This window comes from Varanus komodoensis, unplaced genomic scaffold, assembly GCF_004798865.1.
Source record: "Varanus komodoensis strain SLA01 unplaced genomic scaffold, ASM479886v1 scaffold12, whole genome shotgun sequence".
NCBI classification, from domain to species: domain Eukaryota; kingdom Metazoa; phylum Chordata; class Lepidosauria; order Squamata; family Varanidae; genus Varanus; species Varanus komodoensis.
In genome coordinates this window covers 25,657,588-25,727,478 of record NW_025335349.1, presented here as the reverse complement: position 1 = coordinate 25,727,478, position 69,891 = coordinate 25,657,588, and the positions used below count along the sequence as shown (strand labels likewise).

Below are 69,891 nucleotides of genomic sequence, written 5' to 3'. Positions count from 1 at the left end.
CCCGCAACTGGAGTATTGTGCTCAGTTTTGGGCCCCTCATTACAGAAAGGATATAGCCAGGTTAGAGTCAGTGCAGCGTAGGGCCACAAGGTTGGTGGCCGGTTTGTAGGGGATGGGATATGAGGCGAGACTGAGGGAACTGGGTCTCTTCAGCCTGGAGGAGACTCAGAGGGGATCTGTTGGCGACATACAGGTATGTGAGGGGATGTCACACGGAGGTGGGTAGAGACCTGTTCTCCCCTGCAGAGGAAGGCAGGATGTGCTCCAATGGAGCAAAGCTCAGGGAGCCAAGGTTCCATTTGGATGCCAGGAAGCACTTCCTGACAGTCAGGACCCCAAGGGTGTGGAATGGGCTTCCACGAGAGGTTGTTGAGGTCTCATTGGTGCGGGTGTTCAAGGATAGGCTGGACGTGCACATGGTGGGCATGTTGTGAGCGGAGCCAGCTGGTGCTGGAGGTCAGACTAGATGGCCCGGGAGACCCCTTCTGACTTGATCTGTTTCTATGTTTCTATGTTTCTAAATGCTGTTTCCAGCATTTGTAAGATGCCCAGAGGACCTTCAGATTATGGGGCGGTATAGAAGAGGAATGAAATAAATAAATCAATAAATAATCAAACCATGATTTATTGAAGTATGGATTTATGTTACATGCAAATCTATTTATTGTTATGAACAATGCTCAAAGTGAATCCATGATTTGTTGTTGGGTTGTGAAATATGGGTTGCTTAAACCATGGTTTATCATTACATTTGAACCCAGAATTAAGGAATATTTATGGGTTGTTTCACCAGACCACAGAGGTAGCAGGCAAAAGCAGGTTAAAAAAACCCCCTAGATTCTTTACATGGCAGTATTTCAGTGCTGCAAGACAACCGGAATACAGGGAAGGGGTGAACAAAGGAAGGAATCAAACAAACCTGGGACTGAGAAAACAAACTATGGCTTGTTTAATCATTTCTAAACAAATCCTGGGTGGTCCACAAAGCATGGTTTAAATAAAGCATGAGTTAATGTTACATGTAAACTAGTTTTGTCTTTCTGACATTTCCTTCTCTCTCCTCCCTTCGTTTCTGCTTAGTGAGCTACCTCAGGAAAAACAGGTTGCTCTTGCCAGAAGTCTGAATTAATTGGTTCCAAAGAGGTTTTGAAATTAGACCAAAGCCCACAGCTTATTGTTCCTGGCCTAGACACTGCTGTTCACAGGAACCCTGCAATCAGTTCATCAATGAGTCAGTCAGGAAAGAGGCAAATTTGCATTGGTCATGCTGGGTACAAAACAGATTTCAAGTTGTACCAAAGTGTATTGGAACAAAGAAACATCACAGAACATCTAAGAAAGATCCAAATAATTTCTGGCCTTATATTTTTCAAACGCATTGTGGATCATTGCCTAAACTGGTAAAACCTGAACTGGCTTTAACCTGAGAACTGTTTTGCATCCAGCACAATCCAACCTAATTATGCTTTTATAATACCTTCTGTAAGACAATTACGGACCGCAGATTTGCCAGGTTTCTTTCACCCGGTGCCCTTTTTTTCTTTTGCTTATCTAGCATGAAGAAGAATTCTCAGGAAGGTGAAAACTGTCTCACTAGTTTGTCCCATTTTAGGTGAATCTGATAAATGTACAACCTTAGTATTCACTCCTATTCAAACTAACTTTTAGAAATCCAATTAATTTAACACAGATACTAACCACTTGAGGGCAGCAGAGCACCATCTTCCAGAAGCTGCACAAATCTAAACTTCATTCTGATTAGGCAAACGGCATGGTCCTATGTGTTCGTATTCTCCTTTTTCCTGTTTCTCCCCGCATAAAAGGGCCATTATTGAGTTCGAAAAAGTGTAGAGAATGACTACGAAAACGGTGAAAGAGTTGGAACCACTCTCCTTCGAGGAGCGGTTACAGCAACTGGAACTGTTTAGCTTAGGAAAAACGTAAGGTGAGATAAGAGCTGTTTAAAAGTATGCATGGCATGGAGAAAGGGAAACTTTCTCCCCTCCCTCATAATACTAGAACCTGGGATCAACCTGTGAAGCAGACTGGAAGAAGATTCAGAAAAGATAAAAGGAAGTAGTTCTTACACAGCATTTTGTTAAACTATGGAATTCACTGCCACAGAAAGTAGTGATGGCCACCAGTTTGGATGACTATAAAAGGAGACTGGACAAATTTATGGAGAAGGCGGTTATCAATGGCTACTAGCTTTTCTGCCTCTGTTCTGCCTTCATTATCAGAGACAGCAGACCTGCATACATCAACCCCTGAGGAGTTTGGGCAGGTAGAATTCCCATGCCCATCCTGCTTGAAGGATCCTGTGGGCATCTGATTTGCCACTGTGTGAACAGAGTGCCGGACTAGATAGACCACTGATCTGATCCAGCAAGGATGTTCTTCTATAACCCCAGGCCCCCAGAATTTCAATCCATGCCTGTCCTCAATCCAGCAGTTCAATGATTCTATGCCATGCCTTGGGGCAGACAGTCCAAATAGCAATTCTCTTTCCGCAAATGAATATGGCAACCCAGTATACCAAGAGCTTCCCTTGTGCACTCCTTGCGGAAAGGAATGACATTTGCACAGGTGCAGCATGGACTTGTTTTTCAGTGCTGTGAAAATATTCTCACATGGGAGACTTAGTGGGAAAGACTGGTTTCACAATGGAGATCAGTCTGGCAACTGGAATCCACACAAATTTCCTTCCAGTTCAAAAGTGGATTGAGGTTAACAGGAAGGGTCTTCCCCAGTACCATGTGGCTGTCTCAATTCTATAAAGTAGCAGCCGCAGCCATTCCAGTGGGCTGTGTGGAGGGAGATGAGAGGCAGAGTAGAGCTAGTCCACCTGCCCAGCTAAAATAATTGTTTTGCTTTTCCTTCTTCCCTCCTGTTCCTTTCCCTTGTGTGCCACACCTTTTTTAGATTGTAAACCTACCTACAGGGGCTGTCTTGTTCAGTTGGATGTAAGAATCTTTGGGGGCCTTTTTGGCTCTGCAGCAGCATAGAAATACTTCAGCATAAATGATAAATATTTGAATAAGCCATTTCTTAAATTATTTTGATATCTCCAACACATGGTTCCTGACATCCTAAAGTCAACTTTATTGAGCTGTAGGACTAGAGCAGGAGCACAGAATCTCTTTCAGCTGAAAAACCAAATTCCATTTTGAGCTGCTCTTAGGGGGCACATCCCAGCAATGGGCAAGAGTAAACACAAAAAGGGCAGCTACAAAACTACCAGCATATTATGGTTGAAAGCTCTTCATGGTCCTAAGTCAACTTTAGGAAAGGCATTTCATTCCTCTGGAACTCTGCACAAAAGCCAGGAAACACTCAGTGATCTGTGGCCAGGGGAAAAACCTGGATTGACCTGAGGTTCTGCTTCCTGGATTAGTTTCCATATTTGAAAAAGTCTCTGCTTCTTCTCTGTCAAGAACTAGATTCTCAGAACATGAGGATAAGTCCACAAAGGCACAAATCCACAGCATGATGCAGAAACAGCCATGGGGCTACAATAAGTAAACTGTGCAGTCTAATTGGCACCACTTCTAGGGTCACTTACCCTGCATACATTGACACACTATCAGGTTGCAGGGTCTGCACCACAGACAAGCTGACTATGGTGTAACAATTGCCTCCGATATGGAGGGGCTTGGAAAGAGATCAGCTTTAGGTTTCCCTGCCACACCACTCCTAATTAAGGACAGGGCTGCATGCTGGGAGCAGGGGGAACAGGGTTCAACATGCTGAAAATCTGTGTGTGTGTCATATTTAAGACTGCAAGAAAAACTAGTAAGTGTGTGTGTGTGTGTGTGTGTGTGTTGGAGGTTGAGGGAAAAGAGGTGTCATTACGTCTCTCTATAGCTATTTTGGTCCTTTTCACAGCCAGAACTGAAACATATGACACACAATTGGCGCATACGAAATGGATGTTTCATATTAATGTTCATGCATTAATTTGCATGACATGCATCCCTGCATGTGAAGAATTAGGCAGAAGAACATAAGACTTCTGCAGGATCTGATTGAGGGCCCATCTAGTTGAGCTTTCTGTTCCCACATTGGCCAAGCCTCTGCCCATGGGAAACCCACAAGCAGGACACAAATGAAAAAGCACCCTCCCATGCATGTTCCCCAGCCTCACTGCCTCTGTTACTGGAGGGAGCATATGGCCTTCAGAACATAAAGCCATCAGTACTCATTGATGGCCCTGAGCCCACTGATTTCAGGAGGCTTGGGAACACTAAACTCTGGACAGAACTGAACAGAAATCCTTTGGTGCAAATAGTTGTGTTACTGTAGAATGATGATGTTTTGGTATGCTTTACAACAAATCTAAGCTATAGTGGAATCATATAATTTGTCACTCTTCCTCTTGTCTCTAAATTGAAATAGCAATTGACACACATATAACACCTTAAGAAAACCTCCTCCCCAGTATCTGTAGAGGCTGTCCTAAGAAGATTTAACACCAAGATAATGAGGTGAAGGCTGGTGAAAATAACTTTATTGATCAATCATTGCAGTTGTTATCAGAGGCCTTGTTTGTTTCCTGACAGTAGACAGGTCCTTTTTGGTTGTGGCACCCAGACTGCAGAATTTCCTCCCTAGAGAGTCCCAAATGTTCCTCTGTATTACTGCTTTTAGATATCCAATAAAGACATTCTGTTTTGCCAGGCACTTGGTTTGGTATGATTTCTGCCTCTTAGAGTTGTTTTTTTTTAATACATCACTATTTATGATCATAATTCTTTGCGCAGGGGTACACCTTGGGGCCTAAAGTCAAATTACAAGCACATATATTTATGTACACACACACATAGCAAAAACCATTTAAAATGAAATGTCTTAAAGTACTATTGAATCCCCCTTCCAAAAGTACTGCCAAACAAATATTATAAAAAATTACCTAACACATGTTCAGAAGAAGAAATGCAATGTATATATTATTCTCAAAGATTACTTTGGGCCTTAGCTATGTGGTAATAAAAGATCTTCTTAAAAATGAAAAATGCAGAGCAAAAAAGAAGGAAGGATAAAATACCCACTTTAGTGGGGGTGTAATTCCCATTGAGACTATTTCAACAAATATAAATCAAACTGTTAGCTTAACAGCAGCCGTAACAACATCTATTATGTTGGCAAAATACATTCTTACAAAATACATCTTACAGACTGAGTGATGGTTCTCATCAATTGCCCTTGGGAATATGCAAAAAGTATTTTTGTGGTTACTCACCAGCAAGGTAAGGTGCTTCTAGTGTGTGTTGTATTCATTGCCAGGAACTGAGGGCTGTGGAAAGGTGGAAGGAGGCTCATGGAAATGCATACGGGCATGTTGGATTATGTGCACCAAGCATGACTGGGCACCTGCTGAGGGCCCACACTGGCAAGACCCGTGGACTGACTTCTCCTTTTTGCCATGGCGCCGTTTGCTCACCTGCTTCTCGCCCCGGCCCAGATAATGGTGGGGCAGGGGTGCAAGGAGGAGCAGCAACAGACACAGATATAGACACAGAGGCTGCAGTCTGCTTGACTCTGGCTCTCGGCCTTCCCACCTGTGAGTAGCAGCAGTGATGCAGGAGAGGATGAGAAGTGAGAGAGTCTGGGGAAAAGGGTTACCCCAGTGTGGACTTGCTGAGGGGGGAGCTCCTTGGGAGTGCCTTGCCCAAGGGCCCTCAGGCCTGAAGCTGGCCTTGAGCACAGCCGTGGCTTACACCTCTGAACCGGCTCTGTGGGTGCACAGCCGCACCCCTGTGGGCCTCAAGGGAGCCTTTCAAGGCCTGCATCTCCATGGCCTGCACACGCTCCCACAGCGAGGGCCAACTGAGGGCCCAGCAAAGGCTGTGAAGGCCAGGGCTGTGGACTCGGCACATAAAACCTTTGACTTTGACTCCTTGGTTTATGATCCCTTCAACTATGACTACGATTACAACTCCTGTATTTATAGATCAATATAGGAAACAAATATACTAATTATTTTCTATATTGATTGAAAGCACTCAACCTATAAGGCATTTCATCACTACCAATATGAATCTTTGGCTACTTTTTAGAACCCTAGCCTGTGAGGATATATCCTGAAAATATAACTTGGAAAAATAGGTTGCTCAAATTATTATCTATGAAATAGGAAATGTAAACATATGATTCATATTACAATTTAAATTTAGTAGGAGTCGAAGTAGCACATTTTTACCACCTCCAACTCCAGTAACCTAGGAATTGCTTCCAGCTCTGACTCCATAGTCCTGCTGAAGCCTTTTCTTTGAGCTGCTATGTTGCCCCACTTTCCATTTAGCAGTGATGTGTGTTAACAGTGGGGGAAGCTGACCCACACACATGCCCCAAATATCAGGCCAGTTGGATTTCAAAGAAACCTGACAACAATGCCACTGTGGAGGCTGTGTCCTTAAATAGCGCAAGGGAAGACAAGCACAAGGGAAGAAGGGGTTCTTAATCCTTCTCTTTGTGCTGTTCTGTTGAGAAAATGCTGGACCCCCAACTGCTTTTTCACTCCCACAGTAGAAAAGATATGGTACTTGCATCCTTTCCCCAATGAGATAAAATCATGTGAGGGTTTGTGCAATTCTCTGTGGAAAAGCAGCTGGGAAGAAAAGAGTTAAGCAGGCCCTCTCTTCCAAGACCCAATTGTAACCTCAGTCATTCCAATGCATTAAAAAAAGGCTCATGGAACTGCATGTAACATATAGTTCCACCTAGGTATAGCAAGTGTGTGGGTTGGAGGTGCTGTTCTTCCCATACCAGTCATTCTAGCCATTCTAGTAGTACTTCACAGGCAGTGCACGGAACATCTGAAAGTGATATGCTCAGCAAAGATACTATTCTGTTTCACTGCCGTTAGCTTATCCTACAATGATTTATCTTCAAAGGTGGCATCTGGTTAAAGGGATGATTAAAAATATGATTATAACATCAGTAGTAAAAAATGAATTCTACCAGGGTTAACAGTGCAACTGAACAAAAGTATTTAGGACCACTCTGAATTGGAAGGATTGTCCAAAAAAGAGGGTTGTGGTCTTTGAAAGGCATTTCCAGACTTCATTGCCTCTTCTGAAATTAAGATTAGATATTTGCACACCTTTTTTTCTATGCATGTATGTGTGTAGGGGTCTCATCAACCTTCTTTGCTTGGCTACATAATCTCTAGGTGGCAACTACTCTGGTGCATTTCCAGGTCAAACAAAACTCCAATCCACACAAGGGGATCCCTGGAAGGTGAGTGAGGAATGGCAGGATGCAGTATTTATTTCAATTTGTATGTTATTTGTACCTTGTCTTTTTATCCGAAGTAGCACTCAAGGTGGCTTACAATAACAGAAATTTTGATAAAAACAGTAATAAGCAAATGTATTAAAACAGTGGTTCTCAACATAGCTCATATGTTCCCCAGGGGGCCATGCTATATTTCTGGGGGACACCGTGAAGATGGTAAAGTACTTTTTTTCTAGCTAGCAGCAACTATGAGGAGGGTCACAGAGGTAAATGAGGTACAGATGGGAAACAAGATTGAGAACTCTTGCATTACAACACTAGTAAAATGCCACATGAACAAAGTGAAAACAGCATTCAGCTCAACAGACCCACTTACACATCAAAGGCCTGTGTGAATAAAGTGGTCTTTGCTTGCCAGAAAGAGAAGATCGGATAATAGAGTTAGAAGGGGCCAAGGAGGCCATGGGGTCCAACCCTCTGTTCAGTGCAGGACACCAGTTTACACCATCCCATTCAGATGGCTGTCCAGTTTCTTTTTGAACATCTCTAGTGTGGAAGAGTTCACACCCTCTGTAGGCAGTTGGTTCCACTGTTGTATTGCTCTGACAGTGAGGAAACTTTTCCTGATATCTAGCCAGAACCTGGCTTCCTGTAACTTGAGCACATTATTCTGTGCCCTGCGATGATTAAGAGATCCTCCCAAAATTGAATTTAGTTTCCCTCAGCAGAGAGTTCCACAGCCAGGGAGCAGCCAGGGAGAAGGCCCTCCTTCATGAATGTTACTATCACCAAATGCACCACTGCTTTTAAAAAACAGGCCAGTTCATATGGGAGAAGGTGGTTTTTCAGGAAGCTTGTTCCCACGGTGTATAAGGCTTTATAGCTTATTTGAATTCTGTCTGGAAAGAGCAATAACCCATGAAGCAGATGTGTACTCCCTGCAATGACCCCCACTTTGGCTGCAGCACTCTGGGCCAGCTGAAGGTTCTGAGCATTTTTTGAAGGCAGCCCACATACAGCACATTTCAGTAGTCCAGACAATAAAACTCAATCAGAAAACATATATTATTGCCCTTCTTGTTACTGACAGACCTTGATGAGCAACAAAAGGAAAGTGCCCTCTAATAAAGCTGACATAGGAAGCATGGCAGGGTCCCCATAACGTCTCTGCTCACCAAGTCCTTCTTATGTGTGTACATGATAAATCCTACCGAAGTTGCTAGAGTTTGCACCCAAGTAAATGTGTTTAGCATGGAGGTCATCTTTCAGTATGCTTCTTAGCATTTATTTCCCTAGTAATCCGTCCTAGGAGGTTCAATGAATTTACTCCTAACTTACATCGCAATCTTTTGCGCACACACTTGGGAGGCAGACTGGTTCAGCTCCGTCAAGGCTTACTTTTAAGTAAACCTATTTGAATCGGGATGCAGCCCTGCATTTCGACTGATGCCTTTCACACAGTCCTATATAAGACGTCGAACGGTAAGCCCCACTGGGTTCGCTGCAGCCACACACAACCGGGCGCCTTTAAGATGTGCTTGCGTGTAACTGCCATCTTCCCCAGCCAGCATGTCTCGTGGGGATGGTGGGAGCTGTAGTTCAACCCATCTGGCTGAAACTGAGGATGGCTGATACGGAGGTAGACGTGATCTGGCCAAAACAAGACGCCAGAGCTAGGGTCTTGTCAGGGCCCCCTCTTCCAGTCAAGCACTGAAATTGTCTGGGGCACATCACATTTCATACTGGCCGTGGTAGGGTGGCCTTCGCGTTCTCTTCCTCCTCCTCCTCTTTCCCCGGGCCTACCCGGGAAAACGCTGCGGCTCGCCGCGACCCACATTAAGCCCCCGCCTGTTCCGCCGCCGAGCTGGGAAGGGCTGCGACGGCGGCACAATGAGGGGGAGGAGCCGGCGCGCGCGCTTGGGCGTGTATTTTAAGTTCGGGGTGTCTATTTTTAGTCCCATTGATGGCTGGGATTCCAACGACGTCAATGGAGCCCAGAGTTGACGTCACGGAGGCTCCTTCCTGGCTGGGGCGGAGGGGCGGGGCTTGCAGAAAATAAAGCAGCGGGCCCGATGGCGCGAGCTGTCCCGGCGAGTGTGTGGGGGGCGGGCAGGCATCGTAGCAGCAGCAGTAGTAGCGGCGGCGGAAACGAGGGTCACCCGTTGTCCGTGGGCGAGTACGTGTCTGGTGGGCAGGCAGGTAGGCCGGGGCTCAGAATGGCTCGGGAAGCCATGCCCCAGATGCTGCTACCGGGCTGCCCGCCCTGGAGAGGACGCGGAGAGGCGAGGAAACGGGAGAGGCGATGGACGACTGTGATCGATCAGCAGGTGAGCTGCTGTGGGTTGTGCGGGCATTGAGGGCACGCTGGACTGTCTCTTTCCTACCCCTATCCTGCAGTTTACAATGCAGCCCCATGCATGCTCCCTCTTTCGAAATCTCCTGACTGAAATGAACTTACTCCCACGTAACTTGTAGGGGTGTAGCCTTAGTCTTTCTTGGTTCTTGAAACTTCCGTTTCAAAGGAGGAAATCCGGAGTCAATCGGCTACTTTTTCCCTCCAGTTCCTCCAGAGTCTGTTTTAGTTTGTACATCTCTCTCAACTTGCAGAGGAAATACAGCTTAAATTAATGGTATACTGGGATGCACGCAGCTACTTCGTATATGTTATGCTGCGATCGTGTGCATTCAGTTGAGAGTAAAATTCAATGGGAATCAGTTGTCTGATTGTGAGTAAATACAGGTTGATAGAATTGTGTGTTGTAGGTACTGTATTTATAGAAGGCTTTTATCACACCATAGCTCTATCCCATTCACTGGATCCAGACGCCGTTGTCACCAATATCTAAAGCCAAGTTTTTCATACTGCTTCCTCTTCCTTACACCAGGAAAATCCCTTAAGGAGGGATAGAAAGAATAGCTGCCTAGAATGCTTTCTGATGGCTAGCACCAGAAGCACCCTATCTGAAAGCACCTATTCTCTCTGAATTCTCACAGGGATCTGATGCCCAAGATTCTTATTTATCCTTGCACTGTCAGGTATTTCGGCTTGCCCCTGAAGGATTCATAATTGAATATGGGTTTGAATGCTTTGTGGAAGTTTGTGTGCTTGATGCTATTAAATGGACTCTGTTACACAGACATTGCCCCACTTCTGTATCACTTTCCTTTCTCCCAGGAGTTTGCAAAGCCTAGGCTGCTTGCAGGTTGTTCTAGAGTCTAGAACAATCTAGACAGAAGAGAAGTCCTTTTCTTTCCACTCCTGAAGATGAACATTAAGCACAGATTGAGCTTTGCAAATACACTTACTCTTCACAACTTGCATCCAGTTTCCTACTTTGTTTCCACTTTGACATGATATTTTAGACATTTAAAAACATTGTGGGTCATTATGAAGAATATAATTTTTTTGCTGATGACCAAACAACAAAGGTCAGTAGCTGGACTTCCTTCTCTTGGAGTGTGTGTACACTTAATGCAATTGAATATTGTATAAACGGCTAGTGTTTTGAGTGAAACTAAGCAGCTAGATCAGGAGTGGGCAGTTTGTGGCCCTCCAGATGTTGTCGGAGTGCAGCACCTATCTGCCGTAACTGGTATAGTCAATGGCAAGGAATGATGGGAGTTGCAATCCAACAATAGCCGGAGGGCTGCATCGCATGTTCCCCTAAATGTTTGTTGTTAGTGTTCACTTATTTATTTATTTAGAACATTTCTATGCCGCCATAAAATTCTATTCTATTCGCAAAAAGCCTCGGGGTGGCTTACAAAATAAATACATATCATAGTATTGTCTCAGAGAACCTCTCATGGAGATTGTTTTATGACACATGAAAATACTTCATAGAAGAATGCTAGGTGTAAACACAGACAGGTTTGCTTAAAACCCCATTCTGTCAGCTTGATCCACTGCACATCTACTCTGAAATAAAGTCTGAGTTTATTGGAATTTACTTTCAAACAGCTACATACAGGGACCAGCCTATCAGTGCAATCCTCAGTGCATTTATTTGCAAATAAATCAGACTGAGTTCACTAAGACTTATTTCACTGTCTGTATGTTTAGGATTTTAGTTCTTGAATGTCATTGTCCATGCTATGGGGAAAGCTAAATCTTTCCTTGGCTGGCAAGCAAGGAGCATGTTAGATATTCACTGCAATCTGATGCTGGAGTCACAGTATTGATTGCCAAGTAGTCGCATTCATTGATGACCTAATGAAGTCTTGGCAATGCTTCAAAGAACCAGGATCCTTTTTTACTGATGTGACTGTCCCCAGCAGGACAAGCTATTGCTTGCTCTGTGTATCACATAGGTATGTTTAGGATGTTAAAAGGGTTGTGTGTGCTATGCACATTTGCAATTACATTAGGTAAGCATGGAACGCGTGTTTCTCTCCAAGAAACTTGCCTTTCTTCTGTTATATAAAAAGTGTAGTCTTTATGGCTAGGGAGTTTAGCTTGAATCAGTGCATCCAGTAAAATAATTAAAGTAGAAGTGAAAGCTTAGCAAAACTTAAGAACAGCCTTTTTCCTAGAAATATTTCCTAGAACTAGAAATATTTTGAATAAAATAATATTCAGTATTCAACATAGTGCTCACTTTTTATTCATTGGTCAACTTCATGTTATTTAATTTCTAAGCTGCCTTGAGTGTTTTTCATATATTTAAGTAAATAACTCAAATTCTTCCACTCAAATCTTGCCAGAAGAGTAGGTAGCAGTGTGAAATATATGGGCTCTGAAACATTTAGAGTTTTGCCAAAGTTATATGATGTCATTTCTATTAAAGTTCTGATTGCAGCTGCTTTTTCATGCCATGTCAAGACCAGAGAACTAACTGGGGCCCAAGAAAGAATACCTTTTTGTTTGGCAGATAAGGATTCAGTCCAGAGCAAGGGTGATTGCGAAGTGTTTCTTCTCCTCTAGAAACCCCCCATTTAAAGCTCTGTTTCAAGCATCAGACACACTCTGCTTCTTGCTTTGATCAATACAGATCACTACATTTATGATTTACAAAGGATAACCAGGTTAGCCTCCTGGAGTAAATATATTTTTAATTTTTAAGGTGTCCCAAGGAGTTTTGTTGTTTTTGCTACATTCCCAAGAATCTGCTTGCTGATTGACTTAACCCCCATGATAATTGATCCAAGTTGCATGGTTACAGGCCAATACAGAAGGGAGCATAAAGCATCCTTGTTTAACATTCAGACTAAAACTGTCTTGAACTTTCATGTTGAGTGAGTAGCACTTCTGTGTTCTGTGTGTGTGTGAGGGAGAGGGAGAGAGAATCAGTTGACTTGACAAAACTTTGCTCTCAGTTTTGGCAAAATAGACTCTCATAGTTGTGCAAAAACTGCTAGAAGAAAGTAGACAGTGTATGCTTTGCTACATCGGGTTTCTGGCATAGGCCAGACTGGGGTTCCCACGTTATTCTCCAGCTGTGGTTAGAAAGTGTCATTCAGGAGGTTCAGAGGTGATGAAGAGAAAGGCCACGGAGGGAATCCCATCTACGGAGGCTGGTGTGTACTTTCAAGATTTGCTGACGTGAGCCAGTGCACATCCAGCTGCTGACGTTGAGCAAAGGGTGGGACACCCCGTTACGTTCTCGCTGACGCCCGTGGGCTTGGCCGCCTCTTCAACACAAACATGCGTGTGTTGAGTGTGTGGCCTGCCAAACCTCGCTCGCAGTCCTTGGCCCAGACCAGATGATTGGAAGCAGCTGTGGGCTGCGGCCCTCCACCAGCGCTGGGCCACGGCCAGATGGCTCCTGCACAAGGTGCTTGCTGCACCTGCAGGTTTGTTTTGAGAAGGGAAGAGGGAGAGCAGGGAACACAAGCAGCATTCTGAGCTGATCAAAGGAAACTCTTCTTTCATGCTGGCAAAGAACTAACCTACGGAACTTTCTCTTTCTCGGAGTCACGGGGAAGAACGTAGCAAGAATTCTTTTGAGAGGGGGAGTAAAACCTCTGGAAAGAATTGTGGCTGCAACATTATGGCAAAAAAGACACTTCTACTTAAATAAAGGGCTAACTTTCGGTAGAGTCTTAAGACTATCTTTCCCCTCACTGCTAAATTATTTTATAGTGTTTTAGTTGGTTTTCTATTTGCTAGTTTGAGTATTGCAGATTAAAATGCTTACAGCAATACAAGCAATTGAAAGAATAGATTGAAACGGACTTGGGGCCCTCCAGATGTGTGGGACTACAACACCCATAATCCTAAACCATTGGCCATGCTGGTAGGAGTTGTAGTTCAGCAAATATGAAAGGGAACACACCAGACTGGGGAAGCCTGGATTAAAGCAGTAGGTTAGAAAAAGGGAGATGAGAGGGAGAACTATTTACATTTAAATAATCTTAATGGACTGGATAAAACTAGAAAAAGGGCTCACTTTTGCCCTTTGCCCAAAGATGCCCAAGGCATAGATGGATTGCTTCAAATCTATGCTGATGCAATTATACTAATCTGTTAGTAGTGTTAAAGTAAAAGATGCATATGCAAGATACCCTCTGTGTCAGAAGTGATTTGCCTCTGTATATCATTTGATAGGGAGTGTAAGGGAGAGAGTGCTATTGCTTGCTGTTTGCCCTTCGCAGGGCAAAAAGCCACAGATTAAATGTCCTATTTGTGGGCTTGCCGTAAGCATCTGGTTTACACTGTGGTGACAGAATGCTGGATGGAACAGGACTTCAGTCTGATCCAAGGCAGCTCTTCTGTTCATATAAACACTGGTCTGAACATCTTCCCACAAGCCAATATTAGATTAATGATAAGTATCAGTGTTTTAAGTACCCTGATTCTGAGAAAGATAGTGGCTTCCTTATGTTAAAGGACAACATGATTTCCTAAAACAAAAATGCCTTGCTTGAAGAACTGTGCTCTTCTAACCTTTTTTGCTTTTCTTGGAAGGTCTCTCCAAACTCTATGCTTAGAATGACATGTTCGTACATCTTGTCTTTCACCTGTCTGGTTGTACCAGGAGAGATGCTTTAAAATTGTTTTGGTTCCTTGCCAATCAAAATGGTTGTGGCAGTATTGTGGGATGCATGTGCCATGCAGGTGTACGTGGCCTGAGGGAAAAGAACTTGTCAAACAATAGGAAGTCATTTGAGGTCATGATCTATACTTGTGGCACATCTCTTCCACCCCACAAAAAGTTATTTAAGAGGCATCTCGCCTTCATTGTAAATACTAGCCTTACATAATAAACTGGTTCACACATAGCACTAACCTGTAGTACGAGTTGTTGCATTCTGGATTGTTTTCATGTTAACACAAACAAAACCGTAGCAATCCAGAAAGAGAACCCATGTCTTGTTGTTGAGTTATGAACTCTGGGGTATTTAAACCACATGTAATTACATGCAGACCTAGAACTGAGGAATATCTGGAGGTTATTTTTTCCATCTTGCTTTATCATAATCAACAAAAGTCCTCTGTGTGCCAGTACTGCAGTGTCATAAAGGCATTTGGGATACACAGAGGGAGCAGGCAAAGAAAATCAAAACAAAACCCAGGGATTGCTAAAGCAAACCACAGTTTATTCCATTGTCTGCTAGACAAACCCTAGGTAGAACAACAAGCCATGGCTTAAATAAGTTGTGGGTTATGTATGAATTAAAGCCATATTTTGCATGGAGAAGATAATTTTGCCAAGCATAGCTTTTCCCAGCAGAGTGCTTTCACAATGGTGGAAGCTATATGGGTGGATTCCCCACTCCCAACACTCATGCACAAAAGAAGACATTGAGAACTGCCTTTAGTTCTAGCCCTGCCATGATGTTTATTTATGGATGCAAACTGATCATCCTGACTGGTCAAAGGTGCTGAAACTTAGGTTTGCTATGAGTCTGTGGAAATGATGAACTGGAGGATTAAGGGAGCAATACCGTAAAATCTGCAGTCTGGCTCATTAGCTCAGTTCACCGGACATCACTTATTCTCACATTGCATCAGACTCTTCTTCCAACAGCCTTGGATTTCACCCTACAGAAATACAACATCCCTGTGAGTTGGGTTGTTTGTTTGTTTGTTTGTTTGTTGTATTTGTATGCCTCCTCATAGTCCAGGGGCTCTCTGGGCAGCTCACAAGAAACAGGAACAAGAAAATAGCCGTATAACCATATTAAGATTAAAACTCTAACATCAGAAGCAACTTAAAATCCAATTACAGTAAAATACAGAACAAGGAAACAAATGAACCAGCAATAAAGCCAAGCAGTGAAATAGTGTGATAAACCATGATGATAAAACTTGTTTTATTGTGTACTTGTTTTTACCTGGTGGGGAAAGCAGAATAATGAGGATGCTAGTTGCACCTCTTTAGGGAGATAATTCCAAAGATGAGGTGCAGTAACAGAAAGGGCCCCTTTTCTCACCAATCCCCCCCCCCACTTCATTTGAGGGGACTCACAAAGGAGGGCCACCATTGTCTGGTAGGGATATATGGGAACAGGCATTCCTTCAGACATCCCAGCCCCAAGCCATTTAGGGCTTTGTATGTTAACACAAGCACTTTGAATTGGGCCTGGGCAATAACAGGCAGCCAGTGCAGCTGGCAGAGGACCAGTGTGGTGTGCTCTCTGGGACCAGTCCTTCTTAGTGGCTGTGTTACTCTGTTTTGGATTAGTTGGAGTGCCCAGACTGTCTTCAAAGTCAGCCCATATAGTGCACATGGTAGTAATCCAACCAAGAGGTTACCAGCATGTGGATAACTATGGGAAACCTTTGCTTGTTCAAGTAGGAAGAGAGCAGAATAATCAGCCTAAACTAATGGAAGGTGCTCCTGGCCATCAAGGTCACCTGCAAGGCAAGTGGTGGTCCAGGAGCACCCCCAAGCTATGAACCTTATCCTTTTGGGGGAGCGCAACCCTATTCTGAAATTTTCAATCCAGAATAGGTTGAAAATTTCCCAGTTGAAAGGGTAGATTGCCTACCAACAGCACTTCCATCATATCTGGATTAAGCTTCAGCTTATTGGCCCTCATCCAGTCCATTACCAAGCTAAGGTATCGGTTCAGAACAACCACTGCCTCACCTGGATCCAGATGTGGCTTTTTAAGAAGTGGTGCAACCCAGATGCTGGATGGGGACCAACCTCAGGTCCTCTCGTCTTAGTTGTTTATTTTTATTCATTGCATTTCTGTGCCACCCAAAGCACTGTGCGCACTTTACAAGATAGCCTAAAATCATAAATTACAGCAACACAGTAAGACATAAGACTTAAACATGACAGTGTATAAAATGGAGTACTTGTTCGGCCTGAGTTCCTTGCAAGAGGGGAAAAAGACAGGATGTAAATATAGTGATAAATGAAATAACAAACTACTAGGGCTTTGTGATCTTCAGAGTGAGGCACCACTCTGGGAACGGCTTGCTTTCTTGGCAGCTTCCGTGCTATTGAGGATAGTCGTCGACCACAAAACCAGCCAGGAACTCCTGTCCGGAACACTCCGAGTAGGCTAGGGGGACTTTGTACTTCTTGCTAATCTGGTTTGCACCTGGGCTGCTGGGAGGACACACAGTTGCCTGCTGTTCAGCTGTTACTTCCGCTTCTGGACCTCCCAACTTGGCAGGATCACTGATAGCACTGAAGCAGGATGTCTGTAAAGCTAGATGGGCAGAGCAGTCCTGTCAGAAGTGGAGGGTCAGGAGCCTAGTTCCACCTCAAAGGCAAGGTAGCTTTTCTATGTTAGAATTTAGGAACTGCACCATGGTCTGTCCCTGCCTTCTCAGCTGGATGAGTCTAATGGCAGAACAGGAAAAAAGCATTTAAAAGCCCAGTTATATAAACCAGCTGTATCCAGGGTACTTAAAATGGCTGGCGGGGCATCTAGTAGCCCCATTAGTTATGGCACATGAGAACTAAAACAGAGGTTTTAATGAAGTCATTTTCGGTGACTAAAGGTATAAAATTGTGCACTGTGGTACATTACAATGTGATGCCCCGTGTGCACTTTACTACATGCATTCCCTGGCCATGGTTTGCTGCTGTGCTAAGGTGGCTGGCCTGGAGTCTTTCTCAGGCAGGTGAGCAGATGGTTTGCATAGGATCAGGTATGTCAAGGCAGCATCCTGTTAGTGAGGTACAAACACAATTTGAGGGGATGATCTCACAATGGGTTCTATTCCTGTGTTCAGCAGAAACTATTGCCTAGCCCAGAGAAGTGGAACCTGCCATTTACAGGCAGAATCTGGCCAGTGGAAGTTTTGCTTCCCAGCCTATGCCCCCAGCATGGCGAAAGGCAAAATGGGTGAGAGCAGGATGTGCTGGGAGCTTTAGTCTGACATAACTTACAGGGCAAAAAGGCTGCTCAAGATTATTGCACTTGTAGATTGTTTCATTTTTATCCTCATAAAAACATAAGAGCCAACCTGAGTCTGACCAAGAGGCCAACAAGGCCAGTATTCTGTTCACAGTGGCCAATCACAAGAAACTGATGATCAGGGCATGAGAGAAGCTGCATCCTCCCAGCCATGATCACCAGAACAGCCTCTGATAATGGAGGCAGCATATAGCCATCAGGACTAGTAACCCTGGATAGCCTTCACCTCCATGTATGTGTCTGATCTCCTGCTAGAGCCGTTCCAAGTGGTGTCCTTCAGGATGCCTCTTGGAAGGGAATTCCATGATTTAGCTGCACACTATTCGGAGAAGTACTTTCTTTTGTCTGTCCTGAGTCTTATTCCACTTAGCTTCACGGGATGATCCTGGGTTCTAGTAGTATGGGAGAAGGGAAAAAAAAGTTTCCTTACCCACTTTCTCCACACCCAGCATAATTTTGTATATGTCTATTGTGCTTCCTCTTACTCACTTTTTCTTTGAGTGAGGCAGTCCTAGATGTTGCAGTCTTTCATTAGAGGAGCACCACTGTCTTCTGGATCCAGTCTTCTTTCTGGTTCCAGTGCTGTCATGTCTTCCAATGCTCTGTGCTGAACACTGGAAGACATTGCCTCCATTTCACAATAACACATTGGCCAGGTGCAAAACCCAGTGCACCAAGTGTTAATGTGTACCTGACGACTTTAACGAGTACTCTTTGAGTAAAAAAGGTGGAAAGCAGGTTTTCCCCTGCCCACCCACTGAGTGGCAAACCACATTTCCATGCTCTTGGGGAAAGGTCTTGCCTCACACTCTGGCATCAATACATCTGCAAGCCTCAAACCACTTGTTCTCAGATCAGTGGAACTTTCCATTGAGGCAATTTGAGGACTGGGCTGCTAGAATTCTTTCAGATGAGTCGTTTCATAGCACTTAGGTTGTTTTTTTTTGCCTTTTATGGTATGCCCGCCTTTCTGTCTGTCTGTCTGTCTTTTATCACCATTGGCTATCATGTTGGTAGGGGAAGATGCACCATCACTTCTCCCCAGTAATTTTCAAAATTTTGGGGCCATGTTGAGATTCTGCTATTCCTCCAAAGGAGCACATGGTCTCTGGATTATGAAATCTGGGTTATGAACAATCCATGCTTAGGAATTCACAGACTGCCATAAATCCTATATGAACATCTCTGCCGAAAAGCAGTGAATATCTCTAGGGAATTGTGCAACGAGTTTGGAGATGCATCTCTCAGTGGCTGTGTGGTTCCCTAGAGATGCAGTATTCACAGCTCTTCATTCCACACCAACTGCACCTTAGATTCAGTGGTACCCCTCTCCAGCAGCACAGTCAAATCCTGACTTTCCAGCAACAGCTCCGTCTCCATCATCATCAGTTAATGTTAGGTCTAATGCTACCTTAAGAATGTTCTGAACTGATTTAAGAACCGTTTCTTTTATTTGTTTTTTACAGTACTGTATACCTACACACATACAGATTCTTTCTCACTTTCTTCAGTACCTGTAGTTACTTCATTATTACTGTATTATTATTACAACACTGTATTGTGGTTAAGGTGCATTTGTGAATATGGAAGTGTTTAAGTGTTTTATATGTATAGAAAGGTAAGATAATAAGCAAATACTAAGACAAACATTTGGCTTACCCATGTGATCCGACTTAATACAAATTTGACTTAAGGATGTTCTCAGGAAGGAACTTGTTCTTAACCTGGGGACTAACTGTATGGCAGGCTACTGTATTCGGATCCTTGCAACAAACATCTACGTGATGACCGGCCTGAAATTTCTGAGTAAGGCTTTGCAGGTACAAGGTTCATTCTGGTTCAAGTTTTAACCTTTTGCGAGAGCTTTCTACATAAGCTCTAATCATAAGCCCAGTATTGCTGGAGTGGAGGGCTGCCGAGACTTTGCATCCTTTCTTGGTTCAGGAAGCTTGATGAACATTAGATTTCTTAGGAATACTAGGGCAGGGTGTTGATCCTGAGTCCTCGGGGTAAATCCGGCCCTCCTGGGGTCCTAACTCAGACCTCCAGGTCTCCCGGATAGGCATGCCCCTCCCCCTGGCCCATCCCATTGCTCCCAGCCACTGGCAGCTTATTGTTTTCCTGTATTTTGCAATGCTTCCCCCCTCTGTTCTGCGTGGTTGAATTTGGCCACACCCCTTTTGTTTTGGGGCTCCACTCACCAGTGGATCACAGTCCCTGAGAACTGCTCCAGACTGAATCTGACCCTCAGCCTGAAAGCTTGCCCACTCTGTGCTAGAATTCTGTGACTTAAGTCCAAAGTTTCTCAAGCCAACCTGAAAAAAAGGCTGTGGCAAAGCCAAGTTATTTCTAACAAAAGGCTGGCCACAACCTACACTTGGCTATTCCTGGGTACCTGGTGTTGTTAGGCTTGTACAACCATTATCCCTCTGTGATCTATTTTCCAACCTTTAAAAGTGTGTGTGTGTGTGTGTGTGTGTGTGTACAGGGCATCTTCAGTTCCACATTCCTTAAATTTTAGGGCTTGCCCTAAAAAGTCTGGCTTTTTGAGTGCTGGAAAGCTCCATGATGATGCAATTCCCCTGCACGGCAGCTGGTCGGGGATTCCCGCCAGGGCTTCAACTCCAGCATGCAGTAAAAACGCATCTTGTTACGCAGTTGGTTTTTACAAACTTGAGGCCTTTCAGAAAAGCCAGAGGATACAGAGTCTAAAAATATTCTTAACAATAGGAAAATACATCTGCCCAATGTTCAGTGGTTTTTTATGCTTGGCACATGAAATTCCACTTGGAGGCTGGGATATGGACAAGTAAGAGAATTGGGGGACGGGGAGAAGAGGAGCCTAGATGGAAGGAAAAGTGCCGCCAGGAAGTGAACTTTTTCAAAAGACTAGACTTGGCTAAGATACCTGGGACTGTTTGGGACTGGCCGACTTTTTAATGGAAAATTGAAATACAAATTAAATAAATGACCTTCAAGGGGTACATATTGCGAAATCATGTTTCCTGTAGGCCAGACTTAAAAACCAAGCCTTGCAGTGCAGTTCGGTGCATGTCTACTGCAAAGGAAATCCCACCAAGTTCTGTATTGTGTGGGCATATGACATGGATGATCCTTCTGAAAATGGAAAGAGTTGGCATCTGGGAAAGAAGAGGCATATTTTCTTGGATGCATGATTTGGCATGAAATGTGGCTTTTTAGGAGACCAGTGCCTAGGACTGCTGTTGGCCCTGTTACCAGTTAAGATATTAGAATAGCCCTGCTGAACTGAACCAAGGTCTGGCATCCTGCTTCTCACCAGGGATTACCAGATGCCTCTGAAATCCACATATTCACCTGCAAGACCTTTGCCCGCTGTTTGTCCCCAGCAACCACTATTCAGAGATGAGATCAATATAGTTATCCCCACATTACGGAATAATGCTTGCTCCAGTGTGATATGTTTTTCTTCCTTTCCTTCAGATAAGCTGTTTCCTCTGCATTCTGACAAGCAGAGGCAGGAGAACGCTGGAACAGAGCAAGTAGTCTTATCAGGAGTCAGACAGCTGGTTCACCTAGCCCAGTATTGTTGGCACTGACAGGCAGTGGCGGCTCTCCCAGGTTTCAGGCAGAAGCATTTCCAGGCCTAGCTGGAGATGCAGGGGTGGGACCCTCTGCAGGCAAAGCACGTGCTCTGCACCTGAGCCGCAGCCCTCCTAGGCCAGCAAATGTGTTTTGGCTGTGGGGACCCTTACCCAGATGGCCTTTGTGGACTCCTCCAGAGAACTACTGTTCCTATTTTTAAATGGACACAGATATGCTGGACTGCTTAAGCACAGCATAGCTATCTGCTGACTGACCCATGGGGATTCTCCTCTTAAGAAAACAAACTTGCTAGGCTGATCTGATTACCCTGCCCTCAGTCTATCCCAAAATATGGGGGTGGCTCCCTCTGGCTTGCCACCAAACAACCATGCTCTGAAAAATCTTCTTGCGTTCTTGCTTCCTTTGTAGTGCTCGCTCATTTGCAACCAAATACAACCAAGTTGTATGAATTAGCTGATGCTTGGGAAATGTCTCATGTGTCACCTTACCTAACCTACAGTTTCAGAAGTTTGGCAGCAGATCCTGAAGGGAATGTCTTGAAGATGTGGCAGATATTAAAGTTTTGAAGAGAAGCAATTGGTGGAGCTGCTGGATGGGAGGGGTTGTTAGACCAGCTTTTATAGGCCTGAATTCATGTCTTTGATACTTGGACTTGGATTCCCTCCCGAGACACAGGATTAGGATTTTTATTTTGGACATTTGCGTCCAAGGTAGTGCATGAATACAAGCAAGCAAAACAAAATACTTTTTTTGTTTCCTTTTCTTAAAAAAAAGTGGGCCCTACCAAGATGGTAGTCAGCATTTTGTGACACTAGGCAGAAGTACTACAGAATGCTAAAAGTATCTTTTCTGATGTAGACCCTCCAGATGTGTTGGTCTGCAGGAAGCATATGAAGAAATGCCTGCGAACAACAACAGTGGTTCTGTAAAACATACTTGGTGTGGCCTTGGTGAGGTAACAATGCATCCAAGCAGGCCTGGAGTCTTGTTTTGCTTTTGTCAAAGGCTTGTCTAGTAGTGGTTGAGTGAGATTCGGAAGGGAAGAGAAAGGCAAATGATTGCTTTGAATATTGTTAAATGGTGCTTGGATCAGGTAATTACAAATCTGATGGATGGGGATTCCAGAGAGGTAGAAAAGAGTAGTTGGAAAATGGCAGTACAAATGAGAGTTGGCAGTTATAGGGAATCTGTAGTAGAGAGAGGGAAAAGGTCTATTGTTCAGTGTGTGGTCGGTATAAAAAGCTAGGAGAAAGAAAATGGCTGAGGGTGTAATCGTATGCATGCTCGCACAAAAAATAGTCTGTTTGGGGCATGCTGGGAGTTCTGGAGGGTTTGTTTGGTCTAAACATGCCTAGAATTGTGCCCTACAGCTTGGATACTTCACTGTTTTTCTGTGAGATGACCTTAGATAACTGGTGCAGGTGGCCAGGAGATTGACCAAAAATATTGTCTGAAGAGTTTACACACAGGGAGTAAAAATCCAGATAAATCCAAACAGCCAGTAACAAGCAGTGGAAGGTTGGGTATTAGAAGTTGTTTGTACCCCAAAGCATAACCTGGTTGTAAGGCTATTTGTCAGGGAGGGAAGTTCAGGGAATTTGGTAACAAGTCCTTAGAGGCTTGTAACAGCAACAGCGGCTCTGAGTTACAGTTTAAGAATTCCATTAGCCCAGAAATACAAGCACATGGTATAAATAAGGAGCTCCGTTTGCTCAGTAAAGATGCAGTTTCCCTATAGGTAGTGGCTGTAGTGGGGAGAGGAAATCCATCGTGCAGGAATCAGAATTAGTCTTTCTCCTGTAGGTATTTAATGTTTAATTATGGGACATCCTCTTTCAAATGGAACTCAAACCTATATGGGACTAGAGCTACCAGCACAAGTCTAAAGCGGAGTACAGTGGTCCACAACAAGGACATGAATAGCCCTGTGATGTAATCCACTCCTCCAACTCAACATTGCAGGGTGGAGCTGTAATGATCTTTTAAAATCAGTTCCTGAGGCCCCTCCAGCCTTCCTGAAGTTTTGGTCAACAACTCCTATGATCTCATATTACTGCTTATGCTGGCTAGGGCTTATGGGATTTGTAGGCCAGAACATCTGCAGGGCTACAAGTTGCCCACCTGTGCTTTAGTAGCTAAATTTGTATCCCATATTAATCCTACTTAGAGTAGTCCCATTGAAATTAATGGGACAACTTCAGCTAAGATTGGGTATAACCCTAAATTTATAACAAGCGGGGTTCAGGATTTCTTTGTGGTAGTGTTTATGGAGTCAACTTTGCCATCTTTAGATAGCATTAATTTCTGTCTGCTCATACCTTTGATAAGAGGCATATTTTCTGCTTGTGTTTTTCACCTGATGTTTAGTGGCATTCATTTGTGTAAAATTTTACATTGTATTTCATTAGTATGGTTGGATTTCAGTATATTGCTAATGTTATAAGCTGCCTTGAAGGCCAGGTAGATGGAAAACAGGATAAATAAAAAAGTACAGAGTAAAACCAGGCTTTGGGCGAGGGTGTAAACTATTTAAAGAGTTAGCTCAAAGGAAGAGAGAGAGAGGATTCCCTGAGGTTTGGAGGTGATTATTGGGTGCATTGTGGTAAAGATGCACCTCTAAGAACACTTACCAGAAGCCAGTGAAATACTTAAAATGTATTTGTGGTTGGGCTATGCTGAGAAAGCCACACAGCCAGCAACAGGTGGAAAGAAGCACGTGCTGAGGCTGACCTAGATTAAAAAAAAAAAAAACTTTTTTCAGCCTTTGTCTTTAGTTTCCTTTGCTTGCTTGAGGAAACACCCAATGGGAGTTCCACCAAATTCTTTCTGAAAACAGCCAGCCACAGATGGTGGTAGAACAAATGTTTAGCACAGTTTGGCTGGCCTCCTCCATCATCTTTCACAGACCAATCTCCCCATGAATGCTACAGATGTTAACCACTCTGGAGTCTTAAAGTTTATACTTGCAGCAGATTGGTATCAGTGCCAGGAGAGTGAGCGAGAGTGTTTAGGGCTGCAATGTATTAATCAGTTAAGCAAGCAATCCTATGTATGTATTGACACAAAGTTGTTCAGCTCCCGGTATTAGCTGAGGAATGTTGGGACTTGCCAGATGCTTTAATTGGAAGCCCTTGCTGAGCAGGGAATCAGATTAAGTGGCATCAGTGGCTCTTTCAACACTACAATTCTTTGATTCTATTACTTTTTCCTGCCTAATTGACATAGGATTGTATCCTAATTGATTAAAATATATTGATCAAGCTAAGGTATTCCTGATTGGGCAGGGAGGAATGGTACATAGCCAGCACCATCTCAGGAAAGGCATTCCTCTGTGTGTGTGTGTGTGTGTGGTGGTGGGGAATGCCAAATCTAAAATAAATACAAATTAATCCATTGGCTAAATCAATTAAAACTCATAAGTTTGATTTTAAACTTTATTATGTTATGGCCATGGTCTCTTTCCACCATGTTTGCATATACATTCCCCAAGTCCATGCCATGCCTCTGCCTTCCAGATGTGCTGGATTACAACTCTTATCATTCCTGGGCACCACGGACAGTGGACCACACCACAAGCTGGAGGTTAAGGATGTTGTGGTCCAATACATCTGGATGGCACTAGGTACCTTATGACTTGAGTTTGAGTTTTATGAAAACAATTGGATTAAACTTGTGTTAAACTTTTGTTTGGTATCTAATACTTTCTCTTCCTGTCCCTCAAACTTGAGACAAAAAGTTTCTGGTCAGTCTCTCATCCAGAGTTCAGGCCCTGGCATGTGGATGGGAGCATGCTAGATGAAACATCGTCGCCATGTACTTTTTTTTTAAAATTAAACTGTGCCTGGAGAGCAGATAATTGCACTGCAAAAAGGGGGGAACCCAGGAGATGTCTCAGTGTTGCTAAATGAGGTTAGGAAAGTGCAGTGGCTGACCAGTTAAGCTGGAGTCTCTATTGAATTGCATCATATTTAGCGGCCTTGCATCCACTTGCACGGCTTAGCAGTTGCAGCTTGACACATGGAAAGTGAGGAGATGCTTTCATCACCAGCCCTTTATCCCCAGACCAGGGAAAATTTATCTGCCCTGCGGTGTATCAGGCTACTACTACCAGAAGACATAGGAGCAAGAAATTTTAAACGGAGAAAAAGCTGCAACTTATTTTCTTCCTATGTATGTTTTCCCCTCTCATGGAAGAACCTCTTAGGGTTTCATCAGGTGCGGGCAGGCTTGGGCGACGACGGGGTCACGGCCGCGAGGCTGTTGTGATCAGCAGAGCGGCTTTCCCCTCCCTTCACGCGCTCTCCGCTTCGACGGGCAGCCGATCGCGCTTGTCAGAAATCACCGCGTGGCTGCAGGTGAGGGCAGCCCCAGCTCCTAGGAAGGGGAGGAGCTGCAGCTGTGGGTGACTCTAAAGGGAGAGGGAAAGCGTCTAGCAGCAAAGGGCGGCTTGGGATTGCTCTGAGAATGCGCGGGGGGCTGCCGCTCTTCGGAGAAGCCGGGTGGGCAGGAGAGGAGAGGGGTCGCCCGAAGTGCGTGGCTCTGCACGGCTGCGCCCGCCCCGAGCGTTCAAGAAACTTCGCGACGCGATCGCCCCTTCACTTCCGTGCCGCCTGGGGTCCTCCCGCTCCCCCGTGTCGGTTCTTCCTACGACACTTCTTTCTTACTTCCCCCCCGGCCCCGCGACTTAGGAAAAGGCTCTATTTTTAGCCGGGGGCAGCTCGTGCTATTTTTAGATCAAACAATTCCAAGGCGTGCGTCAATGGAACCCCGCGTGCGTCACCCGCGCAGACATTCCGACCCCTCCCCTCGCTCCGCCGGCGCCGGAACATTCCGCCCCTTTTTGCCTTGTATGGTGAAGGCTGCAGCCTGGCCCGTGCGTCAGAGGGTCCCCCCCGCCTTCCCTGCCCACCCCTTCGCCCGTGCGTCACAGAGAGCTTAAGAGAATCTCCTGGCCACGGGCTGGCGAGCCCCAGTGGCTTACGCGGGGTCTAGACTGGATGCGGCTCCCTCGCGTGCGCTCTCCTCCCCGCTTATCTTTGGGCTTGATCGGCGCGACGGTGGCGAAGGAGGGAACTGCCGCCTCTCGATGCACTTTGGCTTTATCAAAACAACTTTCCCGAACCTTTTAAAACCACACGGCGCGCGCGCACACGCAAGTGGAAGGAAGTGCAGCAAAACTGTCTTGAGTTCACTTGGGTACGTGGACTGTTTTTTCCCAACTTTTTAATAAGGTGCAAAAGTGCATAGCACGCTGGAGAGTCGGTTTGACAGATGGGAGGGCTTGCATGACAAGCACGGTCGTTTTATCATTAAATGGCGGGCATGCAGTTTTGGAAGGCGGAATGAAGTTTACATGAATTATACCTTCGTGGTCTGGGGAATGCATTTCTCTCCAGGGTGATCTGACGAGTTGAAAAGTTTGATGCAAGAGGAATTGAGTGGCAGGGGAGCACATGACTGTATCTTTTTGGTCTTTGGCGAATGTGAGTGAGGGGGACTTGTATTGTAGAAAGCTATTCTGTGTGATGAAAAGGAATGGCAGGCTAGGCATAAACACGGATTAGAACTAGACTAATAACTACAACAGATTCTAAATATAGGACGAGTGCGCAGTTAAACCCGCAGCTTCTTGCAGAATAACTTTATCTTGATACATTTTAAAAGTAGTTTTGCTTACCCATACTTAAACCACAGTAAACCTTTTTCAACATGACTTGCTTCTGAATAGTTTGCAGCCATAGAAAAGTTAGTAAGGTGGGAAGCACTACAAGGATTTGACTGCTCATTCTGAAAGAAGCTTAAGTTTAAACCATGTGATAAATGTGCAGCTTGGGAAAGTTGACCGACAAACATAAGCTTAAAACAATTGCTTCTTAGGATTGGTTTTTCAAGGCGGGGAGGGGGGAGAGTGTGTGTGCTTGTGTTGGGGGGGAGGAAATGTTGCTTCCTTTTATCCTTTGCAGACTTAAAGTGCAAGGGGATCAGGTTGGGTGGAGACTTGGTTTAGTTTGAAGGAAGTATAATGGTGCACTTGTTCCAATCTGCAGCTTTCACAGTCCACATTTGCATTTTAAAGGATGAAGTTGCAGTAACCTGAGCTTGTGGGAGTTTTGGCAGATGTGTACAAATGACGTTGCAAGTGGCAGGTTTTATTTTCACCATTTTAAAATCTTCTGTAGCACTGACTGTGGCAGCAGTGTTGTCTAGAATGCACTCTATTTGGGGGGCAAAAAGTTCATAGTTTCTGACTGGAGAGGAAGGCTGTTTCCATGATGCAAAAGCAATCTGTTATCTGATGGGCAAAACACAATGTGCACTAGTGTGCTAGGTTCAAACTGCATCCACTAAAGACCATCCAGTTGCAAGACTACTAATGTTTCCTTGTTAAGCTCATGGTTTGGAAAGAGAAGATATATCCTCTTATTTTATCAGGCTGTCATCTAAATTGCTAGACATATGCAGTTATCAAACAGAAATTTGCTTCTTCCAGCTGAATGCATACCCTTCCTAGTAAAGACTTCTTCCTAAAATGACAGTTTTCACAATTCTCCACCAACTGAAAAAGATTTCAAGGTTTTTTTTTTCATATCCCAAAGATGTTCAGGTGAACAGTTGACTATGCTCAAGTCTTGTCTGCAAAGTAAAGTTCTTTGCTTAAAATACCCCTCAAGGACAGCTGATCCTAAAAGGAGTTTATTGAATAGAGCAATTCCTGTTTGATCTGTAGAAAGGCATGTGTATAAAGGGAAAGTGTGAAGCATTCTTTTTCTAGCTGTGTGGTTTTTTCTCCCTGTTTCAAGAGAAGCTCATCTTCAAAAAAGTAAAGAGAAAGAAAGTAAGATTTGATTTGCAAAACAGCTTGGTACCAGCACAGGTGCTGAAGGGCATAAATTAGGAAGGGCTCCATCATGGCCCCTTTCATGTGGCTTCTTGGGGGCTTGCAGTTCCTGGCATGTTCTGAGCAACAGGTGCAGCATCAAGTTCAAGCACCTGGCAGCCCCCCTTTTTTTCACAGTTACCAGCACTCTGTGCATTTCCAAGTTTGTGTGCTAGACTTCAAAGGCTGACAAAAGTTCTCTGGCTGGAGTAATCCCCTCCTTTTTTTGGTTCCAAATGTATCGGGGTACCTTCTCTTTCAATCTGGACTGCATCAAAAAGGTTGAGTAAGATGGATCAGTTTCAAAACCTAGCTATAAGTCAATTTGTCTGTGGAAACAAAACAGAGATTTTAATCATGTTACCTGAGCAGCTGCAAGAATGAATGGTTTCTTACAGAACAAGCCTGTGCCTAGAAGGAAGTGTCACTGAATTTAATGGGCCTGGCTCTCAGGTCAGGCTGCACAGTGGACCTCCCCTACCTGTTGGAGTTGTGGTCCAACCCGTGCGGTTGCCTCCAAGTTGGGGAAGGGCTGCTGTATTGGATTGCAGCGCTGCTTGAAGGAAAGAACCTGATGGTTTCATTAAACATCCTTCAAATCTCTGTTAAGAGAAATCAACCATTTCAAGATTAAAAATAATTAAATTCTTTTATCCTTTTCTTCGTCTCCCAGCTGGAATTTGGAACATTTCAAGAGACTGATGAGGTAAAAAATTGATTGTAGCTACTGCGTAAGTTTGGGATTGCCTCAAAGAAAGTGAAGTCAGTTATTTTTTTAGACCTGTTGACAAGCTGAGAGTGCTGTATATTCTTGGAGTTTTCACCTGTCCTAGGCAAAGCTTTTCCCACCTCGGTGCTCAAGTTGAATTTCCGTATGTTGCAGAGCTGTCGGAAGCATATACAGAATAGTTGCATTTCTGTGTCAAGGCATACCACCCTTATTTAAATGAGCTTGAGTACAATAGAAGTGAGGATTTTGGGCACTATATTCTTTTGACTGGTAAGAAATTGCCTTTTAACAGGGTTTTTCTCCCTAAGGGAATATAAGCCCCACCAAAGTGTTTGAAACTGACATGAAAAACCTGCTACTTGTTACAAGCCCCTTTAAGCTGCCTGCCACACCTGCTTTGAAACAGCATGGTTGGCTGAGCAGAGCAGCCCCCAGGTTGGGTAGGAATGGTTGGATTTGGCTTACAAATTTAAGAATCTTTCAGAGGCTTTACTTGCACTAATGCAATCAAGTGCAGATAAATTAATTCGTTGTCACTGATTTGTCACTCCAGCAGGGGGTGCTATTGAGCAGTCTGTAGTGCCTAAACACAGCAAATCTGCTAGTAAGTGGTCATGAGATTGGAGTATTTCATACTTCTCCAAGCTGGTGCCCTCTGAGATGCCTGACTGCAGCTAATTGGGGAAGGCCGGAATAATGTATTGATACAATATGTTCTAAAGGAGAATTAAGCAATTTATGCAGGACTCCAGGTTGCATATTCCTGCTCTCAAACATTTTATTTTCTGATCACTGTCAGTCAAGACACTATGGGGCTCTGGTCCAGGACAACTAGTCTGCTGGTAGTTAAGGGCAGAAATCTTTATAATTCTAACCTAGAATAACTTGAGTGAAATCAATGGGATTATTCCAAGTATTCTTCAATATTGTGTTTATTTTAATATATTTTCATCCTGCCTTTTTCCCTCCTCCAAGGAGTCTTACGTGCTCTTCTTCCTTTTGATTTTATCCTCACATCAACCCAGTGAGGTGGGTGACTAGCCTGGAGTCATCCAATGAGCTTCATGGCTGGGTGGGAACTAGAATCCAAGTCTCGGTCCAGAAAAGTAACCTTTATGCCACACCAGCTCAGTTTTGCTTAATGCTTGGCTTGGTGTTGGCTTTAGCCTTTAGAAGAAGAAAGAAAACCTGCATCTGAATGGCCAAGTGGTTCAATGAAGTCCGACAGGTAGGAGGCCAGCTTGCACAGCGATGCCGCTTTGCAAATAGTCCTGAGAGTCAGCTCAGCCGCTCAGGATCTGTTGCTGCGATTGGCAGTGCTCTCTCTGTGTTGAAACAAAAAGATTCGCAAAGGGGTGGCAAGTGGGTGGGGTGGCAAGGGGAACGCGTCGTTATAGCAACGCCGTACTGCTGCCATTCTTGGATGGTTGGGGGGCTGAGTGAGGAGGATGCACAGTTGGAAGGGGTGCTTTCGTTGCCTGCAGAAGAAACATGCGCATGGCAGCTTCTGTTGGAGAGTGTTGCACTTCCCTAAGCTGGGGTTGGCAGAAGGCAGATTGCAATCCATTGACGGGCTTCTAGATGACTTGCAGTAAATCAACAAGAATTTCTATCCTGTAATTGTTTAATAAAAGCAGCACAACTCCCCCTCCATCCCTATTGAAATGAAGAAAGCCAGGGGTAACCAGGAGTGGTATTTGTAGGGGCCATGGGTTCTGTTCACCTCCGATCCTCAAAACAAATTCCCAGCCTCAGAACTGAGGCTGTGCTTGGTGGGTCCCAGTGTCTCAGTCCAAACAAACAGGCAAACTAGATCCTGAAAGCCTGCAGTCTGTCCACGCCTGCCATGAGGCCCTTCGTGCAAAGCACTGATGCCAGCACAGTTACTCACTCCCTGAGACTTTGTGAAAAGCAGGTAGGAGTATTCATCCCACTTGCATGAATAGAAGTGTTTATTGAACATGCAGACAGGTAGGTGGAATCCTAGCTGAAAAAGAATTGTTGAAACTGCAAGGGCCTCTTCTGGCAAATGCAGATCTAAACCAATTGGAGCAAGTGTGGAACAGCCATCTGGTCTCGGATATTATGTATGTTAAGGCTATCAGCTGCTCAGCCTCTCCCTTTGTAAGCCACCTCAGCTCATTTATTATTTTTACTAGCTGTGTTCCCCGCTCCCCCCAAACAGGCAGTCCAAGGATATAAGTGCTAAATCACAAAGAGAACCAACACGGACCGGCAGGCATTTCTTATCCCGGAAGAGAACACTTGACCTCTGCTGTCAGGCATGACATGGAAATATTCTCAGAAGTACAGGTATTAACCTTTCTGACTGTATCCTACTGTGCAACTCAGTAAAAAAGATGCATGGCTGACTTTACTACCTCAGATGCAAGCTAACTGTTGCAAGAAGAAGCAATACTTCATGCAAACAAGCTGCCAAGTGTTTCAGCCCTTCAAAACTAGTACTAAGAGCTGTGGGCTTCCCAGGGGAGGCTCAAGTCTGGGGCAGGGGAAGCAGTGGGGCGCCTTGCCTGCCCCCTCGCAACCACCCGTTTTTCTAGGTGTCTTCAGAGCATCACGAAGGCTGCATGTCTGGCTCACATTTTACAGTTCTGTTATAACTCATTTCCATGGGAGGGCCTGGGCTTGCTCTCAGCCTGCAGGCTCTTCAAACATGAGTCAGGTCCTCCTGGGCCTCCCTTTGTCTAACTTTTGCTGTTTCAGTCCTCAAGTTAGTGGGAAAGAGCATTATCAGTTAAGTCACTTGCTTTTGTTGTTCCTCATTCACACTTGGCTAACATCTTTCTTTTTCCCTCCTCCTTTGAGTGGAGGGCAGACCAGAGGTGATGCTTGTTGCAGCATTAGCTTTAGTGTGCAGGTCTAAAATGTTAAAGGACAGCAGGGGGACTCAGAGCAGGACCAGAAAGGGTTAAAGGCTCACCGCCATCAGGGCCACAATCTAGACCAAGGCCCATGCATGGGCTATTCATTCTTTTTCTAAAAGAAAAATGTGCTCTACTGCTCGATGAAGCGCCTGTCCAGCTTGGTCCTGGAAAGACCCATTGCATTTGAGAAGGCCCAGCAGAGGATCCTTCCTGGTGGCCAGGACTGTGTATTGTCAAATCAACTCCTTTGCTCTGCCAACCCAGCCAAGTCCCCACAGTTAGAACTCCAGTGAGTGTAATGGAACTACCTCAATTTGCTCTCCCTGGGGACACGGTCCTCGCGCATTTGTAGACGTCAGGCTTCCCTCTCCAGGGAGAGGGAGCAAATAAATACTGTGTCATGAAGAGCCTTGGGTAGCATCTGTTGCTGCACCAGAGCACTGTAAATCATAACAGGATTTAATAATTAAGTACCGAAGTTCTATTTTAACAGTGGAGGGTAACGAGGAAGAGAGGAAGCCACCTTGTGCTGAGGCAGACCCTCGCTTTGTCTAGCCTGGTACTGGCAGCACTGACTGGCAGCCGTGGCTCTTCAGAGGCAGCCCTGGCTGTCCAGCCCGACCTGGAGACTCCGGGGTTAGACCTGGGACTTTCTGTATGCAAAGCAGGGGCCCAACGCTGAGTCACGGCGTAGATAGCAATGGGAGTGTGCAGTATCACGTGGCTAACAAAAGATACAAAAAATGTGAAGGCATTTTGGCCCACCGGTTGGGTAGGTGGAACCTTTCCCCGAGGACAGTTCTGCAGGGGAGCTGAACCTCAGACTCTGCTGCTGCCCCTTTCCCACAAGCCTCAGTCATTTGGGGGCTTCCGGACTCTTCTCGCTTTCCACCCTAAAAGGCTAATATTCCTCTCTCAAGGCTTAGCTCCTGGCAGTAAGAGCTTTGAGTGGAACATGCTGGCACGTTTTGTGCTTTGGCCTGTGCCTGCACTCGCCTCTGGAACCCTGCACTGAATCCAGCTCTTAGCTAAACGGGGCACAGTGTCTCTCCAATAAGTTGCTGAGAGCCCTGGCGCTTCTGGAAGGAATCGGGGGAGGACATTTGGAAGCCTGTTCAAGCTCACGACTGTGACCCTAGACAGGGGCAGCTGACACCGTAACCCCTTCCTTTGATACTTACAGGGTAATAGAAAGCACATGCAAAGGAGCAAGATGACAGAAAAATAACTTATTTGCTACAGTGGAAGCATCAGTGCTAATTGTTGCTGTTCCAGCTGCTGCCTGTGTCCCTGCGGCTCTCTGCTCAGGCACAGTGCAAGCACACTCTTGCCTGCACCACCTGGCACTCCTGCCAGATTGGGGAGTGAGTCTGGTCCCGTTCCGTGGGGGATAATCTTTTGAATTTGCTTCTGGATCAGCGTGCCACCTCTTTGGCAAACATGGCTCTTACCTGTCCTCCTTACAGTCAAAGTCAGTCCAGTCTCTTTCTCTGTGGAGGGGATTTTTCCCATGAAAAGCATCTCTGTTGAACTGGAAGGAGGAGCCCCATTCTCCCAAAAGGAAGATCTTCCCCAAAGAATGACACGACCCTGTAAAGTCTCTTTGGCTCAGACTTCCATAAACCTTCCCCACCCATTAGAGCAGCAGCTCCTTGACTAATAGAGCCTAACCTTTAAAGGTCTGGTATCAGCCTGACATTATCATCTTGCTACAAGGGTTACAGCCAAAAACTCCTGTTACGTCTCACCTTTTAGAGGGCACCATTTGCAGTCGAAGCCCATAGTGCACTCTTGAGAGCTGAATTTAAAAAGGGTTGCCTGGGTTAAATCTCAAGAAACAGGAACAGCACCTTCAAGAAGAGGCTCTGCGAAGGTAAATGCAGAGTCAGCAGGCAGGGTTTGACTTAAATAATGCTGCTATTCTTGTAATTTGCTTCTGGCATGGGATGATTAAGGCGTGTCTACTTTTTCCTTATCTAAGATAGGCTAAATAGGGCTGTGCATGCACAGGGTGGTAGGGAGAGAACAGCAGCTTTTGCTCTAGGTCTTTATGCTAATAATGCCCATATTAAGAGTGGAAAGGGAAGCAAAAAGCCTTCCCCAGCTTGATACCCTCTGAATGTTTTGGACTACAACTCACAGCAGACCCAGCCAGCATGAGCAATGGCCGGGAATGCTGGCATTTGTAGTCCAAAGCATCTGGTGAAGGCTGGCATGTGTGAAGTAATGGTGCTAATCCAGCACTATCGTTCTTGGTGTGCCTGTTCTGAAATTCAGGACCCCAAGGCCAGTTGTCCCTGTAATGGGGGGTGGGGGGGGCTGAGACCTAAGAGCATGTTGTCTGTCCAGCCATTCAGATCCACAGTTTGAGCTGTGCGATTCTTCATATCTTCAGACATTAGGAATGGGGATCCTGCTGCGAGCTGCGCATCTGAAGTTAAACATCAGTAGCTCTTCAGAAGAACTGGGTATTGTTGGGTGTAGAAAAAGCAACCCTCGATGACTTGGGTCTCTTAGGCCAAGTCTGTTTAAACCTTTGGGGTTTTTGGGTAACTGGATTCTTGTGCTGGCTCATAGACTGTACAAGAAAGTTTTTTAAAATAACTCATCCTGAGTATCTTTCTTTGTGGTTTTGCCTTAAACTTCCTTCCAGGAAATTTGCATAGTTCTTTCATAACGCTTTTGGCTTCAGCCTTCTGTCCTCATTCATCCCCAACTGGAGTGTAGCCCAAGCAAAATGCGTTTCTTCCCTCCTCGTGTTTTTATCCCATTTCATCTCCCTGCTCTTTCTCTTCCATCTCCTGAGTAGATCCACATACATGCTGTCTCATGAAGAAGTTTCAGTGCCCGTAGTGTATCCAGTGTCCTGTATAAACTGGTTATTAGTGGGGTGTAGTTTTCTTTGATGCTTGGATGTGTGGGTTTGTTTTTACTCTTGCATTGGAAGTACTTTCCGTGTTGGCACAAGTGCTGCTTAAAAGTTGGGATAAGATAGACGCATCAAGTGTGGAGGTTGCCCTATTGCACTACCAGTGGCAGTCTTCCTATTCCCATGGAAACTATCCTTGTTCTAAGACTCTGCCACTCCAGGTATCAAGCAAAGGTGAGACATCGTACAATGTGGAAGTGGGGAGGCAAAACATTGGATGTTTCTCTTCTCAAGAGCGAAAACCCATTCAACACCTATGATGCAGTCAGTGAAGAAGCTTGTGTTTTTGGGGAACCTTCACTTATTGTTGGAGGGTAGATAAGTTTTCAAAAAAATGGCTTTCTAGTTAGTTTTTCTTCCTGCAAGGCAGTCAGTGCCTGAATGAATATATGTCACTCCATACATCTGCATGCCTTGCTTTTGACGTCTGAACAGCATCTGTCAAGAGGCTGCTGTCAAAGAAAGATCTTGTGCAGTTCTCAAGTTCTGGGTCAGGGACAAGTTAGCATCTGCCTCAGATTGGCAGAAGTATTGAAAGAAATGTGGAGGTGGTGCTGCATTCACACAAGCACTGAGTCATTGGGAAGGGTCTGCACAAGCGTGTGCTTGCGGCAGGTCGCCTCCTGTTTCACACCCTCACACTTTTGAACAAAGTGTTGATAAAAACTGTTCTTTCCTCAAGGAGAACAGCTTTGAAGGTTATTATGAAGGGTTACCCAGGCTCCGCAGTGCTCACGGTGCTTCTTACAATGCAAGCAGTCATGCCTGGTGGGAGAGGAAAGGGAAGGATCCTGTAAAACGAAGGATTGGATCCTATTCCTCTTCCTCGTATTTCCATTGGAAATTGTGCCTTGGAAACATTGGTGCTCTTGTAACCCTAGTTCCATACTCCTGTCCCTTGCTTCAGTTTTCTTTTATATGAAGAAAGGGCCAAGGAGGAGGTCCTGGGGGCAGGGGAATATTGAGGTTAAAGTAATGGTTGCTGCCAAGGGAGTTATTCCTGTCTAAAGCAGGCCTATTGAAACTATTGGGAGTTAAGTTAGACTAATGGATACAACCCAGGCCAGCTTGGTAAGGGCATTTGTGTAACATTAGTTCACAGCAAGACTTCTGCATTTTGGGAGGCATCCCTTCCCACTGCAGTGTTTTGGTCAATGACCTTTCCTTCCACACTGCGGTTCAGTCCCTCTGCTAGCCTTATGACTGAATGTCTAATAGCCAACTTTGGTTATTAGAAGGAATAACCCGGGACTTCGTTTCTCACACCCCACCCTTCTTTTTCTCCTCCTAGAGATGCCCTGTATCCAAACCCAATATGGGACCTTGCTTCAGAGCGGAGGACCCTGTGAACTCCACCCAGCAGACTTCTTGACCCCTGAGCTTGGCAAAACCACCATGGACCTGGTTAACACTGAGATCACAGCTGCTACCACCTCCCTGCCCAGCTTCAACACCTTCATGGACAATTACGCGGGTGAATTCGACGCCTTCCTCTACCAGATTCCAGCTGCAAACCCTCCCACCGCCACTGCCACCTCCACCAGCACCACTGCCTCCTTCAAGCTGGAGGACTTCCAAGTGTACGGCTGTTACCCCGGCCCTTTCAGCAGCCAGCTGGATGAGACCATGTCCTCAAGTGGCTCGGACTACTATGGCAGCCCATGCTCCGTTCCTTCTCCTTCCACACCAAGCTTCCAGTCTTCACAGGGCCCTTCCTGGGAGAACTCCTTTGGGGCCTATTCTCCTACTCACACCTATGAGGGCATGAGGCCCTGGGTGGTAGCGTCAGCAGCAACAGAGCCGCCCAAAAGCAGCTCCACCCAACCAGCCTATTTCTCCTTTGGCCCTGCAGCTCACAGCCCTGGGGTCCCCCCACAGAGCCCTCTGAAGATGCAGCCAGCTGCCCACCAGCACTTGGTGGATGGAGAGGTCTTCTCGCTTCCACAGACCTCCCCTTCTCTGAGTTTTTCCCCCTTGCCCCTGGGCCAGGCCTCGCCAGTCCTGGATAGCACCGGCTTGATGGACAATTCCCTCTCCCCAACGAAGGCACGCAGCCCAGGGTCCAACGAGGGGCGTTGTGCGGTGTGTGGGGACAACGCTTCATGCCAACACTATGGGGTCCGGACCTGTGAAGGCTGCAAAGGGTTTTTCAAGGTAAGGGGAGCTTGTCCCTTCTCGTATCGTACTCTGGGAACTTACTTGTACCACATCTGGAGTTCTTCAGCACTGGCTGTCCTTAAGGCAGACTTCACCAACCTAGTTCTCTTCAGAGGCAGGGACTGCTACCCCCATCACCCCCTGGCCAGCACAGGAGTTGGTGGACTGCCAGGTGGAGGAAATCTGCATGAAGGCACTAGAACATTCTAGCATTCTGTATGGCCCTGCAGCCACTGCAAAGAATGCTGGGACTTCAAAGCCTCCTTTTGTGGGGAAGGGAAGTGGGGGGAAGGCTTTGCTGTTGATTGCTGCGGGGATGAGTCATCGGACCTCCCTCCCCCCAGCCTTTCTAAATAAAGGAGGGCATTGTGAGAAACTCTTCCCTTCACAGGGTAGGTGGCAGGAAAATTTTGGGGTTGGAAACCAAGTGTTTTGCATGCTACAGGACTTTGTGAAGCCCTTTTAGTCTCTTGCAAAGGCTGAGATGTGCAAATTCATCTCACTGGTCAACTACTGAGTGCTGGACATACAACAGCTATGGACTATCTCATGTTGCACAAAAATGGCAAATAGCAGCCTTAGTAAATCTGGCCAGACCTGAGCAATGGACTATTTTTTTATGCCTCAAAGCTGTCACTTTATGGCCACTTTCCCCACTGTTGTACTTTCAAGGTCCTTTGGACTATAGCTTCTATATTCCCTGACCATTGGACATGCTGGTTGGAGCTGATGGGAGGTATAGTGCAAATCATCTGGAGCGTACCAGATGGCAAAAGGTTGTTTTGTGCTGCCTTTCTTTTAGAGGCAGGCAAAGTAACTGGCGGTAGAGACCTTAAAGCTGATGAAGTATGTTGGCATTCCAAGTATAATAGCTTTGCTAGGAATAGAAACTTGGGAAGACCACAAATAAGGAAATGTAGAGACAGGCCAGTGACTGGTGAGGTTGCATAATGAGGCTGGGAATCACTACAGAACAGCCACCACATACAGGTTTCCTTGGATGTTTATAAAGTTGTCTAATTGGAATGCTGCTTGGCCAGCAATAAGGTAAACAAGCGCAGCTTGCAGCAAAACGTTGCAGTGTGCTAGAGTATTTCTGAGAGGGGATTCCAGCCAGCCATGCCCTCTTCAGGGATGTTCTGTTCCATCGCTTTCCCCCGCAAGAGTATTTTTTTCCTTCTTTCCCTGCGACAGTTAGTTGCCATCATATATTCGTGGAGCATGCTTGGGCAGCTGTTTGGGGGTTGTCAGCCACACTAAGAGCTTTTTCCAAAGATCCTTGTCCTTCAGCAAACTTTGATCTTCCCTCCAAATGCTGAATGTGCTGCCTATACAGTTTTCTTTGCATTTCCCCCGGTCAAAGGGCCCGTCTGGCCTTTGCCAAAGTGATGTCCTTCATAAGTGTTGAACTTCGCTCCTGTCATCCTCAGGAAACATGACTATGCTGGCTGGGGATTATGGGAGCTTCAGATTTGCAGGCCACTAGGTTGGCAAAGGGGAATGTAGAAATTTTCCCTTCTTTAATAATAGAATCTGAAAATTCAAAGAAAGGCCCGAAATGTAGGCTTCCTAGACAGTTGGTCTCTGAAGAAAACTGGAATTATGTGTTCAGTTCTGAGTTTTCTCACAGAATGTATCAGTAACAGTGGCCCACATCTCTTGTATCACAGATGGGGTTTGGTGAAGGGGAATAGAGCTTGGACTAGTTACCTAAGGCAGTATTTGTGGGCCCTTACGTCTTCAAAATGGGGAAATGATGGCTGGAAAGAATAGCCCAAAATTTCAAGCAGCAGCCAGTATCTATGCTACAAACCTATTTTGTTTAGCATCACTTTCACTGTTTATCGCTCCATGCATGGAAGTTGGAAATGGGAAAAGGTGCTGGTAATACTACTGGATTTCCTTTACTTACCTCCAGAATCAAAGTGTTTTAGCTCACTTACCAGGGCCAGGATGTTCGTGTTAATCATGAACATTGCTTTGTAAATATTTACTGCAATGACTTCTCATATATCCCAACCCTTGTCTTGCTTTTCATTTCCCTTCATCTGCCACTTAAAATTCCTTGTCTTTCCAATCATTAATAAATGAGTTAGGCTGCAAGGTACCACAGGACTCCTTGCTACCATGAATAAACTAACACTCCTCTGGAAATCCAGAACCGCAAGGGCTATGACACTGGTCTGTGGTGCAAGCACAGCTTTGTGCCAATAGAAAAACTGCTGACTTTTCCAATACACAAAAAGGGGGATCCATTTTGCCTCCTGAAATCAGGTGTGATGAGGGACAAAAGCACGTCACTTTCCCTTCATGGCAAGGCTTTTTTCTTCCACAAATTGTTTGTACCAGCAGGGAAAAAAGCAACCGGGACCCTGGCTCATTACCCTTTTTCTCCTCCTCTGCTGTGTCCCTGATCTTGAGGGGCTGTGGCAGTGCTAAAGCGCTTGCTTTGCGCACAGAAGTCACAGGTTCAGTGCCCTGCTGGGGAGAAGATTCTCCCACCTCGAACTCTGGAAAGAGCTGGCCATCATTCACATGGAGACAGTGCCGGGCTAGATAGGTCTGCTGATTCCACACAGGGCAGCTTCCTACATTCCAGGCTTATCGCAGCAGTTTGCACTGCATGGAAATTCCAGCCGGAGCAGATAGGAGTGTTTTCCAGTGCACCCTGCAAGCTGAGGTAGGGGGGTGGGGCAACAGGATTCTCCTCACCCCCCACCCCCACGTCAGGTTTCCAAGCCACCTAGGAAATTTGCAGATGGAAAAGGTGCACTCAAGGGCAGACTACAGGATGAATTTCATGTGTTGTTTGGCCTCAATTCATTTGATCGAACTGGTGTTATGGGAATCCATGTTGGCTTCAGTGTGGTTGCAAAGCAGTTATTATTATCATTACGTTTCTGTACTGCCCGTAGCTGAAGCTCTCTGGGTGGCTGATCACAGTAAGATTTCAACCAGGCCAGGCACTTTGGGTATATGGATGCCATGTGATGACTCCTTGTTTGCAACCCAGATATTTGCTTAAAGCAGTCCCATAAAGCAAACAGAAGCAGCCTGTTAAAAGTGTTTAAAAGAGGTAAAGAAATGTGGGGAGAGTGCTCCTTTGGGCCAAATCAGCCCTACACTTTTGCGTCACAGTGCATAGATTCTACCTGCAGCCATGGAACTTGCATTCCGCATGTGTCCATTTGGTCGTGTGACTTGGCCAAAAGAGGCAAGTTGATTATATGGCTGTGACTTTTGGTGCATCCACCCAGACATTTCCCTGATTTTGGTGTCAAGGAAGATGGTTTGGTTCATATTTTAGTGCAAGCCCCCCCCCCCGCAAATTACACTTCCCAAGCCAATGCCTGAACATCTTTTGATATTCATGCTTCTCTGAATTTTGCAGTGATTTTCTCTTGTCCAAGAATGTATAGAAAAACCTGTTGTTTCACATGAATGAAAACATTTTAAACACATATTAGGACTAATTATCTACAAAAACACTTGCATTACTGGAAGTAACAGGCAAATATTTAATTATTAGGAAATTGCCTAATACAGAGCTGGACCACTGGTCCATCTAGCCCCGTACTGTTGACACTGAGAGGCAGCAGTGAGTCTTTGTGGATTCAGGCAGGAGGGGGTTTTGCATCCCGACCTGGAGGTGCCAGGGGTCGAACCTGGGTATGTCTGCATGCAAACCCAGCTGCTCAGCCACTGAGCTGCAACCTCTCCCAATAGCCATGTACAGTTTTGTGGATCAGAACATGCAAATAGAGGCAGTGTTCAGTGGGATGCCTTAAGACTAGAAAAATGAGCAGTGAACAGCAACCTCGGCTGGCAGTCATCCGCCGACATGTCTCTTTGTAATGCATGTCGAAGGTGGGTGTTCAGTTGCATCCAAGAGTCTAGTCGCTAATGCCTACGCACAATGAATGTGCATGCAGGATTTTTCATCTCTGGATGATGATAATGGACTTGACTCAGAACATAAAGCTTTTTAGATTGGTTCTAGTTGAAATAGGGCAACTATAAATCTTGAATGTTTCAGTTTCTCTGATGCCAAGCATACCTGGTGCCATTTCTATGTTTTGTCCCGTTTCTGTGGCATTACAGTAATATTACCCATGTACAGAATTGTGTGGGTCCATATGTGTCCGGAAGAACACGAATCTTCTGCCATGCTCTTGCAGCAGGTGCCCTTGTGCAATGAGAAACTACGTACAATGTGAAAAAAGGATGTGGTTACCGACTTTGAAGCGTAGAGATGGTTATAAGGGAACTGTGTGTGCACAAGCGTGATCATCAAAGCCCCCATGTTCTCTCTTACAGCGCACAGTCCAGAAGAATGCCAAATACATCTGCTTAGCCAACAAAGACTGCCCTGTAGATAAGCGGCGGAGAAACCGATGCCAGTTCTGTCGTTTCCAGAAGTGCCTTGCTGTGGGAATGGTTAAAGAAGGTGAGCAGATCCTTCCTGTGGATTCTGCAGGGCTACATGTGGTCTCTTTCCTTCCGTTCCTCACTTTTGTGCAGGTTGAGCATTGCCGCAACCGTGTTGCCTGCATTAGTTACCTGGCTTAGAAAGTGCATTCACTAAGAGTTGTGAGTTCCTTTCTGGCCATAAACTTGCACTGAACCCATTTGCCACTATGGCCGAGTGATCCGAGGTGTTCAGCTGCTGTGCTGATGCTGAGCCAGATACGATGCACTGTGCCGAGGCTGAGCACCTGGCCAAAGACTATCGCTGGTGCTGTTGTCGTGACCCCGCTGCAGCCAGTGAGATCTTGTAAGCATTCTGAAGGTCCAAGGGGGAAAGTGTGAATTAAGCAGGGGCCCTATCAAAAGGCAAGACTTTGCTAGGTGGAAAGGTCTCCCACCAGGTAAGACCTGCAAATATGGGGCGAGGAGGCAAAGCTCTTGCACGTCTCATTGCCTCCTTTGAATCTCCCAAGATGCCCAACCCCACGGGCTACAGGGGTAGGCAAGTTGGGGCTCTCCAGAAGTTTCTGTCTACAGCTCTCATCAGCCTTAGCCAGCTTAGCTAATGGTGAGAGAAGCCAAAATCTACAGAAGGCCTCAGGTATGCCCATTATGTACAGCAGCCTTCCGCAACCAAGTGGCCTTCAGAGGCATTTGGACCACAACCCCCAGGATTCCCGTCCAGCAGGGCCACTGACTGGAATTCTGGGTGTTGCAGTTCAAATGTGTCTGGAAGGCATGAGGTTGGGGAAGGCTGATGTACAGGGTCGCATCTCACCCCTCTAAGTGGTGCTTGTAACGTACAGAATACACAGCTCTGAACAATTCAGTGAAACCCAGTTAGGATGTGGTCTGGATTCTAATCTGTTGCTTATTTCAAAACTTGTCTGAACTGCTTTTTTCGCCTGTCAGTACGGTTTGCTTGTCTCAATTTCTGCTCTCTTCCCCCCGCTCTCTCTCCTCAGTGGTGCGAACAGACAGCTTGAAAGGCCGGCGTGGCCGGCTGCCCTCCAAACCCAAACAAGCTCAAGATGCTTCTCCGGTCAGCCTCATCTCCTCCCTCGTGAGAGCGCACATAGATTCCATACCCAGCGCCACAAAGCTCGACTATTCCAAGGTACTAATCTGTGTTCCAGGAGGCGGAGGCATGGTGGTCCTAGCGATGGGTGTTGGGCAGAAAAGTGTCAGGCTGATAAATGGGACAGCCTGCCGGATGTCTTGGGACCCAACATCAGCGGCTGTTGCTAGGGCACAGACAGATATAGCTGGGCCTCCATGCAGCCTGTGTCCTGCTGCAGTTGATAGCAGAGAGGGCGCCCCTCGGTCCCTCACCATCGGTACATTCTGTACTTGCCTCTGGGCTGCTGGCCAGCAAGTTCCTGCAAGCCCTCCTGCACCCTGTGAATTGTGTGGAGCAGCGAGGTCCCAGGACAGCCTGAGGCATCCCACCCATATGCCGCGGTGGCAGTCGGAGTGTGAAATAGTTGTGGCTCTGCCATACGGTGCCTCAGAGTCAGGACAGATCACTGTGGAATGCCCTTCCCTTCACTTGAACGCATGTTGATGCCAGAGTTAAGATTGCCTTCTGCCAGCAGGCATTTAGTTCTTCAGACAGCAATCCCGAGCATGGTTAGACAGAAGAAAGTGCTGCAGCTCCCAGCTCCTGTAAATCTGTGCATTTCTTTTGTTCAAGCTGTTGGAGTTGGGGGCGGTCATCACACCTAGCCAATCTCATAGATTTATTTATGCATTTGGGGTGGAGTATGTCGTTCCTTCAGTCAACATAATTGAAAGATGCTCCTTGGTTCAGGAGTGGTAGAAATATGTATCAACAGTGCCTGTTTTGTACTGTCAGTTCCAGGAATCTGCCTCCTACCAATTTGAGAAGGAGGACTGTATGGACGTGCAGCAGTTCTATGACCTGTTAACAGGCTCAATGGATGTGATCCGAAAATGGGCAGAGAAGATCCAGGGCTTCCTAGAGCTTCCAAAGGAGGATCAAGACCTGCTTTTGGAATCTGCTTTTCTGGAACTCTTCATTCTCCGGCTAGCATACAGGTAAGATGCTTTACGCCACAGACTTATTGCAAATGGCAGTCATCTTAGCCTCGGTGTAGAGATCACCTTTCTGGTAGCATGGATGTTGGAAGGTGGCCGTAGGCCAAAAAGATGGAAAGACAGAGCTGCAACTCTTTAAAACATGTATCTTAAGAGTCAAAGAATACAGTAGGATGGGATTGGTCATGCAGGGCAAGGACCTTTTTCTGGCATCCAGGACAGGGCAGCAATTGTTTGAGGGTGCTTCAGAGATCTGTAGTAAGTAAATGCCATGGGGAGTGCCTTTGATGCTCTAATCTAGTTGCCCCAGCTTCCGTTGCCCAGCTTCTGTGGAAGTCAGGGCCTCTTTGCTGGAGCAAGGGACATGCAGAATCATGTGCAGGCATTGTTGCTGCCCCCAAGAAAGGGAGCTTAGTTCTGTAGGAGGGAAGGAGAAGCTACTTGGAGCAGGTGGAGGGCAGGCATTTTTGCTCTACAATTGGAGTAATTCAGCATGTATGATGTCAAGGGTACCTTGTCCGGCATTTACCAGGTCATGCAATGCTCTCTTTGGAAAAAGGACAGAATAAAAATGTGGCTAAGATTTCAACCCTCAGTTGTTATGAGACACACAAACTCCATGAAGTGTTCCAGGGAAGGGGCATCACTTGGGAATCTGCTCAGCCTTTGGTCTAGCAGTACCTGAGGGCAAAGGCATGCAAATGAGCCCCACTTCATGTGCTATGGAAGGGTTCACCACTGTAGGAGCAATACAGTAGATTTCCACTTACCCCTCTCATCTTCCTTCCTTCCTTCCAGTTGCTTGACAAATCCATCTTGGTAGGGAACAGATTCTCCTATCCAGTGTCAAGGTTGGATCAACTCCTCTCTGGCAGCTTCACCAACTCCCTTTCTCTCTCTTGTAGGTCCAAGCCAGAAGAAGGAAAACTGATATTCTGCAATGGTGTTGTGTTGCATCGTATGCAGTGTGTCCGGGGCTTTGGGGAATGGATAGACTCTATTATTGAGTACTCCCAGAACCTACATCGGATGAACATTGATGTTCCCTCCTTCTCCTGTCTCGCGGCCCTTGTCATAATCACAGGTAGGTGAGCACCAGATGTTCTGGATGAATGCTCATGCAGGGAAGGAAGGCAGCAGCACGGAAAGCATCTGGGATCTTTGGACAAATGTTACGTACCATACATAGGATGTAACACATCTGCAGAATTATCCCAGCTTATAATGGTCAGGTGCTACAGGCTTGTTTTGAAACGCAGTCCAGATAGCTGGACAAAGGCACTCGATCTTTTAATCAGTCCGTGACCTTTCTAGACCTCTTCAGAGAAAAGTGTAAACAATGAGGAGGGTTAAATAACGGATATTATTAATGGATATATTATTCTCATAGAGCAGGACTTTAAAAAAAAAACTTGACTTCTTTGATTCACTGCTCTCTAGGCAGATTACAAACAATTAAAAGAGACAAATGCCACACAAACAGTTAAGATATGAGCTACAATCATTTGTGAGCTTTTGATTTTTGCATCACGTCTCTCCCTCCCCACCCCACCACCCCCATTTTAAACTGATGAAATGCCTCTCACAAGGCTTATTCCCTGGCAGTAAGAGCTTCAAGTTAACATATGCTGGCATTTTGGCCATGTGTCTCTTGCCTTCAGCCCGGGCTGCCCCTTAGAGCACCTCCAACATGGAATTCGGCCTGTGGGCCAGAAACCATTCTGCACCCCTGCTTTAGGAGAAAACTTTTGTTGCCTTTCTTTTAATTCCTCCTTCCCTGTTCCTTTTCTTCCTTCCGATCGACAAACCAGACCGCCACGGGCTAAAGGAGCCAAAGAAGGTTGAAGACCTCCAGAACCGCATCGTCAACTGCCTTAAAGACCACGTGACATCCACCACCAGCGAGCAGGTGCACCCCAACTGCCTCTCGAAGCTACTGGGCAAACTCCCGGAGCTGCGCACGCTTTGCACTCAAGGCCTGCAGCGCATCTTCTACCTGAAGCTGGAGGACCTGGTGCCCCCGCCCCCCATTGTGGATAAAATCTTCATGGACACGCTGCCTTTCTGAGGACTTGACAGTTGGAAGTGGCAGCGAACATCTGGTGCTTCCTTTGGGGAAGGGCATCTTTCTTCGTTTCTTTCTTTCGGTTTGTGTTTCTCCCCTGGGTGGAGAGCAACTGGCAGAGGGAATTCCCTGCCACCAGTCTTCTGGAGGGGAGACAGCAGGAACATTTCCAGAGACATTTAAAGGGGTGCTTACATCCAGTGGTTGGGAACTGAAGACCACAAACAACAGATGCCCCTTTTTCTCCCTTGCACTCCCCACTTTAAGTCTACACATTTCTTGAGACATTAAGAATCACCATATAATTCATATAATTCTCTGTGAACTTGGGACAATGTCTTGGGCTTGTATTTTTTTAACCATGTGGGGAAATCCCAGTGTGCCTTCTCAGGTTACGTGCACAATATTCCTAAATGATGCTGCCCTTTTCCACTGCCTGCCACCAGCTCTGCGTGCAGTCCAGCGCCCTGAATTCCATACAGTGGCACAGATCAGCTTTCTGTAATATGTGTGGAATAAGCTCGGTTGGATTGTGGTGTTGTTTCTTTTTTAACAGACCAAGCCTGGTTAGGGATTTAAAACAGAGGTACCTTCTCCTTCTTTCGCAATCTGTGTTGTCAGTCCTGGATCAGCCCTGGTTTGACCGTTCGCTCCCGGACATGGGAACTGGAATTTCCCACGCCCTCCGCATAGAAGCATTGGAGCAATTGGCAAGGGCCGGAGGGACAGTTCTACCGTGAAGCAGTGGGCATCCCACAGACAGCTTGCTCCTACCTGCTGTTTCATCAGCGGCAGTCAAGTTTGGTTGGGTGTATCTGTAAAAGTTGTATATAAGAACAGCATGATGGCTTTGTAAATACGGATGAATGGATGAATGGCAGAGGGGAGACGGGGGGACTCTTCTGTTTGAGCCACTGACGCTCGTGCATTGCCCTTGTACCTGCAGCACACCTTCTGCCTTTCTGTGTACATAACTTTGTATTGTAAAGTCCACCAATTTTTTGACATTTATATTTGTCTATCCCCGCTTTCCAATTTCCAGTATGTGACTTTTCCAATTAATATATATTTAATATATTGAATAAAAAAATACCCTGAGTAGATGTAAATCCAGTCCCGTTTGCTTGTGTGCTTGATCTTGTTGGCTGTTTGAAGTCGGAGTTGCTTTAATAAGAAGCGCAAGCCAGTCTTGTCCTCCGGCACCATCCTAGGTTATGCTGCTAAGGATTCTACCTTTCAAAAGCCACAGAGGAGCCAAGGCTGTGGTTGGACACTTCTTTTGCTAATGTGTGAGCAATTTTGGAGAACTGGCGCTTGTGATCAATGGATTTTCAGTGTGGAAAGATATTTTGCCCAAAGCCAGAAGGTTGGTCCATCTAGCTCACGGTTTCAGACAAGATATTTTCCAAGCAACAGCTGGGGGTACCAGGTTTATACCTGGGCCTGTTTGGCAGCCAAGATGCTGCTGTATCCATTGAACTCCAGCCCCGTGTAGAGAGGGAAGAACATCTGCACCACAAGCAGTGGTCTTTTGCTACCTTCTTCTGTCCTGCTCTTCTGGACAGCTCTTGTCCTGCCTAAGCAGCAGATCATAATGGAAGAATGCAGGCTTTTCCTGACATCCTTCTGTAGACATGCCTTCATTTTCCATGAATTTGACAAAACGAGAACTTGGCACCTTTGAAACCACCTCAAAGTCCACTTTTAAAATTCAAATTTGAGGAATGCTTCTGAAAATCGAAGGCTAACACCGGCATGTTTGATTTTACTTAGTTTCAAGAATCGGCTTGTTCTCAGTACACCAGTGCCATGTCTCTTCCAAAACAAGTAAATCCTGCGTATTTGTTATGTGTTATATTTAGACCCCACTTTTTTCATTTCAAGGTGACTCACACAATTCTTCTCTTAACCTTACACTTGCAGCAATTACCCTTTGAGGTAGGTTGGGCTGAGAGTCTGTGACTGGCCCAGAGTCACCCAAGGGCTGCCGTATCAGTTACAAAACATGAACTGATGGCCAGCAAGGGAAGAGCTGCCTGTTCCCACTTGAATGTCAGCACTTGCCTGCAGACTTCCTTCTGGCAATTCCCAACTGAGCACGATCCTCCTGCTCCTGCTTCTTCCGCATCTCCTCTCCTTACTTGACATGCTTGAGGCTGATGCCCATGTCTTGTGAGGAGGAGGAGTTGAGGCACCCCTGGATCCAGCAGGTGATGGCCATGCCTCACCCCTCCCTGCAGCACCTGCCCTGAAGGTTCTCTTCCTCTTGGGTACCACACCTGATGCAGAAAGAGCAGCACTGGCTGCAAGGGCAGAGGGGAGGCCTCCTCAAGACGCAGTCCCCTCTGCGTCCCTGGAAAGCTTTTCTGAGGATGCAGTCTTTGCCTATGCCTGGCCGGATCAGCCATGGGATTGTGCCCAAAGTTCTGCACTCGGCAGCAGCAGCTCTCCAGGATTTCCCCATTTCCATTCTCTGGAAATGCCAAGCACTTTGGCATGCAAGCATGCACCTTGCCACCGAGAGACTTTCTCACAGAGGGCACATGCCACAGTCTCACACACATGCACTCAAGGGAGCTGCAGCTGGAAGGTTACGGAGCACTGCAGCAGCTTCGATATTTGAAGCCAAGTAGAATGACGCAGGAGTGTTCATCCGGAAGCATCTCCATGCAGCTGGTTCTTCTACGTGACTTGGCTCTTCCGTGGAGCAGGGAAGACCATGCTTAAAGAGGGCAACCCAGTCACTTTTAATGCAGGACCCGATTATGAAATAAAGGTATTTCGTATTTTCCTCATAAGGCTGGGAGTTGCAAGACTCTTTCTGTCCGAGCATGCATAGGACTGCACCCTTAAAACAGTTGTAGATCATCTTTGTATCATTAAAAAAGCTGGTGAGTTAAGGAATATCTGAAGATACCAGGATTCGCTGCACAGTTGTTCTCATTCTTGGCTGTCCTTAATATGTTCATCTGCCAGGAGGGCATGGAAATAGCAGGAAGTAGCAAGTTCTGTCACTATGCTGCGATATTCAAGCTTTCGGAAGCCTCTCAGTTTAATCACTCTTGTAGGCTGGTTCCAGAGCAAGGGGGTGATTCTACATGATGGCTTTAGGCATGCCTGGGAGGTGACTCGTTCCATCTGGTAGCTCCAGAGGTGTTGCCTCGGGTGAGGCCTGCTGGTGATGGATCGCTTGCTATCAATGGGCCGAAAGGGGGTAGAGGAGCCCCTGCAGGGGTCTCACTGAACTGACAGATGACGGGCTTATCTCTGCCACCCAAACAGACTCTCTCTAATCCTCAATGCAGGTGGCCTTGAGAGGGGCTTGGCAGAGGACACTGGGCATCCGGATTGATTGCTGGGCTCTCAACCCCCTTCCCCTTAAAATGGGGGGACCGAGGAGGAGCAAGCTTGTGGCACTCTTTCTGAATTGCTCCAAACAAAATGAAATTGCTGCATTGCACCCACTCTTCCTCTCTTGCAAGGAAGCAGCAGGCAACCACCACCAGATCCCCCCTCAGCCCCTCCCCCGGTTGCAGGCACAGCCTGTACTTGTCATTGGTGTGAATATGCACACTTCACACAAGAGTGTGATGTTGATGTAGGGAATGTTGGTCCCTGTAACGGAAGACTGGCGATAGTCTGATGCCCTGACCTTCACTCTTTTCCTAGCAGGAGCCACCCTGCCTCCTGCCGCCACTACTTCTCAGGACCCTTGATGGGCTTTGGGAAGCCCTCAGGAAAGTGGAAGACTCTCCTTTTCCCTTCCTAGCATGCAGATTCCGACAGACTCCCTTGGACCAGGATGCCTGTCTTGGCAGAAACAGCTCTACGCAGCTCTGCAAAACCTCCCAGAGCGGTTCCTCAGGCTGTTTCTCACCATGCATTTGGTTTCCTTCCCTCCATCCCTGGCGCCTGCACAGACCATCTGTGCATCAAAGGCTGGTCCCTTTGCCTCTCAGGGTCCTCTCGCCGCCCACTGCTAGCGGGAAGATCGCTCCCGCCCTTGCCTCCTCCACCGCCCTGCCAACCACCATGCAGCTGATGAATGGTGGCATGTTCCTGGCTCCCCAGCCTGAAAGGCTCCTCCCGTGCCCAGCTCACAGCAGCCGGCCCACCCAGAAAAGCGAATGGCGAGGCCAAGCTGGAGAGCCTTGCTGGCAGTGATCGGCCACTGCAAAACGAGAGCGAGCGAGGGGGGCGGACCTTGGCTGAAGCGATGGGGCATCGCTGGTGGCCCTCAGCCCTTGCAGGGAAGTGCGCTGGCCTGGCTGATAAGCAGCCTGTCCTGGGGGTGTGGGTGTGCTGAGATGGCGCAGGGATCAGCTCGCTTCCTGTGTCCCTGCTTTATTTAACCAGAGACGGTGGAGAGCTGCCCCTGACAGCAGCACTAATATATCCATCACTGCCTCCCACACGCAGCGTCTAATGTGGCATGCCACTTGTGCAGCTCGTGAAGCCTGGCCTTGGCCTTATCCTTCAGCGTGTGAGCATGACAGTGGGGGCCAGTGGACAATGCCAGCCCAGCTGTCAAAGCACATGGCTGTTTCCTTTCCCCTGCAAAATCACTGATTCTGCTCACTGAATAGAAACCCCCCAGCATGCATACATGTAGCACAGACTACCCTGCCTTCTTCAACTGGTGCTCCCCAGATGTTTTCAACCACACTGCTTGAAGTTGAAGATCAAAACATCTGGAGGGCACCAAGCTGGGGAGGGCTGGATTAAGCCTTTCGACCTGTGTTGATCTTTTTTATTACGAAGTGTTAATACTAGAATGCTCTTGAAAGTGCTGCTTCTAAATCATGAATACATCCAAAGTAGGGATAGACACATCTGCCAGTTTTGCTTTATCTCTGAGTTTCAAGTTATTTTCTGTCCCATTAGTGAAGAAATCTGCAAATTTGGTAAGCTCATACAAAAAATTCAAACTGAAAAAATGTTCACCCAAATTCAGTAGATACAATTATTCGCAGTAAGGAACTGACCGTATTGTATCGGCCTGCCAATGCAGCTATTAAAGTTGAGGAGCGCACAATAAAAAAGAGGCAGTTACCCTAATTCCATCCCATAAATATGGTTTACTGCATAGGCATTCAGACTGAACTTTTAAGACCTAAGCATGCTACCTGGATGAACAAATCTGTCAGTTTCAACTGCTTTTGCGTTTAAATGTCTTAAATTATTTCCCTCTTGTTTAAGAAAATACGTACATTTTGGTAAGCTTTTATAAACAAAAACCACTTTTTTCACCCATTCCTAAACCAAGGAAGAACAAGCCTTTGTGTCTTACTTGTTCCAAGAAAATCTAAAATGTGTGTGTGTTGCTGTAATTAGTCATTTTTGCAAGCTGAGCAGATCCTAACTGGAGCATTCAGTGAAAAACAGGAGGAGGGAAGTCATGGCATGCACTGTTCCAGTTCTGTCTTACTTCTGCCCTTTGTGAGCAAGCCTACCCACTCCCTAGTGAAGCATTAAGAATCATACTCTCCACTGGCTTCTTGAATTCACATGAGTGGTCAAAGTATGCAAATGATCCATTTGCTTCCCGTCTCCTTCAAATGTTCATTGTGCATTTATGAAAGCAATTCTGTGTAAGAGTCTTAGACCAAGTAAATTAACCTGACTTGCTCTTGATTTGAATTGTGCAAAGTGCCTTGAGTTCCTTGGAAGGAAAAAGGCAGGATATAAATAAATATGTAAATCAAGTAGCCCAATATGGGTTCTTTTTGCACACCATCTCTTCCCTGACCTCTCAACTCTCTCTTCTCATAAAGGTAATCCTGGGGTGGCATCATGCCTTCAATACTTGCTTCTTGTCCCACCCGCCGGTTTTGCCAAGCTGCCATTCTTGCCCCAGGACAGGTGAGGGAGGGTTTCCCAGTTGCAGAATGCTCCTTCCCAGGTACAACTCTTGACCCATTCTTGAATGCATTTAGAAAGGGTAAGACGCACTTGGTCTTTGCGCTTCCTGGTAGAAATTCCAACACCATTAAGTACACTAGGAAGTCTAAAAAATGGGGCGCTGGAACGCTGAAAAGGAAGCTGGATTTCAAAAGTGGTTTTCCAGTACTTCTGGCTTATAGCAGCAGCAGCAGCAGGCAACCTTCTGTCCTGAAGATGTTTTAGCTGGCATCTCCAGCCGGTATTGCCGACGGTCAGGGACGATGGCACTTGTGATCTAGACTGTGTGGAGGGCACTGAGTTGCCTATTCGTGGCATATAGTGTGCCGTGAGAAACAGATCTGAGGGAGCACACAGGCCAAAGTCTGCCTCCTGAATGGCACAGCCTGGGCCTTGAGCCACCAGCCCAGAAGGCAACAGAAGTTGCTAGGGGTGGGCACAGCTGGGGGAAGCTCTTACTTTCCAGTCCTGCTTCTTCGCATCCCAGAAGTACCCCTCTGGGCCACCAAGAGCAACAGGATGCAGGGTGACAAGGCCCGCAGAGCAGAACTAGCAGGGCTGCTCTTGCCCTCTTCCTAGGAGCTGCAAGGGGGAAGGGAGCAGAAGGGGACAAAGGTTGGCCAGGTAACCCTTTGGAAAGGACATTCCCCTATTTGAAGGTGTCCTCCACTCGAAAGGCAGTCCCATCCAATTCCAGATTAAAGATACAAGACCATACAAGATGTTTCTCATCAACAGGGAGCACATGAATAGTCCAGAAATAAGCCACTCCCCTAGTCACAGTCTTGTCTTCTGCACTATTCTGAGATGTACTACATTTCCATTTAAATTAAAATAACTGCGTCTTATACCTACAAATTAGCCATGTGCAACTTTTCTGCAGATCAGCACCCTCTTCTCCGGCAGCACCTACCCCTGCTCAAGGACCTTCAGCAATGCTCTTGGCTGTGTGGGGCCCCAGGCAAACCCGTGCCAAGATTCCCGGTCTGAATTCTAGAACCCCACCTGAGCCCTGTGATCACAAAGCATCCGGTTGCCACAGCAATGCCCAGCCCCCAGGAGGATTCTCCTGGCCTTGGGTCAGGTAGGCACAATGATAGAAAAAAGCAGCTGCGCTCAGTTCTGAGCAGGCAGCCAAAAGATGAAAACGCGCGGCGGGGAAGAGGGAGGCATTCTGCTGTTTCTATAACCCTCTCAGAGAAAGTGCTGGGCTTTTATCTAACTCTCTGGGAGTCTGCCTGCATTTGCGCTCTTCAATCCTCCTGCATTTTTCTCATACACTGTCCATGCCACAAGCAGAAGGATTCTTGCTGGGGGTGGGATCACCTTTCAGCAGGCACTACCTGCCGTCTGGACAGTTCTGGCACAGGTGTGTGCCCCTGGGAGGGTCAGAGCAGCTGCCTCACTGAATCTTACATGGGGTTCACGGTTTCCATGCAAAGAGAGGCTGATCCAGCCAAAGCCCGGCTTTACAGTGGGGCAGCATTTGATCTGTGCCAAGAGGTGGGTGGGATCACAGGATGGTGAACCCATGTGGAAAATCTGATGCCCTTGAACAGTAAGTAATATCCCCTCGGCGGCAGCTGTAAGGCTGGCCACCTGTTAGGCTGTTGATTTGTTCTCCCCAAAATAGGCCTAAGCATCATGATCTCTCCGGCTCTCTCCCACCGGCTGGAATAATTCGCTGCCTGGCAGCAAATCAAAGGCGCCCCACTGTCCCTTGCCTGTCGTGGCACCCTCTTTGGGCGAGGGTTTCATCAGGTCGCGGAAAGAATGGTGTTTAAGTGTGGAGAGGAAGCAGAGAGAGAGTGAGAGCAAGAGAGAGGGAGAGAGAGAAGCCCCATCTCCGGAGGGATATGTGACCCACCAGCTCACTTCTATGCAGTTGACAAGAGGAAGAGAAGAGCTTCAGGTTGCTGGGGTGGGAAAACGTTGCTCTGTCTGAAGCAAAAGGAATACTGTGGATCTTCTTGTCTAGGCTTCTCCCAGCCGGTATCCCCCAGACATGCTGGGCTGCAATTCCCATCATTCCCCACCATCATGTTCATGTTTGCCTGGGGAGATAGAAGCTGCAGTCAAGCTTATCGGGAAGTTGGGTGTATCAAGTCTCAACATCAAGCACAATGGGCCATTTCACTGATTTGATACTGCAAAGTCTTCAGATTTTTCAGGGGACATCCATAAAAGAGATTTTAAAGGCTTAGAAAGCTGGTGTACTACAGTGACCAAGTAGATGAGCTATGCCTGAGGATGGGTTCAAATCTTGCCTCTTCGTCAGGCTTCAGACCTGAAATGTCTACTTTCCTTTTTTTTACTAAAACTCCAAGATCCATAAACCAGACCTTGGCCTGGTGGATATTCACAGTTAAAGATATTCTGGGTTCAGGAATTTGTTTTCTACATGCACCTAGAAAAACCATCACCCTCTATTCCTAGTTACTGGAAATGTCCTTCATTTCAGCATGACATAGAGTAGGAGGGGGAGTCATTTTGCTGCTGCTGCTGCTATTAAACAATTAATAACATTCTCCATCCCCCACCTGCAGTATGGCAAGAATAAGAATGGGCAACTTTACAGAGAGAGGGTGCGGATGGCAATAAAATCAGACATGCAAAACACAATCAGAAACGAAGTACTGTTGCTGGTTTAACAATCATTCTCCCTTCTTCCCAGGGAACTTTGGGGCCATTGTTCTGTGAAAGGAAATGCTAATGCAAGGCAGCTGCCTCGCTTTGATGCGGCTTAGGCAGAGGAGTCTACGCACCTCAGCAGTTCACCAGACTATAAATCCCAGGTTTCTCCAGGGGCTCCATGACAAGTAAAGAGGTATAAGATCAATCTATGCATGTGTTGTAGGGAAGACATGAGAACTGGTGGATATAGCATTAAACAATTGGCAGTATAATCTGACCAGATAAAAACAACACAAGAATTTGCAGCACTATTGGAAGACCACTTCCATATGCTCCCAAATTCAGCTGTAGTTTGGGTCTCACTGACTGTTGAGCCTGTTCCGCTGACAAACTTTGACTTACATTTTTCATTCGGCCCATGTTGACACGTAGCCGTGTGCTAACCAAGGCAGCGCGTTGGCAGAGGGCATGCTTTGTTCGTGCAAAGTCCGCCCACCGTATCTCCGCGTACAAGGTCCCAGGTTCAGCCACCATATCTCCAGTTAAAAGGGTCAGGCAGACCTCTTGCTTCCATCCAAGACCTTGCAGAGCGGTTGTTGCCGGCCAAAGTAGACAATATTTTGGGCTACGTGAACCAATCACCTGCCCTGGCCTCAGGGAGCTGTGTAAGCAGGGAAGGTGATGCCACGTTCAAAGGGAAGCCCGCACACAGCACATACTGGCTTGTTTCCGATGGCTGCATGTGTGGCTTGGGGAGTGGTCACAATGGTGTCTGACAAATCCCTCTCTTCTGGCTTCTGTGTGTGCTGTCAGCATTCACAGAACATGCTCAGTCTGCACAGCCGAGATGCCCCAAAGTGACCGGGGAAAGAAAACACAGAAGATGTAAAAAGGTGAATCAGAATTCACAAGTCTTCTCAACAGTTTCACACTGCTGCTTTGCTGATCTTGGTATCGTACTTTTCCTCCAAAGACTTCCAGGCAGCATGTATGATCCTTCACCTCCCATTTTAGCCTTACAGCGCCCTTGTGAGGTAAGCTAACTGTGAGAGCATGACTGGTCCAAGGCCACTCCAGGACCATCATGATGGTGGAGGCAAGCGGAAGCAGGCCTTCCCTTCCCTACACACTAAGTCACACTGGTCCAATACTTTTAGGATGGATGCTTAGATGGGAGAAAAATCCTGCAAGTCCCAAGGGTTCCCAGGGAGCTACGTTTTTTCTCCTGTGGAAATATAGAGCTGTGCATTAAGAAATCAATTAAAAGTTGTGTGACAGGTATACATTCAACAAGTGAAGCATTCTCCATTGTGATGGCAGAGTAGCAACAGCTGCACAGACAAAACAAAAGGCTCAAAGGACTTGGGAGGCTAAAGCTAGTGCTTGTGTTAATGTGGCCTTTGGCCAGAGCAGATCTATCTCATTCTTCAACAAGGGGGCCTGCCCCAGATATGTTTCGTTGCCTGTGGCAAAGGATAAAATGACACAAGCCAAAAATACCAAAAAACAAAAGTACTGTTTGTATGTTAACTGTGTGTAACATGCAAGCATGTGTGGATGAAATGGACAAAGGGGGTTGTTTTTCTTCTTTGAAGAAAAACAGCCCTTGGAGGCAGTAATTTGGAGTGGAGAAATAGGCTAGGCAGTGCTTACTCTTCTCTCTGCCTGCTAGTTCTCCAGTCCAAGTTACTGCTACCACTAATCTGCCACTGCCCAGCAAACCTCAGATTTCAAACACACCTCTCCTTGCTTTAAAAAAGGGCAGGTTATTACACCAGGGTGGAGAAACTGTTTCAGTTTCGGAGACGCTCTCCAAGGCTGCATTCCAGTGGTGGATGGACTCACTCACTCACTCACTCACTCACTCACTCACAAATGCAAGCACATTGCTGACTGCAACTAAACCTTAGGAGAGACATTTCAGTCCTTCAGAATGAGGGAAAATGTACAAAAGCTAAGGAACCACCGAAGAATCAGAGCTTGGTGGAAACAGGGTGGGGTTAGAAGGGGCCATGGCTGGACTGGTCCCCCTGGATCTCATCGGACCCCTGGGCCTGATGTTCCCCAGCCTCGCATCATAGCTTTGAGTGCCATGTGTGGTCAGGCTCGGAGGAACGGCAGGCAGTTGCAGCCTCTTGCAGTTGTTTAGCTCCCATTTCACAGCAAGCCCACTTGGTGCGAGGAAACAAGCATTACAACAGAGGCATTAAAATGGAGGCAGCAGGGCCATGAGAGCAGAACTCCGGGGCAGCCATTCAGGACCCCATTTATGAGAATGCACAGGAGGATCCTGAATGTGGCACAGGACAAACATTCCATATTTTGAAGAAAGTGACATTGGCTGCCAGTGCAGTAATAAGCGTGTTGCACTGGAAAACCGGAATATCCCAGTTCTAATCCCATCCAGCCCTGAAGCCCACTGGGTGATTTTGGGACAGTCACTCATTCTCAGCTTAACCTACCTCACAGGATTGTTGTTGAGAGGATAATATGGTGCTATGTAAGCCGCCTTGGGTTTCTCACAAGAGGAAAGATGGTGGGATATAAATGTGATGATGATGATAAATCTGACAAAGAGACTTGTCAGCAGTTGAAAATTAAGTACCTCACTGTACTAAAGAAAGGGAGAAGAAAGCCAAAGAAATAGAGTGCAGTACAATGTAAATGTAAAATAACCAGTTCTTTTGGGTCTTTTGCATGTCTCTATAGCTGGACCCTGAATAATCCTCGGGCGTTCAGCTTTGTGGGTGTTGAATGTTCCAATCCGACTCGTTCTGCAGCAGCCGAGCCAGGAAGGGGTGGGGGGACGCTTTGCATGCTGGCTGCCGGTCGTGGGTATCAGCGCTCCGGACAGTGGCGGCATTGAGGCCTCAGTGGAACAACGTGTGGGCGGGAAGGGACATGCATTCAGATGCACGCACAGAGCTCTTCGGAGTTCATGTGCCTCAACGGTTGGGTGCCGAGGATCAGGCAAATGTTCTTGCCAAAATACAGAGAGGATAGCAACCCTGCGCTGTTTTTAAGCAGCCCCAGAGACACAGAGCTGAGCCCAAATACACAGGGGAGTGCCTAGACAAGAAAAACCGGGAGCCCGAGGGGAACACTGAAGGACGGGGGGGGGGCACCCTCTAAGCCGGGGTCACTTCGCTTCCTTTCCATTGCAGCTGGAGAGGGGATCAGCTGACTGCAGCGCTCCAGCCGAGATCCGAGCAATGCTGAGCCAAGCGGAACTGCTGCGGCACCCCATGACTTGGACATAATCCTCCTGCTACGTTAACACATCGTGAAACAGCATGTGCTTTTTTGTTGTTCTCAACAGCACCACACGCTATTGGTTCAAAGTCAATTGACTCTGACAATGGTGTCTTATTGTCTCCCATCAAAGAGTGGGGAGTCCAGATATTCTTGTTCTCTCGCTCTCACAAGCGCGCACACAGTCTGCATGAGATGTCTGTGTATTTCCATTAATATGAGGCCCTGGCACTGAGATGGGCTCCTTTTCAAGCAGGAGAAGATCATGAAAGATGAGCCTTGGTTGTGCCTAAATGCTTTTCCGTGAAGGGTGTGACCAGCACAAACTGTACATACTGTACTCAGCGGAAACTTAATCCTAATGAGAGCGAGCGTGGCAGAATCATTCCCATTCAGAGCATGCTCAAGCAATGGTTCTCCTTCCTCCCCAGCCTTGAGAGAGCTACTTTCAAGCACCGCAAGGTCAGTTTTGTTCTATGGGAGGTCCATTCACACAGGGATGGGCAACTTGTGGCCCTCCAGCTGTTTTGGCTTCAACTCCCAGCAGCCCTACCAAGCACAGACATTGGTGAGGAATGATGGGTACAGTAGACTCAAATATTCAGAAGGCCACAAGTCCCCCGCACCCCGTCCCTGCATCAGCAGGAAGGCCCCAGCTCTGAAAATGAAACATGTTCTTCCAAAAGAGTACTTTGACCAAGGCCTCTTTCCTTTTTGGATCACTCTTGCAACATTCAGGTCCAGTTTAGATTTAGCATTTACTTAACCATGCTTAGCACTAACTATGGTTAATTGCGGGTTAAGATATCAAATACACATTGAAACCATGATTTAGCTTGCTGAGCTAAGCCAGGGAGGGCTAAGCCAGGGAGGGACTACTAACAAGTCCTACTTCATCACCCCCAAACAGGGAAGTTGGAAAGGTAGGGAAACTGCCTTAACTGCAGTTTGCTCACTGCAAATGTAAAGTTCAGTGCAAATCATGGTTTGCAAACCCACTACAAACCATACCATTGCAGCCTGGTTTGTGGACAAGCTTGGTTGTGCAAACTTAAATCAGGGTTTCACCATGGTCAAGGAAAACAAACCACAATTAAGTGATTTTTCTCCATGGGACCAGGCTGAACCTGCACCCTGGCAGGAGATGGAAAGACTGGAACATCAAGGAGCAAGTAACAACGAGGAGCTTCAGGCAGTGCGACAGCAGGGAGATGGCAGGGCTGACCTGAAAGATCGCATACTCTGAACAGAGTATGATCCAGTGAAGTTGTTCTCAGTATTAATGGGTTTATTAAATCTGACTTTCCCCATCGCACAGGTGCAGAAGATAATAGTGACTGATCCAGATCTGGTTGTAGCACCACTTCTGCAATAAAATTTGCTGGTAGGTTCTCTCACATTAAATCCGATTCAGAGGTCTCCTGTGAATGCCACCCATGGCATCCTCAGCCTCTATCTGTTCCGACAGCATGAGCAATTATTCAGTTATTGTGTACTTATAGCTATACATCCAGCATTCTAGCTTTCTGTAGTCCAGAAGAGCTGCTTTTATTTCAGCTGGCTAGTGAACACTGAAGACGATTATGGTAACCCATGTTATGTCTACTTTGCCCTGTTTGTTTGTTTTTTAGTTTTAACTAAGTGACGCGTTATTGTTTTTATTATGTTATTGACACTTGTATACTGCTGTGATATTATGGGGGAAGTACATAAATAATGTTTAATAAATCAAGGGGTGATGGTAAATTCCCCAAAGAACTGAGTAATGTCTCATTCAAAATAACAAAACCCCAAATGAGTATTTGGTTTCCTCCAAATAAGAGTGGCCATACCAGTAAAGGGACACTGCTGAAGGGTTCTTGCTGATCATGAAGTCATGTCTGACCCATCGCGACCCCATGGACAACATTCCTCCAGGCCTTCCTATCCTCCACCATCCCCCGGAGTCCACTTAAGCTCACCTATTCTCTGGCCTGCTCCTGGTTGTCCCAGTAATTAAGACTCCAATCCGCATAGTCCCTTCCCCAGTGTCATTCCTTGCTCAGAATGGCAGAATGCTGGGAATCGTCTTTTCTGGACGGAGAGCAGAATGAGTTATAGCTACAAGGCTGTGCTTTGTGGGGTTTAGGCACAAGTAAATTTAGAACCACTCAGGAAGAACAAGCATCAGTTTTCAGCAAAAAGGAAATTTCCCACACACGTTTATTTAAAGGGAATCAAACAAACACTAAGGGACTGCGGGGTTGGCAAACAGAAGTAAAATACTGCATAGTTTATGGATTGCTCTGACTTTCCTAATGCTGTTCGGCTACAAGAGCACAAGCTTTATAACCAGTTGGTTAGGTATTCCAGTTACCCACCCTTGTTCCAGTTAGCCCTCACTCATACCCTCTGAGTTGTTTAATACCACCTGCCTTGAGGGAAATAATCAAGCAGAGAAGGTGCGTGGCAAGGGAAAACAATGCCCAATGCCTGCTCCTCCTTCATTTGATCTCATTTACACTGTGAGCTGTTTTATTGATTTAAAAATGTACATTCCAATGAGCAACAGGACATGGCTAACAGATTCCCCCAAATCCCTGAATCATACGATATTGAAAACATGTGTTGCATCCATTCATCTTAAAAGCAGCAGTCGGAAACCACAATAGCAATGTGATAAACCAATAATGGTAACAATACCTGAGAGTAGCAAAGAAACTGGGGCTGTAGGATTAAGTTATATTTTTAAAAATAAACCAGAACAGCCTTCAGTTCAGGGGCCTTTTGAATAGTCATGCGTTTACTGTTACAGAGGAACCCCAGACATGCTGGCTCTCCAATGCATGTATTGTGTGCTCTGGATTTAACTGGCATTACCCTGGCCCAAGGAGCACTTTGTATTCTGGAAGGTACAGCATGTAAAGCTGTCAGGAAGGTAGCTGTTGCATTCCAGTAACTATTCCTTTGGGTTTTGATAAATTTGTCCAGGGTGAAATCCTTCAAGGCGGTAGAAGTAAAGCATGGTAAAAGGGAAAGGAAAGGGTAACAGGATACACAGATGAAGAAGAAAATTCCCACGGCTCCCAGTAAACCCCAGCCAAACCCCATAGTTGGTTGGGCTATGCTGGGAATTGTAGGACCCTTTTCTGTCTAAATTGGCAAACGCATGCAAAGTATTTGGAAATACAGGCATTTCTTTCTTATAAAGGCAATGCAAGGTTTGCTTATTTAATATGGTCTCAAACCAGTGAGGGTTTTAATGGCCAAAACCAGCCCCTTCAATTGAACCTGAGAACTAACAGGCAGCTTACTTCAAGAAACAGATGCTAAAAACAGGAAGAGGCAGATTAGGTCAACAGCATGCATAAACTCCCCCAACTCAGCCCGGTATATTATTGTGGAAGAGGAAAAAGTGGTTCCTGAACAAATTGCAAGGCCACTGGTGTAAAGGGGAGAGGACACCCAGGAAGACCAGTGGGAGGACCCAGGCAATTCGGAGAAGCCTTCTGCATGGCCCTTTTACTGGGTTCTTAAGTGGGAGACAGACCACAGACCTGTGCGATCTCCCTTGTTCTTTACTAGGACCCCTGAGGGGCACCAGCCAAAGCCATGTGGAAAATGGTGGTTCAAGGGACAAAGCCAATGACCTACTGAACCTGTATGAGAACCGTGCACTGGGAGGACCTGCCACGCACAGATATAAAACTGCATCTGCGATACCACAGACCTGGGATTCCAGCAGTCTAATTTAGACCTAAGCATGTTATTGCCACACAACTAAGAGTTTGAGATCCTTACTGATCTGCAGCAAATCCCCCAGAAGTCTACCTGTAGACCCCGATCTGCCTTTTGTATCCCTGGTCTAGAGGACCAGCAAAAGTTCTTGGTGTCATCTTAACCTCACGAATCAGGAGAGTGCAAGCTGGTCACAGGATACACTAAGGGGGAAGAAAAGGATATTGTTGAGAAGTTAACTGAATTATTTATATTTTGCTAATTATATTTATATCCCACCTTTTTTTCCTTCAAAGAACTTCAGGAAGCTTACATAATCCTCTTCCTCCTCTCTCTTAATCACATGGCAACCTTCTGAGGTAGTATAGGCTGGGAGTTCATGACTTACCCAAAGTCATCCAGTGATCTTTGTTCCCAAGTAGGGACTAGAACCTGGATCTCCTGGATCCCGGCCCTACTTTCTCACCACTGCACTACACCAGCTCTTATTTTTCCTGTTTGTTCCAGGAGGTTGGGATTTTTTGGGTGATATTATATGTTGTAATGGTGTTTATTAGTTGACCCTACTGTGGGGTTATTTTATAATGAAAAACAGGTAATGTATTTTGATGATGATGATGTTAATCAGCAGCAACAGCAGTAAAAAGAAGTTACTAGCTGCCAGTCAAAATGTTGTCCCCCTCTTGAACGCGTACCTTAATGGGACAGCTGTCAGAGTAGTGTCAGAGAAGACAAAAGCAACGCCACCAGGAGGCCAGACTGTCTCACTGGGCTGCTCTCCCTGCAGGGTCACTGAAGGTGGAATAGTCAAAGTGACGACACCAGACTAAGGTGCATCTACCCTCTTCAGGAGTAATGGTTACATCAGCAGAAGAAAACGGATCTCTCTAATCATGATGGGGCAGAGAAACTCCTGGAAGGCTACTGTGCTAGTTGAAGGTGAGGCTGGGTGAGGGTCTTTCACAAACAAGCTCAAGCAAACTCTGCTTATGCAGAAGAAGGCAATGGTAAACTGCTTCTGGGTATTTTTACCGTGAAACAATCTCAAATGAAACATGAGGTAGTGCCAGAAGATGAGACTTCCAGGTGGTAAGGAGCTCAACTAGCTACTGGGGAAGCAAAAGAAAGTTCAAATAACACTGTTGCTAATGATGCAAATTGATGAGTTAAAAACAAGTTTAATGGCTTGACATACAGAGGCGAAAGGAAGGTCCAATGCAGTGAAGTGGATATAGTTGGAACATGGAACATAAGTTATGGATGAAGGCAAACTGGAAACCATAAAACAAGAAGTGGAACAGTCCGACACTGCAGTATTTGGTGTGAGTGAAATACAGAGGGTTGGACTGGGACATTTTCAACCAGACAAACACAAAGCATTTGACTCTGGAAATTAGAAACACAGAAGAAATGAAATGGCTCTAATACCAAGGCAAGATGTAATACAGGCAGTGAGGGGCTATAATAGATAATATCAATCTCAGAAAACCTATCAACAAAGCCATCATTCAAGTCAATGCTCCAACAACAGATACCAGAAAAAGAATCTGGAACCTTCTATGTAAGCATCCAAGTAACCTATTGGTAACATATCGAAACAAGACCTCCTGATCATCATAAGTGATTGAAACACAACAATAGGAAACAAAGAAGAATCCAGGGTTATGAGAGAATTTGGCCTAGGAGTCAAATGAAGTAGGAGAAAAACTCACAGAATTCTGTGAAACCAACAATCTGTTTATTGCAAAAACCTACTTCAGCCAATGACTACACATGCAGACATCACCAGATGGCCAATACAGAAATCAAATAGTCGACAAAATTGGAAGGAGAAGATAGAGAAACTGTATTTTTACTGACAAAACAGTGCAGTAGTGACCATGGACATGTAAAAAAAATGAGTAAAGATGGAAAAGATCAATAATAATAGTGCCAAAACCCCCACATAATGAACGTATTTGCATTGCTGAATGCAACTGACTCTGAACCAAAAGAACTGCGGACTGAATTGAACTGTAGTCACCGGGATGCATGACTAGAAGTATTACTTCTAAATCACAAGAAGTAGTACTTCTCCTGTACTCTTCACTAGTCAGACTTCATCTGGAATACCATGTCTATTTCTGGGCACTAAGATTTAAGAAAGATGCAGAAAAATTAGAAAGGGTCCAGAGGAGGGCAACAAAAATGATTCAGGGGTTGAAAACACTACTCTATGAGGAGAGACTGAGGGAACTGGGCAAGAAGAGAAGACTTGCAGTGTGGGAGACATGTTATCACTGTGTAAGTACCTCAAAGTCTCTCATAAAGAGGAAGGTCAAGATCTCTTTTCACTGATACCCGAGTATAAGACATGGAATAATCAATTCAAGCTGTGACAACCCAGATTCAGGCTAGATAGCAGGAAAAGCTTCCTCACGTCAGAGCACTACGACAGTAGAACCAGTTGCTTAGAGAGGTGGTGGGCTTTTCCACACCAGAGGCATTTAAAAAATACCTGGACAGCCATCTGAGTAGGATGGAATAAACTGGTGTCCTGCACCAGCAGGAGGTTCAACCTGATGGCCTTCATGGCCCCTTCCAACTCTACTATTCTGTGATTCTATGCATCCAGATACAGTATTAGGGAAAAATGCCAAAAGGCAATTCCAGTAGTAAAAAATAAATAAATAAAAAGTTTAGATGGATAACAGAAAAAAACTCTCACAATTGCTAAGGACAGGCTAGAAACAAAAGCAAAGGGTGACAGAAATAGGGTCAGAATCCTTAATGCAACTTTCCAGCAACAATCCCATAGAGAGAAAAACACCAGTTCAAAGAAACAGAAGAGCACAACAACAACAAAAAGCAAAACAAAGTACCTCTTCCAGAAGATCAAAGAAATCTAAGGGAAATTCAAACTAGATTGGGAATGCAGAAAGAACAACAGAGGAATTTACTACCTTACCAGGTTAAAATTAAGAGACATGGGAAGCAATATACAGAACTATTCAGAAGAGACAAAAAGATGGCAGGCTCCTTTGAAGAGGAATCCTACAATGAAGAACGTGCAATATCAGAAAGTGAAGTGAAATCTGCTCTGAGAACACTTGGAAGGAAAACCATCAGAGCAGATAGCGTACCAACAGAACTATTTCAAATTGCAGGGGCAGAACTGTTCCAAATTCTAACAAGAATATGACACAAATATGAAAAATAAAACATATTTTTATTTGTTTGTTATTGTTTTATTCATTTATTTATACAGGCTGGGAATGTTCAATATTCATTCCAATCCTCAACAAAGGAGATGCTAAGTAGAGCAGCAACTCCAGGATCATTAAACTAATTTCCCATGCAAGCAAGGTGATGCTCAAAGTGTTGCAACAGAGAATTTTACCCTATCTGGAGAAAGAAATGCCTGACTTTCAAGGGGGTTTCTATAAAGGGAGAAGTAGTAGAGAGCATATAACAAATCTACATTGGCTACTGAAGTGCACTAAAGAATTTCAGAAGATGATTGGGCTATGTTTATAAACTACAGTTGATTTTGTGTACCAGAAGAAGCTATTGAAGGTTATGCAAGGAATGGGTGTGTCTCAGCACTTGCTCAAGTTGATGCATATCCTCTACGATGGACAAAAAGCCACTGTTAGGCCAGAATACAGAGAAACAGAATACAGAGAAAGCGTCAGTCAAGGGGTATTTTTATCACCATATGTCATAAGGAAAGCTGGATTAGAATCAGAAAAAGAGTGGAAATTGGCAGAGGATACATCCATAATTTAAGATATGCAGATGATGCCATATTACTGGTAGAACATTGCAATGAATTGAAATGACTCCTGATGAAGGTTTAAAACAATGCTAAAGCAAGACTGCAGCTGAACATTAAGAAAACCAAAATCATGATTATGGAAGAATTACACAACTGTTAAGGTCAACAATGAAGAAATTGAAATTGTGAAAGATTTTGCATACCTTGGCTCAGTCTTCAACTCAAACAGAAACTGCAGCCAAAAATTAGAAGATCAAGACCTGGAAGGGCAGCAATAAAGGAACTAGAAAAGATCAGCAAGTATTAGGACATTTTACTGGAGACCAAGATTAAGACCATCCAGTCTTTTGTACTCCCAATCATTATATATGGGATATATATAAGCTGGAAAGTGAAGAAAGCGAACAGGAAGAAAATGGCTGCATTTGAAACATGGTACTGGAAAGCTTTGTGAGTGCCCTAATCTACCAGAAAGACAAACAAGTGAGTCCTAATTTAAATCATTTCAGAACATTCCAGAAAGAAGAATGGTGAAACTGAAGCTTTCATATGGGGAGCACATCATGAAAAGGCAAGACTCACTGGAGAAGACAATCATTCTAGGGCAAGTCAGAGGAAGAAGATGAACATGACCAAATATGAGATTGATCCATTCCATAAAAGAAGCTCCTGTCCTGAGTTTACAACAGCTGAGCATGGTTGTGAAGCACTGGACAGTGTGGAGGCATTCATTCATAGGGATGATGGCACATAACAACAACAGACAGAAAGGTATTTTTCCTCAAGAAGCATAAAATGACAGTAGGGAAATGACAGTAGGGTGTTTCCTCAAATTCTAAGCAAGGAATAGATTATGAAACTTACATTTTCAACTGGGACTGAGGTCACTGTTTCCATTGCTTCAATGGCACCCACATCTTGTATTAGTTCCCAGGCATGACTCATGAATAAGGCCAGGGTCACCTTCCCCCTGGTGAGTTATATGATCTGCCTGGGCACAGTCATTTAGGGGAATCAAGAAATGTATAGCCTTTCTTTGTGATAATCGTTTGTTTGTTACAAATGGAGTAATGAAGGAGAACATAGGGGGCAGGGCACCCTATGAGTATATTGCTGAGGAAGGATCTGAACCCAGCTCCCCATCCTCCAGTGCCTGGCCTGCCAAGCCTCTCTCAACAATCCTCTGTGCTGGCTGTAGCTGTCCTTGCCATCAACTGATCTGGCTTGAGGCTTCTCTGGTCATTGCCCTATTTGCCAGTCAGTTCTACCATCTGGTCTAGAGGAAATATTCCCCACCAGCAGGAGCTGCACAATTCTTCATCTTTTGCCTTGCAAAGTGGCTCTCGAGGGTGGGGGTGGGGTAGGGAACCGGCAATAACTATGCTAACAAGAAGGGCATTGACATGGCCAGAGATAAACAGCTGGCTACCCGCCCTCTCCCGAACAACGGCCTTTCTGTTTGGTATTGATCGTTAATTTCCAAAGCTGTACAATAGTAAAAGGGAATCTGACGTAAAGGCAGGGATGGAATCCCAGGCTGTTCTTTTTCCAGGCCTGGATGCCACACGTTTTTGGCCGTGTGGGTTTAGGAAATCCTTGGTCACTCTGAAGACAAGGGACTCCTTGCAAGGCCGCTGTCAGAGTTCCCGATGCATCAGCCTCCTTTTGTGCTGCGGGCTTGTTATACAACCCACCCCCGGCTGGCTGGGCCCGAACATGGATGTCTTTGTTGGGGAGCAGTCTGCGTGTGCGTGTGTGTATTCCTGCAAGTGTGCGTGTGCGTGTTTGTGCTGCAGCACTGAGACTGTGAGAAAGGTTCTGAGCCGCACATGTCTGAGCCCTTCCCCGCACAAAGGCAGGTAAAAAGCGCACGTGGGCCTCACCCAGGCTTGTGACTTCTCAGAATGTTTCGGTTCTCTCTGCATGGAAAAGGACAGCTTCAAATTCGGCGCACTGCCTCCAAAATACTATTTTCACTCTTCTATACTACGACCAAGCGCAGCGTACAAGAAGAAAATCATAGTACTCTAGCACTGTGCCGATTTTTTCGAGCTATATCTTTCCGACTCTTTGCTGGGGAGGAGGGTTGAAAAGAAACTGCACCCGGAAATGGTGGGAAGGTTTGAGAAATGTGCAGAAATTCCTCGAGGTTCAGGGCTTCATTGCTTACCTTACCGTAAGAAGGGGCCTGCTGATGAAGTTCCCTGTGCCAGATCTTCCACGGTTTCTGTCCTGTTCTGTCCCAGCCGCTGAGGCTCTTTGCAAAACCGCCTGCACCAGGGCTCCCTCCTTTGGCGCTGGCCAGCGCGGCTGCTCGCTGAGGGCCCGAAAGCTGCGAGCGTCTTGTGGTATTTTGCGTCCTTACTAAAAAAAATCCCCCTACCCAGAAGAAGGAGAAGATGTCTTCTCGCGGTTTTCAGGCCCCTTGCAAAGCCCCATGCAAGGAAGTCGACCTGAAGCTTGTAGGGGCCTTTCCAAGAATCTCAAGCAGCCGGAGCAGCTACAGCCCAGAGCAGGAAGCAACGGTAAAATAAAGAGCGGGTGAACCCCTTAGCCAGCGCCCTAGTCTTTAGGGCCTAGAGCAGGGCAAGTACTGATTTCATGCACTCGAAGACATGTCTCCAAAATTCTCAAAATCTGGGCAAAAGAGGCAGAAGAACCGCTGCCCCTTTCGTGGGGAAACAAAGAGGGCAGGTGGGCTTTTGTCACAGCGCTGTTCACCTGAAGGATACAAGCAGCGGCTACCATGCGTGAGGACCATATTACGTGCAGTATCAGGGAAGGCCCGCTGCAGAATGTTGACTTTGGAGAAATAATGCCGGGAACACACGGCTGACCTTGTATGGTGTTTGTGACCTGGAACACTGTGTGCAGAATGTGGGAGTGGACGGGCCTTTGGTCTGACTCTGCAGGTCTCTTCCCATGGACTTAAGAAATGCATTTGGAAATATAAAGCAGCCAAACGATTGCAGAAATGAAACCCAGGCAATGCTTCAGTCCTTACGTGTTTCTGAAATAAAGTCGTACCTTAACAGCAAAAGGAGTTAAAAGGGAAGGCTTGATGGATCTCTCTTGGCTTCCTGAATATCAGTGTGATCACTCGCTGTTAAAGGCTCTTGGCTGCTCTCTCTCTCTCTCTCTCTCTCTCTCTCTCTCTCTCTCTCTCTCACACACACACACACACACACACACACACACACAGCGAACTATTTAAATACGTAGCAGTTGCATAGAATAGGGCAGTGTGATTGCATAGGGTGGACATTTGACTTAAGATGGCACAGCCAACATGGGCAAAATATGAAGCTCACTTGGACAGTTCTCACAAGAGACAGCATAACCCTGTGCATATTTACTCAGAAGTAAGGCCAACTAGTTTCAGCTGGGTTTACCCCCAGGTAAGAGTGCATCCAAGAATGCATCCAGGCTTTGCCAGATTGGAGTCTCATTGTGGCTTAAGTCTCTGCATCCAATTCATCATGTGTATGAACAGTTCTTTATTTAACGTAACGTTTTATATTCTGCTCTTCGGTGAAACTCCCAGGCCGTTTCCATAACCAATCAAACAAGCAAAAGACCCTCAGCCACTGTCTGTTGTCATGCTCAAGTATATAGTGGGGCAGGGGGAGGGAAGAAATGGACCATTAAAAGTCACCATTAAAAAAAGCAAAACAACAAAAGGAATTTTGAAAACACAATACTGTCTGTGGCAGTTCTAGCTGAGGCAAAATAGCTATTCAGAAGAGCGGTGTGACAGAGGAATCACCCCAACTTGGCTATGTTAATTAACCATGGTAGAGCAGGAATGCATAGCCATTTGGCTTCTGTGCCTGTCTGCACACTCGCATGTGTGTCTGTGTGTGTGGTGATGTGTTCACACATACCTGTCAACTGAGAGTAACACTTCATGCATCTGATGGACTCCATAAAATAATGTGATAAAAGTGCAGTCTTATGCATCCTAAGACAGATAAAAGGCTGACATGCAGCATTTCTACCTAACCATGCTGTAGGTTGTGGGAATCTTGCTATCAAAATATGCATAGGATTGGGCCCAACTAGAAGTACTAAAAGACTCTTGGCTGTTGTTGAAGTGACAGAGACTAGTATGGCCAACCCTCTGGCAATTCTTAACTGTCATACTATCAACAATCTTCTTTTGCTTTCCTGTTTAGGAACTTCTGCTATGGCCATTACAGTGGGATTCATGTGTTCTACCACTGAAGTAGCACTTGGGTATTGCATGCACTTTCCTTAATATCTGTACTTGATTGTCCATTGGTCTTCCGCACAAAATCTGCCAGGTCAAGATGTTCCATGGAAAAGCCATTTATATTTATAGAGTTATGTCTGGACTTTGAATTACTTCTGGGATGGGCACATGGGAGCCAGATGTTCTTTTCTCTCTCTCTCTCTCTCTCTCTCTCTCTCTCTCTCTCTCTCTCTCTCTCTCTCTTTTGAATAAGTTTTATTCTAAATAAACCTAACATAAAAAACCCCTAAAAACAACATCAATCATCAAAAACATCAGACCTGTTGAGTCAGCCCCCCACAATTCTTTTTATGTTAAACTATAAACATATTTAAATCTATGCATAGTCTCATTTCTGTAGCCAATAGTAAAAAGAATCCCAAGTTTGATAGAAGTCTGTATTTGATAGAAGTTTGATAGAAGTCTGTAAGAAGGCTTCGGCGAATGGGACGGCATAAAAATGTTTTAATAAATAAATAAATAAAATTTTTTCTTTGTCCTTCAGCGACAAAGTCAATCTGTCCATTTCTGCACAGTCCAAGATCTTTTTTTAAATCAGTTCATCGGTAGGTAGCTCTTCACTCTTCCAGTGTTGGGCAAATGCAATCCTCGCTGCACTAATTACATTGCTTGCTTACTAACATCATCAGGTATAATGCCTAATAAGAAAACTTCATGTTTGAATGCTAAAGATTTTTGTAACATTTCCTCAAGCCATTTGTGTATTTTAATCCAATACTTTTTGCCTTGTCACAGGTCTACCACAAATGATAAAAAGTACCCAGTTTATGTTTACATTTCCAACATCCATTTGACATATTTGGAAACATCTTGGCTAATCTGTTTGGTGACAAATACCATCTATAAAACATTTTATACAGGCTTTCTTTGTATGAAGTTGCTAATGTTACTTAAATATTTCTTTCCCACAGCTTTTGCCATTTCTCTAATTCAATATTATATCCGAAGTTTTGTACCCACATTATCATAGTTTCCTTAACCTGGTCATCTCCCATTATCCTATCTAGTAAGAAGTTATATAATCTTTTCTCATCTGATTTAATAT

At 45.7% G+C, this 69,891-nt stretch overlaps 1 protein-coding gene across 3 annotated transcripts; it reads left to right on the top strand.

Annotated features, from left to right (window-relative positions):
- Positions 1–9,318: 9,318 nt before the first annotated feature.
- NR4A1 (nuclear receptor subfamily 4 group A member 1) lies at positions 9,319–46,425 on the top strand. 3 transcript variants are annotated; one of them, XM_044421990.1, is made up of 7 exons: positions 9,319–9,563; positions 35,857–36,719; positions 41,040–41,169; positions 42,155–42,306; positions 43,045–43,247; positions 44,153–44,331; positions 45,059–46,425. In XM_044421990.1, exons 1-7 carry the CDS (start codon positions 9,539–9,541, stop codon positions 45,313–45,315), a joined length of 1,809 nt encoding a protein of 602 aa, XP_044277925.1. In that variant the 5' UTR covers positions 9,319–9,538; the 3' UTR covers positions 45,316–46,425. The 3 variants fall into 3 exon arrangements, with proteins under 3 accessions (XP_044277925.1, XP_044277926.1, XP_044277927.1); XM_044421991.1 differs by lacking the exon at positions 9,319–9,563 and adding an exon at positions 26,092–26,340; XM_044421992.1 differs by lacking the exon at positions 9,319–9,563 and adding an exon at positions 26,362–31,064.
- The last annotated feature ends 23,466 nt before the right edge of the window (positions 46,426–69,891 follow it).

What these genes read in the sequence shown, in the direction of transcription:
- NR4A1 (XM_044421990.1), top strand. Translation starts at nt 9,539, where the DNA reads ATGGACGACTGTGATCGATCAGCAG. An exon ending in CGACTGTGATCGATCAGCAG is followed by an intron (nt 9,564 to 35,856) that starts GTGAGCTGCTGT and finishes TTCTCCTCCTAG; the next exon opens with AGATGCCCTGTATCCAAACC. An exon ending in ATTCTCCGGCTAGCATACAG is followed by an intron (nt 43,248 to 44,152) that starts GTAAGATGCTTT and finishes TCTCTCTTGTAG; the next exon opens with GTCCAAGCCAGAAGAAGGAA.